Source organism: Miscanthus floridulus, chromosome 1 (genome assembly GCF_019320115.1).
Source record: "Miscanthus floridulus cultivar M001 chromosome 1, ASM1932011v1, whole genome shotgun sequence".
NCBI lineage: Eukaryota > Viridiplantae > Streptophyta > Magnoliopsida > Poales > Poaceae > Miscanthus > Miscanthus floridulus.
The window spans coordinates 92039464-92111552 of record NC_089580.1 but is presented as its reverse complement, the minus strand read 5'-3'; the positions used below and the strand labels follow the sequence as shown (position 1 = coordinate 92111552).

Genomic DNA, 72089 nt, shown 5'->3' with positions numbered 1-72089 from the left:
GGTATCTCTTCACCGTCAACCTATCAAAGAAGCGAGTTGGGAAGCAAGAGCTGAGCGTGCCGATGGGATGTGCCAGCATTCATCTCCGTAACAACCGGGTGAACAAATACCCATCGATGCGTTTGTCGACCTCCAACAAGGGGTGGCATTCGCTTTGGTTTTAGTCAAGGATGATGTTGCCGCCCCCTTGCTAGTGTTCTCTGGGTGCATCATCGAAGAGGTCCCGGGGTCATGGAAGTGGGGTGTCTCGAACAAAGACAAGAAGAGGATCAAGGACCATCTCGCGACCCTCCAAATTTTAAAGGAGAGGGATGTGAAGGGATTAGGGATCATCGGTGCCTACCATACACGGAGGGTGGCGCCACTGATGAGCCACGTGCTGCCCCTCTACCTCATGGTGCCCGAGGCGTCGCTTGAAGGGATGACGCTTGTCGATGAAGTGCTCCCCCCCATCGAAGTGGCGCGGTGCATCAAGAAGGTAATGGAGCCTTCAAAGGACAACGCCGGCATTGTCCTTGACTTTGTGTATCTGGTGCTAGGGCATCCCCCGATGCGGCCAGAACCAGGGTTCATCGACTTTGTAAGTTATCTTTTCCCGTGCCTCCTTTTCACTTGAATTTCTGACCCCTTGATGCTGACCTTGGGATAGCGGGACCAGCCGAAGAGACTCATCTTTGGGGATAGCCTGACTCCGCTGCTGAAGGATCAGATCCTGGCGACAGCGAATCGCACCACGGTCGAGTGGGATAGGAAGACAAGGGAGCTCAAGAAGAGGAAGATGCTACGGAAGTAGCAAGCATAGGAGTGAGGAGAGGAGACAGGCAGTGATGACGATGATGATGATGAGGAGTTCAATGAGGTAGTTGCCGATGTGGAGTGGGATGTCCTGGAGGGCGAGGATTCGCTGATAGGCACCCGCTTGCCCATATAGGGACCCTTCCCGTTCCATGTGGGGGGAAGTGAGTCCATGAGGCCAGCGGAGACGGGCCAAACCATCGGCCCATCCTCAGGACTAGTGGGAGCGGGCAGATCGGCCACACACTCAGTGTGCCAGTGGAGGACCGATCGATCAGGGGAGGCGGATCTGCCGCCATGCCCCATGAGCTGATAGGGCAGGCGGATCTGCCGCTATGCCCCACGAGCCGACAAAGGGGCGTGGCCCCATCACCACGCCCTCGGAGGCAAGGGAGATGAGCCCCTCTGCCCAAGAGCAGGGGGTAGGCTCAAAACGGTCCCGCTCGGATGAGTGGGAGCATGATTCTGGGGGTTCATCCCCAAAACGTTCCTACCATCCAACAACGCCAGCGTAAGTCACCAATTCCTCTATTTTTCCTATTTTGCAGTGTGACCTTATGCATTTTAACTCTTGCAGAGTCTTGCGATGGGGATGTTCTTTAGCGCTGGCGCCCAAGAAGAGTGTTGCTCTTCAGGCGGAATGGGTGTCGTCGCCTGATGTCGCTCCTATTTTGGGCAGGAGTAGAGCCAATGTTGTGGCCTTGTTGCCCGGTCAGGCACTGCCCGTGGTGGTGCCCGTGCCCTCAGTGGGTCAGGCAGGTGCCAGGGCTAAAGAAGCGCCCTTGAGGGTCACCAAGCAGACGACGGTGGAGGTGACTCCGCCACCTACGTTGGAGTAGATAGAGCTGCCACCCGTGCTTGTGGCGCCCTCTTTAGTGGGCGCAGCGCTGCAAGTCGAGGCCCCGACATCGCAAGCAGAGGTGGCCATGACTATACCGAGCTAGGAGCAGCTGAACACAGCCATGGTGGTGTCTGAGGGGGCGACACAATCCACGCCTTCGATGGCCTAGGCGACGAAGCCTGAGGTGGGCTGGGCGGAGGGGGACTTGGATGGAGGGTCCTCGAGCACTGTGGCAGTGGTGGAGAGGACCAACAGGAGGTCACCATCGGCCCTGATGTCAGGGGGCAGCCACTCGCTCGCACGGGGCGAGCTGCCACTCTAGTGGATGGATCCCCAAGATCCAACTTTGACTCTTTTCTCGCTCAACGATGCTGCCAAAAGCATAGAGTGGGGGAGTCTCGATGAAGGGATCTTGGCTATGATGGATGTCCTAAACCAGGCTAGGGGCATCCTGCATGATGTCATTGTTCCCAATGGCTGGGTATCCGCTTGATCTTCTCACTTTCTTCTTTCTTTATGTATTTTTGTATTTTTGACACTGGTCTTCTTTTTAGTCCCTCATTGCTCGTAGCCGGGAGAAGTCTTGGTTCCTCCATGAGCAAAAGGTGGAATGGGACCACCTCACCGAGGAGGCCCGGCTGCGTGGAGATGTGGGCACCTAGCTTGCTGCTGTCCAACAACAGGAAGCCGAGGCGTGTCGGGACACGGAGGAGATCCATGGGATGTTCTAGGACCTGTTGGCGAGGGTGTAGCAGGACAAGGAGGCAGCCTCTAGGGTCTAAAAGGAGTGGGAAAAGCTACTCTAAAAGGATGCCGAGGCTAGCCAGCGGGCTGTCGAGCTCCTAGAAGAGCTGGAGAGGGAGCGGAACCTCAAGCTGGAAGCTGAGGAAAGGTCCACGGTCCTACAGCAGAGGGTGAATTAGGATGGTGAGGTGACCACTCGGCTACACATGGAGCGAGACGAGCTACATCAGACCATAGAAAGACTCTGCTCGGAGCATGGCACGGTCCGTGAGGAGCGCAACCAGGCCGTCCGAGAGCATGACGAGGCACGTCAGGTGGTCAGCTCCCTCAGATGGATCTTGGAACCACGGTGACCCAAAGGCTGGAGGCCGAGAGCATCTCTATCGGGCTAGGCACGGAGCTTGTCGAGGTGTGGGGGATTCTTTAGGTTGAGAGTGACGAGCACGATCTTCTACGCGCCACCATTGGGGGGGTCTTCGATGACTTGGGGGGTGGCACGGCCATAGGAAATCGGCTCATTCACGGCCCATGCCATAGATATCACGGCACGTGTGCGCCAGCTTGAGGAGAACACCTTTCACGCTGGGATCACCCAAGCCTTCACTATTGCCCATTCTCATTATGATCAAGAAGTCAACTTGGAGGTAATGAGCCTTGGCTTCGCGCCTGGCTACGAAAACTCTGAGCTAGATGAGATTAAGAAGGTGGTGACTCCTATTACGCAGAACCTGGCGAACAGGCTAAAAGACATAGTTCTCCCTTCAAGGAAGTAGTTAGTTGAATAAGTTTGATAAACGTTTATCTGTAATATGTGGACAAGTGTTCATACTTTTGTGTCTAGGAACAGATTCATGATTTTGTTTCGCAATTTTGTTTCATTCATTTGAGCTTACTTTCTTCCCTTTTGCATTCGAGAAAAAAGGTTTATGCGATCCGATCTTTCTGTTCATTAAGACTGTAGGGCCCGAGGTGTATAAGGGGAAATTTTGATTGTGCTAGTGAGTAAAGTTACCGTAGTCATCGGGGCATGGGTTTTTTGTAATCTTACCAGGCATGCTCGTTTATTTCTTCCCACGAACCTTGCCGCTAGCCTTAACATGCGGAAGAGGTCTGATGCAACGACTGTTTCGAAAAAGGAGGTATTTATACCTTTATCATCCCCCGAGTGAGATCCGACCCTTGTGGTCACTAGGGCCGGATGTTACTGGATACCAAAGTGAGGGTAGCAAACTTACTCTTGTATTCGCACGTGCCCCTTAGGATTTTGGCGATTGTTCCATGACCATGCGTTTGGTCTCATTGCTAGCCCGGCCTTCCCTGAGCCCCCGCATGTGGTAGGGGTTTGGTCAAGGGTCAGCTCTTTTCATGACTGTCGCCCTGTCTGTGATTTCCACAACTAGAGGAGTTAAGGCGACGTCACTTGCCTCGTCAGCTCGAGTGACGTGCTCAATGAGCTCGCTAATGGGGATGTTCAAATGGAATCCGATCCCATTGCTTTGCGACAGGATCGACAAAGTCCCCGGGTGGCATTTCGTTGCTCCTTGACCTACCTTCCAATAGATTGCCCCTCAATGGGGATTCTATGGGCTTGACTAGAGGCTGGATTAAACTAGAAGGTTGAGATAACCCTATCCACCTCAATGCAGGTTGGGCAAAGGCCGTTGAGGCTCATCTATGTTTTCTCCCCTAGCTCTTGTTTGACATGGGGTGGCCTTAGACCCTTCGTGGGCCAGCCTTCAAACCTTGGTCTCTTGATCTCGGATCGAGCGGCTTGAGCTCCTAAGCCCCTTAGGGTCTGATAGGGGTCAGCCGTGTTTCATGTATCACCCCGTTCTTGGTTTTTGCAACCGAAGGGGCTGAGTTGACAACACTTGCCTTGATGGCTTGAGTGTCGCGCTTAATGAGCTTGCTAACAGGTATGTTCATGTGGAATCTGGGTCCATCATTCACTGATGGGGTCAGCAGAGCCCTCATGTGGCATTCCACTACTTCTTAACCCACCTCCCGGCAGATGCCCGAGCCGTTCGATAGGCTCATGTGGCCCATTGGCCTCTCCTCGATGGAGATTCTGTGGGTTTGGCTCAAGGTTAGAATCGAATGAGAAAGGTCGAGATGTCCCTATCCGCTTTTGAGTGGGGTCAGGCAACGCCACTGGGGCTCCTCTCGATTTTTCTCCTCTGGCTCTATTTGACACGAGGCAGCCTCGAGCCCTTTGTGGGCCAGCCTTCGAACATCGATCAGTTGCCGCTCATATCGAATGAGGTAGGCGCCACTTTATGGCGCGACATGAAGCATTGAGATGCGACAATCGCATATGCAACATTTGGATGTATGGGTTTAATGTATGATTTAATTGAAACGAAAGTGAGGGTCGGTGATGTTACCTTGGTGGCATGAGCAACGAAAAGCTCTCACTGAACATGTCCATGTGGGGTTCAGATTCGTCGTTTGTGACGGGGCCGGCATGACCTGCATGAGCATCGCAATTTTTTGTTTCTGTCTCTCGGCGGTGATCCGAGCCATTTGATTGACTTAGGTGACCTGACAGCTTCTCCTTGAAGGAGATTCTATAGGCGGACCCCTCCGAACCCTTCTTGAGAAGGCAGATGCTAAAGATTAGAGCGCGGGGAACTGTGAATTCAATTACGCTAGTGAACAAAAACACCATAGCCACCGGGGCGTAGGGTCTAGCGGTTCATCCAGTTCTACTCAAAGTTTTACACCCACACCCTATGTCTGTGGTTTTTAAATGTAAGGAGGGGTCAGGCGATGAGGATGTCTCAACAAGTAGACACTCTCGGTAGCCCCCGAGCGATGTCCGTGGCCCCGTCGTTGCTAGGGCTGGAAGCTTAGTAATGAAATGAACACACAAAGTAAGTAAATAGAGGTGCTTATCTTTCAGCGGTCGTTCATTTGTCATTTTACCTAGGCCATCTGATCGACCTAGGAGGCCCATTGGCCCCCCTGGATGGGGGTTTCATCGTCGGGTCGTTCTATGGTCCTGCCTAGGGAAGCGGAGAGTCGCCTGCATGCGGGTGCACCCTGATTCTCATGCCTAGCGTGTGGTAGTGGTGGGCCATGCCTAGGCAATGTCCTATTTGACTAGGTGACGTCTCGTTAACCAGAGCGCGTCCCGTCGGTCCAGGCGTGTCCCCTCGGATTCCCATCAGCATCGATTTCCCATCTGCATTGAATAGGGGAAGGGAGAGGGTTTTTCATCCCAACCTTTTCGCCTTTCCTCTACTTTTGTATCTCCTCTTTAAATAGGGGGAGGGAGGGGGTTCTCAACCCCATTCCTGAGCTGCAACCTCCTCTCCTTCCTCCTTCTCACCGAATGCGTTCGTGCATCGCAGCGGCTCCTAAGTGAGAGAGGGTAATCCCAAGGAGAGAAAAACTCACTAATCCACTCGTGAATCCAGAGCGTGATGTTGAGTTGGAGGTCATCCAACATAGATGAGATGGTGTTGGCCACCTTCACCAAGAAGGGGCTGCTTCTGCCAAAGGAGGAGGTGCACTAGAGGGTGCTGAGTGTCGTCGGTTTTGTCGTCGTTCGTGGCGGCCTTTCTTCGGTGGGAAACGCCCCCCGTCTAGATGTCATTGTTAGGGTTGTGGCTAATCATGATGGCGTAGTCCCTGGACACCCCAATGGAGGTGCCATTGTTAGGGTTGCGGCTGATCATGATGGCGTAGTCCCTAGACACTGCCTCTCCTTATATACTCTGGAGGGGTAGGGTTACAAGGAAAGTAGCCTATTTGGTACTATACAATATCTTGCGGTGCACATCGAGCAGCGCTATGCATGCCTTGATCTTGTGGGCTAGGCCACCTCTGATGGTGCGGCCCATGTCTTGTCTTGTGGATACTAGGGGCCATACCCCCGTAGCTAGTCCCCAAGCCTGATAGTAGGTGACATAGTCACGTGGTGCTAGGGTCAGAAAGTAGAAGACTAGCCGAGTAGGTAGCCAGTCCCTGGGCATAGCCTCGAGATGAGAACAAGCACATTCACAACAAGGTGAAGTGTGGCCACTTAGTCCTCGAGCCTGCTAGAAGATGAAGAATTAATCTTGTAGCAGGGTCAAAGAAAAAGAAGTCTCAAAGCTTTGCCGACATTGTCTGACATGCGCGTATCAAGACCCTAGACATGCTGCCCAAGATTAGCACCCTGATCCAAACAGCATGGAGCAGCTTGATAGCACACCGATAAGATGTAGCAAGATGCGACCACCAAGGAAGTCCCCAATGTCGCTGGCAATGTCCGAGCATCGAGGAGTCCCCGGCGTCGCTGGCGGCGTCTGAGCACCTAAGAGTCCTCGGCATTGCTGGCGTTGTCCGAGCACCGAGGAGTTCCCGGCGTCACTGGCGATGTCCGAGCACCGAGGAGTCCTTGGCGTAGCTGGCGATGTCCAAGCACCAAGGAGTCCCCGGTGTAGCTGGCGATGTCCGAGCACCGAGGAGTCCCTAATGTCGCTGGCGATATTCTAGCATCGAGGAGTCCCCGGCATCGCTGGCGATGTCCGAGCACCAAGGAGTCCCCGATGTAGCTAGTGATGTCCAAGCACCGAGGAGTTCCTGACGTAGCTGGCGAGGTCTGAGCATCGAGGAGTCCTCAGCATAGCTGGCGATGTCTGAGCATCGAGGAGTCCCCGACATAGTTGGCGATTGCCCGAGCACCGAGGAGTTCTCGGCAAGGCTGGCAATGTCCGAGCACCGAGGAGTTCCCGGCATAGCTGGCGAGGTCCGAGCATCGAGGAGTCCCCAACGTAGCTGGCGAGGTCCGAGCACTGAGGAGTCCCCGGCGTAGCTAGCGATGTTCGAACATCGAGGAGTCCCTAGCATAGCTAGCGATTGTTCGAGCACCAAGGAGTTCCCAGCGAAGCTCGTGAGGTTCGAGCACCGAGGAGTCCCCGGTGTAGCTGGCGATGTCTGAGCACCGAGGAGTCCCCGACGTAGCTGACGAGGTCCGAGCACCAGTGTAGCTAGCGACATCCGTGCGGTGAAGTGTGCCCACTTAGTCCTTGAGCACAAAGAATCCGAGAGCCGAGGAGTAACCGGCGTAGCTGTCAATGAAGCACGAGCGACGAACAGTCTGGTTAAGTGGTCAGCGGCGAAGTGAGCATTGAGTAGAAGCGACCGGTAAACAATCCAATCAACTGGTTGGTGATGGAGTCCATGAACAAGCGGTTTGAGCAGTTGATCGGTGGAGAAGTCCGAGCACTAGGTGGTCCGATCACCTGCATGATGATCCTACAATACAAACATGTAGAACAGGTAGTACATGATGTAAAAATATATGAACTCCAGAGAAAAATCAGCAATGGTGATGAAATAGCATATGTAGCTCAACGATTAGTTGGTGTGAAGATGTAATTATATTTAATATAAACTGTCTGACCAGTTAGTGTGTAGCGGAGTCTCTAGTCCTAGCTAGCCCATAGTCCATAACGTCGAGCGCGAAGCCCATGCACATGTAGGAGGAATAGGCATCACCAAGGAACCGCTGCCGACCACCCATAACACAGAGGGTAGACGCTTGTGCATGTGTAGGGAGGAGCCAGAGATAGGGTCATCTCTGGAGGCGTCCGAGCATCAACATGACTATTTGGGGGTTTAGAAAATCGTTTGGAGAGCAAACATAGAGAAAACAATTCGGAGAAACATTATGGCAATATACAGAGATTGGAGAATATTTAGAAGAATATTAAAGCGTGACTTAGCTTTAGACAGAAAGTCTAGTCGGTGACGTATGGTGTTATCTGGTCGGCGTTGATGGTGAGCACCTGGCGGGCGGTGAGTTGTTGGTGAAGGCGACTTTAGAGGTGGTTCCAAGATTGGATCTGCTGTCGCAGGGGCTGATGTAGCCAGCGATGAATCATCATCATGGACCGCCATGGATCTCTACGAGATTGATGATGAGAACGCGCTATTGATTTGAGGTCCATCTGGCTTGCCATGAATCAAGCGCACACCCCTACCTAGCACGCCAACTATCGATAGAATATCATCGACAATCCTCCAAGGGGTATCCCATGAAGGTAGATTGATTGGTAGAGGAGCGTGAGATCAAGAACAAGAAGGCAATAGAGACACATGAGTTAGACAGGTTTAGGCCGTCAGTATGACGTAATACCCAACTCCTGTGGTCTGTTGGTTTGTATTAGCTATCGTCTGATATTGTGTGTGTTTTGAGGGGGTCCCTGCCCGCCTTATATAGTCTAGTGAGCAGGGTTACAAGTCGGTTAGATCTGAGAGATAACCAGAAAGTAATAACTGATTATAGGAATCTTGGGATCATACATATCCTAACAGACCTCATAGTATCTTTGGGATATCTTCCAGATGTCTTGCGGAAGATGCCGACCAAAGTTGTGCCCCATGTGGTCTACCATGGGTATCCGGGGTCATACCCCCCATAGCACCATAGTCGCCGACGTGGTGCTCGATGTTGCAGATGACAGCGCCCTCGAGGATCCTGCAAAGCGGTAGGACATCACCGATGGAGAGCATGGTGCGGCGACCGTAGTAGTGCCCATAGTAGAACTTGGTCAGAAACTATAATCAAATAAGTTGTGGGGGAGCCCTCGAGTGAATAGTCTTTTGTATTTATGAATACATTAGTCCTTTTTGTGATGAAATCACTTTATAGGCGATGAATTTGTGCAAAAAATGAACAAGTTTTCAACTTTTGTTACAGCAAACAGCTCTTCTCCCTCTTTTTGTAGAAGAGGTTTGGTGCCCTCCGACCCTTTCCATAGTTAAGGTCACAAAAAACTTGGAGTGTGGGAGAAACAATTCTAATTATGCTGGTGAGCAAGGAGGCTGTAGCCACCGGGGCGTGGGTTTCCCGCAGTCCTACTAGTTATACTCAGATTTTGTTCCTGAAATCCTAGCCCTTAGGACTTGCCATGAGAAAAGAGGGAAAACTCAGAGAATGTTTGCAAAGATAACACATAGAGAGTGTTTGTAAGATAAACATACTTATATCAGCCTCAAGTGAGGTCCGACCCCTCGCTCTTTGCAGGGGTCGGATGTCACTGAAGATTGGGGATTTTTAAGACAAAAACTGATAAGAAAAAGTATGCATTTATTTAAGGGTAAAAACAACGTAGCTTCTCAATGTTCCAGGCGTTGGTGAAGACCTCGCCGTCGATGGTTTTTAACTTGTAGGCACCTGGCCAGAGTACTTCCGTGATGACGTATGGTCCCTGTTGCTCTACAGGAGGTGGAGAACCAGGTCCCCGACGTTGATGGCTCAGTCCCGCACCCGTCGGTTGTGGTACTGATGTAGCGCCTGCTGGTACTTGGCCGAATGGAGGAGGGCAATGTCACGAGCTTCGTCTAGCTAGTCCATGGCATCTTGGTGGGATGCCTCGGCTCCCTGTTCATCGTATGCTCTGATTCTTGGTGCTCCATAGTCGAGGTCGGTTGGGAGGATGACCTTGGAACCATAGACCATGAAGAAAGGCGTGTAGCCGGTGGCCCGGCTGGGAGTTGTCCCTAGGCTCCAAAGCACCGCAGGGAGCTCGACGACCCAGCATGCGCCAAACTTGTTCAACCGGTTGAAGATCCTGGGCTTGAGGCCCTATAGGAGCATGTCGTTTGCGCGCTCGACCTGCCCGTTCATTTAGGTGCGCAACGGCGGCCCAATCGACCCGGATGTGTTGTTCATTGTAGAATCAAAGGAATTTTCTACCAGTGAACTATGTGCCATTGTCTGTGATGATAGAGTTTGATACTCCAAAGCGATGGATGATGTCGAGGAAGAATAGCACGGTTTGCTTAGATTTGATCATGGATATCGGCCGAGCTTTGATCCATTTTGTGAACTTGTCTATGGTGACAAGCAAGTGGGTGTAGCCCCCAGGCTCCTTTTTTAGAGGTCCAACCATATCGATCCCCTAGACCACGAAGGGCCACGTGATGGGGATCATCTGGAGTGCCTGGGCCAGGAGGTGAGTTTGTCGAGCGTTGTACTAGCACCCTTCGCAGGTGCGTATGATCTACTCGGTGTCGGCTACTGTAGTGGGCCAATAGAAGCCCTGTTAGAATGCATTCCCAACCAAGGTTCTAGGTGCGGTGTGGTGACCATAGACCCCACCGTGGATATCGCTCAGTAGAAGCTTCCCCTATTCGATGGGGATATAGAGCTGCAGGATCCCGGTGTGGCTTCGTTTGTAGAGTTCGCCTTCTACAAGAATGAAGGACTTGGCCGACGTGCGAGCTATTGAGCTTCCGTCTTGTCCGTCAGCAGTGGGTCACAGAGGAGGTAGTTGAGGTAGAGTGTTCTCTAGTCGTCTAGAGGGTCGGGCTCTATTGTTGGATTCTCTTCAAGCTCCATGACCTCAGGGCCAAACAGAGCCGTCGGTTGGTCAGCCCCCAGGGCTAGATCAGATGGGCCATCGTCGGCCCACTCTGACCCTTCGTAGCATACCGAGGGTTTGTGTTGGTCGCTGGTGAAGACACCTGTTGGCACCGACTCTCAATCGGACGCCGCTTTTGTAAGCGTGTTGGCCACCTCATTGAGGCGCCTTGGGATGTGATTAAGTTTGTGGCCATTGAATTTGTCCTCCAGCTATCAAACCTCTTAGTAGTATGTAGCCATTTAGGCGTTGTGGTAGCTCGACTCCTTCATGACTTGGTTGACGACCAGCTGAGAGTCACCCCTGATGTTGAGGTGTCGGATGCCCAACTTGATGGCGATGCATAGGCCATTGATGAGTGCTTCATACTCGGCCACATTATTTGATGTGGGGAAATGGAGCCAAACCATGTACCTCATGCAGAAGCCGAGGGGTGATACGAAGACCAGCCCTGTGCCGGTGCCCTTCTTCATTAGTGACCCATCAAAGTACATCATCTAGTACTCTTGGTCGATGGCCGCCGGTGGTGTTTGGACCTTGGTCCATTCTGCAATGAAGTCAGCCAACACCTAAGACTTGATCGCCGTTCGAGAGGCATATGTGATGCCTTGATCCATCAACTCGAGTGCCCACTTCATGGTTCTTCCTGTGGCGTCCTGGCTCTAGACAACCTCACCGAGGGGGAACAACGTCATGACTGTCATGGGGTGTGACTCAAAGTAGTGGTGTAGCTTCCTCTTGGTGATGAGGATAGTGTATAGGAGCTTCTGGATTTGGATGTAGCAGGTTTTAGAGTCAGACAATACCTCACTGATGAAGTACATGGGGCGCTACACCTTGAGGGTGTGCCCCTCTTCCTCCCGCTATACTACTAGGGCGGCACTAACCACTTGCGTGGTGGCCGCTATGTATAGTAGGAGGGATTCCCCATTGCTTGGAGGAACTAGGATTGGGGGCCTTGTTAGAAGCAGTTTGACCATGTCAAGTGCCTCCTAGGCCTCGGATGTCCACTCGAAGCGGTTGGCTTTCTTCAAGAGTCGATAAAGGGGGAGACCCCATTCGTCGAGGTGCTAGATGAATTAGCTAAGGGCGGCAAGGCACCCTGTGATTCGCTGAACCCCCTTTATATTCTGAATCAGGACCATCCTTATGATGGATGAAATCTTATATGGGTTGGCTTCGATGCCACGCTCAGAGATGATGAAGCCAAGAAGCATGCCCCTTAGGACCCCAAAAACACACTTCTCGAGATTGAGTTTGATGCCATTCGCCTGGAGTTTCACAAAGGTTTGCTCAAGATCGATAATGAGGTGGTCAGCTCATTTGGACTTAACTACAATGTTGTCAATGTAGGCCTGAATGGTCCGCCCGATGTGGTCTCTGAAGCATCTAAGCATACAACACTGGTATGCCCTAGTGTTCTTCAGTCTGAATGACATTGAAACATAGCAGAACGATCCCAAGGGGGTGATGAAAGATGTCATGAGCTGGTTAGACTCCTTCATCACGATTTGATGGTAGCCGGAGTATGCATCAAGGAAGCAGAGGGTTTCACACCTTGAGGTAGAGTCGATTATTTGATCTATGCATGGCAAAGGGAACGAATCCTTTGGGCATGCTTTGTTGAGACCCATATAGTGAACACACATCCTTCATTTCCTGCTCTTCTTTCGTACAAGAATGGGATTAGCTAACCACTCTGGGTGGTATACTTCTCTGATGAATCCGGTCGCCGATAGTTTTGCTATCTCTTCATCGATGGCCCTACGCTTCTCCTCATCGAAACGTCGTAGGTGTTGCTTCACCGGCTTGGAGCCTGGATGGATCTTCAAGGTATGCTCGATGACCTCCCTCGAAATGCCTAGCATGTCTGAGGGTTTCCACGCAAAGATGTCTTTATTGTCGTGGAGAAAGTCGATGAGCGCGCTTTCCTATCTGGAGGAAAGTGTGGTACCAATGTGCACCATTTTACCCTCGGAGCTGCTGGGATCTATGAGGACTTCCTTGAAGCCCTCTACCGATTTGAATGACTCGGTTGATTTCTTCGCATCGGGCGCTTCTTTGGAGACCCCCTCCTTGAGGGCCACGAGTTCCACAGAGGCGACGATTGCTGTGGCGTGGCGGCAGCACTTGACCTCGCACTCGTAGGCCTACTAGAAGGAGGTGCCGACGGTGATGACCCCATGGGGGCCTGACATCTTCAACTTGATGTATGTATAGTTGGGGATGGCCATGAACTTCGCATAGCATGGACGTCCTAGGATGGTGTGGAAAGTTCTAGGGAACCTAACCACCTCAAAGCTGAGGGTCTTAGTCCTATAATTGAACTGATCCCTGAAGGTGACGGGCAGATCGATCTATCCTAGTGGCATGGCCTATTTCCCAGGCACGTTGCCATGGAAAGGTGCTCAGGTTGGGCGGAGGTTCGTCCAGTCGACGCCCATCTCATCGATCGTCTTGGCGTACATGATGTTGGGTCCACTATCTCCATCCATTAGTACTTTGGTGAGTCACTTTGGGCTGACGATTGGGTCGACCACAAGTGGATACCTCCCTAGGTGTGGGACGGTATCTAGATGGTTGGTCTAATCAAAGGTTATGGCAGACTCTGACCACCAGAGGAAGGGAGGTGTGGCCGGTTGGGCCATGTAGACTTCGCGGCGTGCAACCTTCTGACGACGTTTGGAGTCATAGGCTACTGATCCTCCAAAGATCATAAGACAACCATCCCATTTTGGAAAGTCATTGTCCTTCTCCTCGGCGTCGTCCATAGTGGGGGGAGGGTCCTTCCCCTGCTCCCCTTTGTTGGAGCCTCCGGACAAGAACTGCCGCATGAGGCTACAGTCCTTGAGCAGATGCTTGATAGGAAAGGCGTGGTTCGGGCATGGCCCTTTGAGTAATTTTTTGAAGTGGTTCAGAGTGCCCTCCATGGGCTTCTGACCACCCTTGTGGTCAGCAGCGGCCACGAGCGAGTCCTCATGCCGTTGCTTCTTATTCTTCCTTTTGGGGGAATGATTGGAGGTGCCTTCGCCGGCACCCTCATCCCACCTTGCCTTGCCCTCGAGGTGATCGAAGATTGCTCCGACCACCTCTTCTCCTGAGGCATGGCTAGTGGCGATGTCCCGGAGTTCTTTAGTGGTTCATGGGCCCTTGCGTCCTAGCTTATGAACCAAAACTCACAGGTCATCCCAAACAGGAAGGCTCCTATCATGTCGGCATCGACGACGTTAGGGAGCTCATTGTAATGTTGGGAGAAGCACCAGATGTACCTATGGAGGGTCTTACTAGCCTTCTAATGGTAGTTTTTGAGGTCCCATGGGTTCCCAGGGTGCTTGTATGTGCCCTAGAAGTTTCCCACGAAGATCTCCTTCAAATCTGCCTAGCTCTGGATTGAGTTGGACGACAGGTGCTCCAACCATGCTCGCGCCGAATCGGCCAAGAATAGTGGGAGGTTGTAGATAATGAAGTTGTCATTATCCGCACCACCAGCTTGATAGGTAAGCCGATAGTCTTTGAGCCAAAGTCCAGGGTTTGTCTCCCTAGAGTACTTAGGGATATTGGTAGGTGGTCGATACCTTGGTGGGAAAGCAGCGTTGAGGATGTGCCGGCCGAAGGGCTGAGGGCCTAGTAGGCTGAGGCTTAGGCTCCAATCCTCGCTACTGTCGTAGCATCCACTATGACAAGGATGATAGCCATGGTGGGCTCTTTCTCTTGGGTCACTGTAGGTGCGTCTACGGGTGTCGATGGTGCTACGAGCGTCGCGGTTACAGCCGAGACGCTGATGTATCTGGGCCACAATGCGTTGCCTGCCACCTTATGGTGATTGGTGGACTGATGTGTCCCTGGCAGGATGCACTAAGGCATGCACTAGCTGGTGTCAAGCTCATGTCACCAAGATAACGAGCTCTCCGCCTGCTGCGCCGCCGCATGCTCAAGCAACGTGCGAATTTTGCGGTGGGCTCGACGATCCTCAGGCGTTGTGGCCTCTGGAAGGCCATGAAGCAAGGCCATTGTGGTAGCGATGTTTTGGCTTGCTCAAGTGAAGTGAGGAAGGGTTTCATTGTCAGCGATGATCCTTTGGTTCACGCCACGGGCCATGGCGCATGCGCGCCCAACGTCTCCGCGGCGTTCGATCTCCCGATTGACCTCTACGTACTCTCAAACAAGCTATTCTCCAACTTCATCTATCTCCTGATTTTGGGCTCTCAGCTGCACCACCCCTATGTGAGGTGGGGCTACTATCGCCCCTTTGGTTCCATCGCCGAGGTTGGCTACCGGGGTAGCCTCATCCATAGAGACACTTTCAACGTGTCCCTCAGGGGTACCCACCATAAAACAGTCTCGGGAGGGGTGATGGCTCCCACTACTAGAGTTAGAGCCAGAGTTCGACCCTGGCCCCTCCATGAGGAGGCCATGGAGGGATTCCATGATGCTTTCAATCATCCGCACAAACTCGTTGTTTGCGGGGGACAAGATCACGCGCTGTGCCACAAGGTGGCTTACGGTTACCGTGGCGTTGCGGAGACTGAACGGAAGCGCCATCAGGGCACCCCATGCGGAGTGTTTTGGGGAGAGGGTGAGGCGGCATGGGTCCTCCCTAGATGGCTAGGGTCCAAGGGAGACGCTGGGCTGGCGCTCAAGCCTCCCATAGTTGAAGTCGATGGAGGGGAGAGATTGGACGCCGGGCCAACACCAACTCTCCTCCCACCATGATGACAAAGTCTAGGTCACCAAAATGAACATGTGCACCCAGGACCCAGCTGATTGTGTGGCTAGCCATCCGAGGTCTGATTTTGAACATGCAAATGCCCCTACCTGGTGCGCCAACTATCGGAGTTTTGAACAAACACCAACTAGTAAATTTATAATTGTTGCGTGTTAGGCTCGGATGGTGTACTAAAAGACACAAGGTTTATACTAGTTTAGGCAGAATGTCCCTATGTCCAGTCTGCTGCTGCCCATGTTAATAGTACCAAAAAGGTTCGTAGTTGGGGGTACAAATGGTCGAGAGAGGGACAAGTCCCAAGTCTCTGATGAAAAGGTCAAAAGGACGCCAAGAGCTCGGTTGCTGCTTAGTTGTGTGTTGTGTGTGGAATTGATTCATCATCTTGCATATCAAAATGATCGGTCCCCTTAGTGGGGTGCGCTGCCCTCCCTTTTATAGACCAAGGGGGAGCAGGGGTTACAGATGGGAGAAAGAGGAAAAACAAAGGTAGAGAAGGTCCTTCGAGGGAGTCAGGTCTTCATTTTCCCCTATGCCTGCCCTACTAACATGGCAGACCATTTCAGGGATGGCATGTTCGCTGATCCTTATAGGGCCATGCCCTGGCCTCTTTTAGCAAGTGCCATCCTATGCCAGCGGATGGTGCGGCATGCTAGAGAGCCGAGCTGTGACCCTTCGGGGAGTAGATGGGGAAATGACCATACATCTGTCACTGTAGATGATGAGAGTTCTATCTTGGATCATAGTGGTTGTCGTATGCTTGTGTTAGTATCCATGCCCGAGGGCTGATGGCAGTTCCTACAACACTATGGGATAAAGAGTCGGCGCCTACAACACTGTTCAGGCTCTCTAGCACCCATCCCATTGTATCCTGACAATACCTTCCTATAGGTATGCAGGGCATGGCCCTTGGTACTATGGTTGACTCGAATGTCCTATCGTACCCTGTGCTCGTCTTTATGAAGGAGCAGGGTGCAGTCATCAGGTGAGGCGGGGCTAGGCCTCAGACGTCTAGCGAGGCGGAGCCTGCCCTCGGACATCAGGCTAGGCGGAGACAACCCTCAGCCATCAAGTGAGGCAGAGCTTGCCCTCGGACATCGGGCGAGGCGGAGCCTACCCTCGAACGTCGGGTGAGGTAGGGCCTGCCCTTAGCCATCGGGTGAGGTAGAGATAGCCCTCAGCCGTTGGGTGAGGCAAAGCCTACCCTTAGACGTTGGGCGAGGCAGAGCCTGCCCTCGGATATCGAGTAAGGTGGGGCCTGCCCTCAGTCGTCGAGTGAGGTAGATATAGCCCTCAGCCATCGGGCGAGGCCAAGACTACCCTCGGACGTCGTATGAGGCGAAGCTAGCCCTCAGCCATTGGGCGAGGCGAAGCCTGACCTCAGACATTGGGTGAGGCGAAGCCAGCCCTCAGCCATCGGGCGAGGCAGAGTCTTAGCCCTTGGGGGTTGGGCGAGGCGAAACCAATCTTCTGTCGTTCGGGCAAGAAGTGTAGTAGCATTCTTGTCTGACCAGAAGCATCAACGTTCGATGGTTATTAATTCCACCTCATTGGGTACCCTAGTATTAGGTCCCCAACAGTGATATACTTTTGATCCCTACCGCATCATACCTATAGCGATGGTGATAGAATTTCATCCTATTTCACAATAGTTACTAATTCAACTAGGCCCTTAATAGCTTGATAAACACAAAGCATACATATATATATAATTATTACATCCATAAATCATGTTCACAAACAAGAGTACCTTTTACAATAATAATGGACGCTACCATAACATCTTTCTCAACTGATGTCCTAACATAAGCATTACATAGAGCATACTAAAGGTACTGATTTATACAGACTTACATAACAAAATGACATAGCTGTGCTCCTTATATGTGGCACTCCTGCTTGCAAAGCAAAATGAATATAATTAGTGCATCCTTTGGATTGGTAGCCAATGCACCATGGAACCCCTCTTATTCATCTCTGATCCACAACCTGAACAAAGCAGCAAAATTAATAATATTGAACATACCATTCCTTTAGTTAACAAGCCAAAATTGGCCTATACATACATAGAATGAAAACAACTGCCTACCTAAACAAAGACTGTCATGACAACGAAATGCAGGAAATGCACCTTTACTGCTCTGCTAATGACTCCATGAATAAGGGAACATACGGAAGATAGTAAGGCCTATTCATATGGAAATGCCTTCTTAATCTACAAAGGCAGATGACACGGGCATGGATGACATGAACCTTTCTGCGGTCCATGTCATATACAATCAATGTTCTATCCTTCCCTACAAGAAAAATGAAATTCCATTCTGAGTGAATTGTAATCACTCTGTACTCCTCATCACAAAGCTCAGAACCAACTTTAATATTCATGCATCTAAACAGTTCCTTCGTGTCCACAACATGCTTCAAATTTTAGTTATCAGTACCATAGTCTTCAAGTATCCACACTAAAAGCCAAGACCTATTGTGAAAATTAGCACATCACACACATAGGTGACCTTGAACTTGATAGATGGACATTTCAGCACCACCTGGTTTACGAATTGTCCTCCATGTCTATCCCTCCATATCCACAGCAACTACCATAGAGTACTCAACCATGTGCATAAAACCATTAAGAAAAACACTTCTCGATTTTGAACGTAGAACAATACTACCCTCGCCCCATTCAGATTCCTTAAAGATCCATGCTACAGTTCTAGATGAGTAGATCTCCACACCTACGCAAGCACCCTCCACCTCAACAAATTTAATCACATGGAAGTGTGAGGATGTTGGTTCAAAACCTAAGCGAGCCTGACCAACAGAACGGATGCTACGTGGCCATACATGCCATTTGTCGGTCACCGGATTGCAGACAACATAGCGACGTAATCCATCAGGCCTAGCACACCAGCAAAGGAAGAGGTCACTACAACAATCTAAGACTAGGACTTTTTTAAGGGGGGAGGCCAAGAAGGACAAGGATACTGGTGAAGTGCAATTGCCCTTCCACCAGCTACCATAGAAGAAGCCGATGACAGTCTATGAAAGCTTCTTATGTTGATAGGAGTCAGAGATGACGCACCTCCAGGAGCAACAGATACACTTGTAGCAGCACAAGGACCGGACAAGGAGGTAGCTATAGATGTCGACAAGCACATCGTCTGAGAGGCTATCCACTACGTTCCTCATGTTGTGGGACTCCTTTATCTAGAAGGACACCACCAGCCAAAGAGATGAGGCCACCCTGCCGTGGAATTGCATCAATAAACATTAGTAAGGGGATGAGTTTTGAGGAGAAGGGATGGTGATGCATGTAAGTCCTTATTACACTTGCCTTTGGATCTAGCAGTGGTGAGCACGAGTGGCAACACCGGTGACAGCAGCAGCTCGTGCGTCGGTGGATCTATGCGGGCAAGCGGCGATGTGCACCAGCACGGAGCAAGAGCTGAGCAGTGGTGATGAGCAGGAGTGGTGATGACAAATAGCAGCAATGAGGACAAGAAAAGCTATGTGTGGGGGAGGGAGGGAGGGGGCAGTGGCGGGGGGGGGGGGGGGGGGGGAGGGTTAAGGGGGGATGTTGGAGCAGGGGTTGCTTGCTCTTTGCATAACTTTTATGCCATGCTGGAATCGAACCTTCATCAGTTCCACATGGGAAGGTTCAAACGCGGGATTGGAAATTTTGCAACTAAGCGGCAGTGAATGCATAGTACCATCACCAGTGGCTAGGTCCTATTACCACCCTAAGACCACCATATGATACAGTGATGAACAAGAAAGAAATCAAATCACCATAAGTACAGCGGGATTTTAGCATTTGCATTACAAAAACAAAATGAACAAGAAAGAAATCAAGTTACATTATTTGCCCTACACCATCTGTTGTACTGACATCCTAGGTTTCCATCACTCCACGAAATCTACTGAGGCGCCTTCCAGCCGTAGCGACACAAGAGTGGTGGCTGGTATGCATAGGGGTGGTTCTCGACATGGCACAGGATGGGTGGCCCCCTCCTGTTGTAGCCTCCTCCGCTGGAAGCCGGTGTTCTTCTCACGACGACGCCCAGGGATGGTGCCAACCACTGGGAAGAGTTGGAGCAAGATGTAGCCATGGAGCAGTTAGGGTTCAAAGTGTTGCACACTCTAAGTGAAGAGGTCGGCCTAGGCCTTTTTCTATGCTTTTGCCCTCCACCAAGGCACCAAAACGTCCTTCAAAACCCTCAGAGTTCCACCAAGATAAAATGATGTGTCACCGCTGGTTCAGGGTACTATCCGCCTATAGAAGAAGGCATGTTTTGGATCCTATGTGCTTACATAGAGGTGTACACGTGGACCACAATCAAGACCAACTGATTCAATTAAAAGTTCAACTGAAGTAATAGTTCAACAATTATGCAGTACTCATACATACTAATCCAGAGGTTTCATCAATACATATAAACTTCATTAACATAAAAGTTTCACAAATTCTAAGACTTAATGTCGGATGGGTAGGTAGTTGCTAAGGTACTCAATTGGTTGATGCGGTCCCGAAAGCCAGAGGTAGTGAACCATAGCGAAGATGACATCATCTTCGTCTATGGACACATTGTTTCTATAAAGTATGTCTGCTCCCTGTCCAGTCCTGCAAAGCACAAAAATCTCTCCACAAACAGGGTCTTGAATGATTCTTGTCAAATTTTGTGGTCTGAGGAGGTGACAAACAATGACTTCAATAATCAACAGTCGGTCTGGGTGAATGCTCCATCCCCAAGTAGTAAACAACAACATCTAGGGTCCTGGTGCCACCCTAGCCACCAAAAGGCAAGGTTGCTCACATTATAATGGCTTCTTTTGAGAGGTAAGACATCTGTTGCAATAAAGAAATTCCTAATATGAACAAAACTGATACCGAACCCAAAACTAATTGGAACCAAATGCAAATAGCAGGGGGGTGACGGAATCCATCTAACCTTCACAGGTCATTGTCCACGACGACAATGCAAGGTGCTCGAGGCAGGGCAAGCAAAGGCGAGTGTGGAGAATGAAGATGCAGCAACTAGTGGGGAGAATGAAGATAAAGCAACTGGTGGGGAGAATGAAGATGAAGCAATGGGTGGGGAGAACTAATGGCTTTGCATTGGGGTTTTTTAGTGGTTCCAACAACCGCCAATGCGCCGACTGGGCCAAGGGGAGTTGGGGAACGGACCAGGCGGTTCTAGGTTTCTTTTCCAAACGGACGATCCAGATTGATCGGCAAGGTGAACGAATGGCGTGGGATAAGGTAAACAGTATCCATATTAAGCCAACCATTGCCGCACTAATCCAACGCTATAATACGACGATTGTCAGCAGTTGAACTGCTATTAGATTCTCCTGGAACCAGAATTGTACATGACAATTTTTACCTTTCATTCATATATATATACAAAAAAAGAAAAAACATTCATCGCATAGCAATATCTCCTGGGATATAGCAAGGATCAAAGATAGATAGCAAGAACAGCAGTAGGAAACATAATATTTCAAAGAAATTCTTTTCATTGATTCATTGCATATACAAATAAATACAATTTGGACGAGTATACGATTGTACTCATTCGGAAACATAATAACTAACCTAAACTATTAAAACTACTTATACTAACTATAAACTACGTAATCTAAATATGATAATCTCGCAAAGAGGATCATGCTCGCCTCGCTCGCTTGGGAGGAGGCGAGTCGAAGTCAGAGTCGAAGTCGGAGTCAGAGTCATCGTCATCGGCGTTGGCATCATCCTCCTCGTCCTCGTCCCCGTCCTCCTCCTCTAGGTCTTCCTTCTTGGAGCTCCACGGAGGACTATAATCAAAAGGCATCCAGTCATCGGAGGAGACGTCCTCCTCGGAGGACTGGTGGGCTAGCAAATCATCCTCGTTGGACGACGGGCTGCTTGGAAACTTGATGGGGCTGTCCGATATTTTCTTTGCAAATTGGAAGAGAAGGGGGTGATGGATGAAGAAAAAGGGTGGTTTTAGAGGGCACCAGGCTTGAAGAATATGTAGAGCAGTGGGTATGGCTCTTTGGCTTCAGGCGATGGAAGTAATGGTGATTTGATAGCCTTGGAAGTTGAGGGCATTTAACACTCACGCTGAATTTTTACCGCCGATTGACCAAACGCTAGTTTTGGACCGCTGACCAAAAAGCGTATCAAAGTCGGCCCGACTTTTCATGCGACGGAGGAAATGAAACCCCAATACCACTGCCGCATCTACCGTTAACCCGTCGGTGATAGCAGTTTCAACTGCAGGTATGACACCGTCGCTTCTATCGCTACGACAGTGAAAGTGGCGATAGTGATAAGTCAATCTGTAGTAGTGCTAGGTTGGGTATATGCTGAGGTATGTCCATTTGATGCCGGTTCACTTGCATGTGGGCCCATGGATCCATGTGAAGTGAATATGAGCCCTTGAGAAGAAACACAAGTTGATCCAAGGGTGGAGAATGACTTTGAGAGGTGTCACATGGATCATGCCAGCTTGGCAAAGCTTGATGGGGCCAAAGTGAGGTCAGTCGACCCCACCTAGGGTCGCCCGACCCTGAGGGGTGGCCCACTTAGCCCCACTTTGCTTGTTTAGCTTACTCCTGCGTAGAAATACTCCATGGACATGTGGAACTAGTTATTGGGTAAAATATACTCATGATATGCTTATCTCCCTTCATTCCGAGGCTGTTGACGGTGATTTTGGGTATGTAAAAGTGTGACATTTTCACCGTCAACAGTGGTCCTCATTCGTCGTTTCATAAAATATATATATTTTTAGTTTAAACAAATATTATCTATAAACATAGTAATACTTCTGACACATAATAAGCGCCATTAGATTAATAGTGAACATGTTTTCATAAAATATATTAGGAGATAGAATAAATAGTCAAAATTTAAGAAAATATGACTTCTCCGAAAACGGATATGCAATTATTTTGGTACCAAGGGAGTAGCGTTTAATCAAAGATTTAATTTTTTATTACCAATAAACTTTTAATGTTTAATTTAGAAACATAATTTTGCGTGTGCAGGTCGGTTCCATAAATATTCAAATAAAAATAGTGATCATTGGTACACATTAAATATTGCGTTAAGTGCACGGTAGCATCAATTATATACTTGCCTATTCAAACAATACCAATTACTTGGTCTCCAAAATAATTATTTTGATTTTTTTTGAAATGGGGAATTTTATGGACTATTTTTCAAGTATCAAATGAAAACTATGGTGAATTTATTAGGTGTTCGGATTTTGAATATTTGTCGACGACTTGTCGCATTCTAAATATAACAGTTTTCAGCAATATACACTACAAGGATTGATTTGATTTTGATTTCATTTGCCTATTTGTATCAGCACACAATTCAAGAAAGTGTGTTCTTGTTCGAAGACTTTTTTTGTTTGCAAAGCACAATCGAATTGGAATAACACTACTTGACAAAATCAATAAAGTTTTGTTAGTTAACTGGGTTTTTTTTTAAATGTCTACTCGTTTAGACAACCTGAGATGGTCTCTTCTAAAAAAATATATTTTGTCCCAGAAATATTAGATTAGTTCGGTATTTTTTTAACAATATACACTACAAGGATTGGTTCAGGTCGTGTTTGGATTAACTAAAATAAGTTGCTAGCTGCTAAAAAAACTCTCTAGCTGATCCAAACAACCCACCTTTATAGTTTGAACTGTTCAACCACCTAGCTTATAAAAAGCTATTAGCTGATTTCCTTCAGTTATTGCAAGTGCAACTTATAAAAAATTTATCTGATCCAATGAGGGCCTTAATTCTTTTTAGCGGAAGGGGATCAAACATTATTGATGCAAAAAAATCAATATAGTTTATTTATTTTGCTTTCAAAATTATTGTGGAGTCTTACCAATAAATATAGGGGGTTGGGTTTTTAAGAGCATGGTTAATAACTTAGCCGGCAGTCGGCTGAATGACATTGCCACGTCATATAAAGCTAATACTGTAGCTAACTGATATAATAGGCTAACCATTAACCGGCTATTAGGTTGGTTCAACACAGAGTGAGCATTTAATGTGTGCATGTACATACACGATCTAGTGCGGTCTAGTATCCCGTGTGGCCCTTCAGGCGTGGGAGCTGGGAGGGCAGTATTGGCGCACGGGATCAGGAAGTTGGGACGTGGGTCAAGCAAGCGCCGAGTTATCGCCGGCAGCGGGCTGAGAGCAGGCGTTTCTATCTCGTAACACGTGATTCAGCCGGGCGTTTCATGAACCGCCCGCTTCCTTCTCTCTCTTATCTTCTCACTGCTCCACTTAGGATTTTGATGACGTGTAACATGGTGCAGCCTGCTGACTAAGCCTTATTATACTTGCTCTAATGTTCCCTTCACTTTTGAAAGGATAGCTAGGTTTAGATGTGGGTCGTGAAGTTTTACTAGAACATTAGGCGCCCTTCGGGCGCCCTATAATGACTTGAAAACATAAGCAAATCTCCTCGCTAGATAGGCATGGTTTTAAAATTAAATATATTAACACTAAGATCCAACTACAAACATTGGTTTTCATAGTCATTGACATCATCACCACGTCACCAGCACCTAAGATTAGGCGTATCACACCAATAAGTACGTAGCAAAAATTACGAAACAACCAATCACATATCCCATGTCCTAATAGGGAGCACACTTATGGTTTTTATGGCCACCACAGCCCTTATGATTCTGTTCAGCCATCGAGTTCATGGCCATTCAGTACATGCATGATCACCGCGGCCCTTACAGTTCTATTGAACCACACGTTAAATAGCTATTCATTATAGTTCACAATTGCAATTCTTGACTACAGAACATCTTGTCAAATTCCGATCCAGATGTGCACAGAAATCATTAGAATAGGTTCTCAATGTCAGAGACAAAAGACCAATAAGCTACATCTGCAATCTGCTGCCACCAGGTTTCTGAAAAACACACAGCTAATCATTACAATGGCAAGGTCCCTTGATGATAAATGTTAGATGCCAGTCAGCAGCCGAACTACCCTGTAAATGGAAAAAGTAATCAGAGAGCAGAGTACAAAATCAGATAGAAACTATTCAACTCTCATTCTGTCAAACCATGTTAACCTTCAAGGAGGATTCATTAGTTCAAGGTGCACAGTAAAACATCAACGCATGATATATCCAAGTATTAGACAAAATAGTGAAATCTAATGACAACATAGTATTATTTTCCCCTCTAGCTAGCTGTGTCGAACAAGCTTGATTGACCCATTAAAGAAAACAAGATGTTATCCAGACTTCATCATATGGACTTATAATTAGGTGGTAGCTAAAGTCTATGGACATATATTTATATACGGAGCAGCCATGTTACACAAATAGAGTACAATTTATATTGCAACCACAGCCGTCAGCGTTCTATGTAACCATACATTACACGACTATTCATTACATTTTGGTTTACGATCATTCTTCTTATCATTTAACATCAATCAAGACCTTTGAAAAGCCAGGATATGTCTTATACCAAATTAGCAGTAGATGGAAACTGTGTTTTCCTTTAGTTCCCACTAATGAAGACACCAGTATGGCCTGAACAGCAATCAGGTGGAAAAAAAAAAGTACTGTACAGTGTTAAGCATGCATAGTGCTGTATAGTGTTAATCAGGTACCCAAGGCTGTAGTGTCTTAGAGTCAGAGCGTCATGCACACGAGTGACCTGGAAATCATTAAATTACTGTATGGAGTTTTCACTGCATTGGCTTCTTCAGTTCGATCACATCTGGATTAAATGTTTCCCATAGAATTGTCTACGCCATGATCAAATTTACAGTAAAAACATTGTACAAAAAAGGACAGCCTCACTTCATTAAATTTGCAAGAGCCACCATAGAAACAAATAAAATGGATGGCATCAAACAGTGAACTGTTTTAGTTGAAAATAATGCTAGGACGAAAAAGACGTATAAAAATAGCATATACCACTTCCTGATGATTAGGATGGTCACAGAGGAAACTCATAGACTAATCTGCAATAAAATCCAATCAGCAAGCAAATGTCAGGTATAGGCTAAAGAGGTTATTGATTGAAATTGGTTCACGTGGGAATTAGGGAATTCGATAATCTTAAGCGGAAGAGATTGGGCCTGACCCATGACGAAGAAGAATCCATCAATGGAGATCAGGGGTTGAGGCAAATAATCAGCTTTGTAAATGGATAATCGCCAATCCTGAAACAATTCCAATGAGATCAATATGTAATTAAGTGAAACAATAAAATTTCCCATCCTATACATTCTAACTACCGAAATTTTAGGGGAAAACTCTGCAGCAGATGGTCACTTGTACTAAATGAATGAAGGAAACAACATCTAAGCACATCACGTGATGTTCTTCTGTAAAATTTCCGGTCTATTCCTACTGCGCTGCGAACTGGAGAGGAAAAGGAAGGGACTATAGGCGAATCAGCTAGATGACGAGATCATATCCGAATCTGCAGGGTATGCGACGAATCCGCTAGTCCAGGCCGCTGGCCAACACCACCACGTGCGCCTGGTCTGATGGCCAACTCCGCCTCCAACATCCCGTCATGTGGCGGCCATCCTGTCCATGTAGCGATGGAGTCACACCGCGAGGAGTATGTACCTGCGTGGGACCGCCATGGAGCACGTCGTGGAGCAGACTTCGTTGACCTCCTTGACCCGCCACGCATCCAGGCCGGACAACGCTCTCCAACCCTCGCCGCCGCCATAGCTCCAGGATCAGCACGCTCGCGCAACACAGGAGGCCCCGTGCCGGTCGCAGCCGGTGGAATCTCGCCAACTCAGAGTGTGTTTCTGAAAAACAGTATAGATGACGTGTCCGCGCCAAGATGAGCCACGGAGTCCCGAACGCTCCGGTGCGAGCGGAACCAAGTGGGTTTTAATCAACCCTGATTCTCCAAGGTCCATTTGCAAATCTGCACAACCTATGTTTTCTCACTTGCGAGTGGGTCTGTGGATTTTTCATTTTAACCCTCTAAAACTTTGTTTTTATCACAGATAATTAAATCCATTGAGTAGGTATGAAACATAAAAAATGAAACGAGCTATGCACCTTAGAAAGTTGTTTCAACTATGAATAAAATATTATTTATTGACGTGGCATACTTGAAAACAATTACAATAAAATGAAACTATAAATTGAGATTGGCCTTATATAGACAAAATATAACATTACGCTCGTTAACAGTAGCGAGACCCCGGGTATATTAAGCTACGTGGCTATGCGTACTTAACTCGGATGTAATTCAGATGACGTATCACCATGAGCTCTAGACCTTCCACGATTTCTAAGGCCTGTTCCGCATAGGTCAGCTTCATCAGTGAAGCTGTTTTTTTTAAAACTTTTTTTTTTGTGAAACTGGGCTGTTTTTAGCATTCTATTTTGTCAAAATAGCTTTACATGATGGAACAAAAGAAGCAATGACTAGAATGCCCTTTTCTTCTTTCCTTTTCTTTCTTTGTTTTCTTCTACATGTGTTCTTCCCCACCCGAGCATCGGCAAAATAGCACACGCCTCGGCGGCGATGCTCGCGCCTGCCAGTGCCTCAGTGGTCGCGCTCTCCCGCATCCCCATGGCCGTGCTCACACTGGCTCCGCTGCTGCGTCGGTGCCCTCGCCTGGCTAGACGGCAATGGCGCCCGTGCCTTGGCCCGACAGCGGCACCTCACGCTGCATATCCCGATGTGAGGGACCCATCGCGTTTATTTACATAAAACGAGTGTTATCCTCTTAACCAGCTCAATTTAAGCAAACCAACCTCGACGACTCTCCCAGGAGCACACATGGCAACTCCTCTTCAGGATTAGGTTGAGTATCATACCATGGTAGCCTCTGTCGCAGAACCGACCAATTTATAAGAGCACAAGTATAATGGCAGCCCGTAAGCGGTCGCACTGTCATACTTGAGCCCATATAAACCCGGTAGTCCGTCGAGTACCACGACGGGTCTCGATAAACGATCCACATACAACCAAGATTGTACATGATTCAACATACATATCACATATTACATAAAGTTCACAGATACAGTTCATTCATCAGGGTACGAAATAGAGTTATTATAAACCAAGTTCGATAGATAGTAGCGGAAGCAAATTAAGTTCAAAACTAGCATTTGTCAACGTAGTTCAAATACAGTGCCAACACATGATCATAATCCACAAAAGCATATAGAAGGATTATTAAAGATGCCTACCCAAGGCTCACTCCTTATCCATGGCGGGATAGAAGTAATTCTTGCAATAGCCGTGATAAACGGTACCATCTGCAACAATGAGAATAAAACCTTGAGTACGAGAAGGTACTCAACTAGACTTACTCGTCATAAACCAGAAATAAAATGACTCCAATGATTATATAAGGTTGTATAAGTGGAGGTAGCTTGACAACATTTTGCATAAAAAGCGTTAACTCAATTATACAATTATACTTTGGTCATCAAGTTAATTATAGCTATTCATCTCTAGATTAGCAACTATCCTGTGCCAAACATGTGGTATATTATTTTAAGAGCATACAATAATAACCATTGCCGGTGTAGTAATTCTATGTTTATCCGAACCATCATATTCCATAATACAATTACTACGATGCTGGAGCTAGCCAAGTTTCTCACTATCTGGGAGAGACGACGATTCGAATCGATTTCAACCAGTTGGAAATTTATTCCTAACACAAATCCAGGTCTACCAGCCACGGTAGCCTTAGGTTACCTTTGGTACAACTCAGGTCCATATTTCGCGGGTTCGCCCAGCGCCGCACAATCAGGGACTAACGGTAGCCAGGTCGCTCAAGCCATGCCTGCCCACGGTCCTGGACCAGGTCGCTCAGGTCATGCTTGCCCACGGTCTATTGATTCGCTTTCCGCACATCCTTACTAATAGCTAGAGTGCGCACTTTGACAGAGTGGGGCCCGGCCTGAGTTGAGCTACTCGGCTTCGCGGTCGGAATGAGTTATTCGGCCAGCTAAGTAATAGGCATACATTCAATTTTATCAAAGGTCCAACAATGGCATGGTCCTTAATCGACACAGACGGGGACAAAGCCACACCCAAGACCTCCATGTCTTGTTGCTTCTCTATCGACATCCCGCCTAGTCTCCATTTATATTACCCCATGGTTCTTTTACACGATAGCAAATATAGCCAACCGTGCTTCGGTATCCATATATATCTCGTAGGTGACAGGAAATCACCCGACTTCTACCGGTCTAAGCATGGCTAAGCATATTTTCGATCCTAGACCTACACAGGGTTAAAGGTGTATATATTCGGACAAGGTAGTTCCATGCATCAAGTGTTTTCAGTCAACTCTTATAACTTAATGCATCAATCATAAAGGACTCAAGTAGTATTTGTAAAATACTAGGAGACTTAGAATGCTCCGGGACTTGCCTTTCAGAAAAGAGGTGGGGCGGTGGTCTAGGCACTCAGGGAGCTCTTCTAGAGTCTACTCCTCTTCTTCTGGAGTTGTGGCTTGAGGAGTCTCTTGCTGATCCCCTTCCTCTTCTTCATTGAATTCCAGCAACGTTATCTCCTCGGTCGATCCTATATGTATGATCATGGAATAAGATACCGTGAATGCATGTATGACGACACGTATAATATGATAAAACGTGATGAATGCATCCTCGTAAGTATTTTCAACAACATCGTGTTAAAGTAATAACAAGTACATCCTATTTTACTGAGTAGGTGCATATCCATTCTTTATTACATAAGCAAACACTTCGCAATTTATTTATCGAACTATAAAACAACAGCTACTTATTTTAACCATAACTAGAGTTATATACATTGAAATCCTATGGTTGTGGATATTCTGGAAAGCTTATGAAATTGTCTACAACTTTCTTTTAATACTCTCAAAGTGATTCAATAGTTATCTAGTTTAAACAAATCAGTCAATCAAATCTATTCAGAAAGTAAACATTTTGGACAGCAAACTTGTAATAGCTAAAACTCTTAAACCCTAAAGCCTATGACTGTGAAAATTTAACACAAGGTGTATTAGTAAGTCATCTACAATTTTGTTATTAACAAGTTTCACAGCAAGGATCATTATCAACATGAAATCATCCACTCAACCAAAACTATACATGCAATCATTTATTTGAATTATAAAGCAATAATTAATTAGTTGCATACAATCAATTGCTTCTAAGTCTTATTATTAACACCAACAGTTCATATGCATCACAAGTACCATAGAAAGCATCATGGTCATGCACAATTTACTTACTTAAATGCCTTTATTAGTTTAATTAAATAATTAGAGGAAATAACAAATATATACCAAATTTGCACAATAAATTCTCATAAAATTACAGTAGCTCCCTAGTTCTCACAATAGACTACTATAAAAATGTCATACCATTTGGACATGTACAACATCCTCTACAAAAATGACAACCTAGCAAGGGTTATTTTAGCAAAAATAGTTAACCCTATAGAAAAGTGCCAAACAACAGATTATATATTTTTTCTAGCTTCATATTAGTGCCATACTACTGTACAAAAATTTGCATAGCAATATATTATATATTTTTTATTTCTATAATTTTCCTCAAAAAATGCCATTTATTAATAGATAAATAGAAAGATCATATTTCAATCAAGTTCACTGCAGGTTTAATATTTTTCCTAGCTAGATCATATCAACACAAGACTAAAAAATTGGAATCACAATTTTATCACATTTCTAGCTGAAGATATATAATTTACAAGATTGTAAACATTCAAAAAGTATTTATCAAAATACATTTTAGTCACCAATAAAAATACTAGAAACTGTACATTTCATATTTTTATAAAATACTACACTTCTAGAGGAACACAACAAAATTTGGTTCACAAAAAATGGACATCTAGAACTCCACTTATGATTTTTCAAAGGTTGCATTCAAATCTAAAATAAATGAACTAGCTTTCATCCTACAGCCACTGACAGCTGGGACCCAGCGTCAATCGGGCTCGCGCATCAGCGACACAGAAAGCAGGGGAGCGGCGCGGACCGGCCCTAGCTCATCGCCGGTGAGTTCAATGGTGGTGAGGTCACCACCGACGTCTTCGCCTTGACGCCCTACAACGATGGGTACACAAGGTTGGCTCGAAGGTGCACTAGAGGTGGCTCGTCGCTGGCCACGGCGGTGCACCAGCCGTCTCTGGCCACGGCAAGGCTCAGTGAGAGAGGCTATGTGTACTATGGTGCTTAGGCAAAGTATCAGGGCTACTCTAGGGTTAGGGGATGCGCTCGGGACGCCTAGCCGCAGGCATGTCCGTGCGGCGGCGGAGCTCACTTCGGCAAGGTTCGCACGCCAGCGATGTCCAAGCAGTAGCGGTTAAATTAGGTGGGGTAACAACATCTACAAGCTATAGGAAAGACTGTGCAAGAAAAGAAGCTCAGAGGAATGGTGACGAGCTCAGGCTAAAGCGATCTCGTGGTCAAGCGAGGTGCCCGTCGTGGCGGCGGCGACGGAAATGGCCACCAGGCCCTCACCTTGGCTCGAACAGGACTTTGAAAGGGTCAAGGAGGTAGGGCAAAGCACGGTGCATCTACATGTGCGAGTACTGGCGTGATGGTTGGTCGGTGGAGGAGCTACATGGCAGCGACTGGCATGGCAGCAATGGCAGGGTGCGGTGCTCGGCTCTTGCGCTTGAATGAAGTAACTAGGCGCGGGCGAAGGAAGATAAGGAGGCAGGGGGTGCGTGGCATCGTCGTGTCCATGATGGCCTGACTTGTGGGGGCGACACCGCCGTATGACTGCCAAATGTCAAGCATGGCCAGCGCTCTATTAGCCATGACGGCGTGAATGCCATGGCCATCAGAGCCAGCGATGATGACTGACAAAGGCATTTCCTTCCCTTCTAAATCTGAATCGATGGCGAGTTAGCAAAATCCTTTTAAATCAAAGTTGTAGGGCTCTGGATCAGGTGGAAACCATGTTCCTGTGCAAACTTTGGAAACTATCGATCTAGACCACGGGCTGCGCATCCGATGGCTAGAGATGGAGGTGGGGCTTTTTTGCACTTAAACGCCCGCCCCCAGCACTGCTAATCATGTTGTTTTGCAAATCACTCCTCCTCTAATCGCAGCGCACCTAGCAAACAGGTCTGTGTTATCACCCGGCCCGTTCGTCTTTTCCATCGGACGCAGGCGAGATCCCGCCGCCGCGTGCCCGTGACTCGCCGGCGGGCCGCCCTCCGCCTTGCCGCTCTCCGCCGCCACCGTTCCCTGCGTGGATGTTCAAGGTGGGCTCCAACTCCGGCGTCGTTGATGGCATGATCCTCAGCGGAAACGGGATCAACGGCGACAACGGCATCAACAGCCTGATCCATGGCGGCGGCCTCGATAGAGACGGGATCAACGGCGACGACGGCATCAACGGCAACGTCACGCACACCGAACTCCATGGCAGCGGCAGCGCAGACTCACGGTGCAACTCTTGATGAGTCTCCTCCGCCTATAGACTCACGTATGAGATGAGCATCAGACTCACGTATGACATGAACAAGCTAACGACTCCATGCCGGACTCACATAAGAACAGGAGGATACTCACGTACATACTGATTTAGATTAGTCTGGGCGTCATCCTGATTCGTCTTCGCGTCGGCGTCTAGCGAATCAACGTCGGCGTCTAGTGAATCCGAGAGCGAGGAGGTGGTGGCGCGCCTGCGATGCCGTCCTCATCCTGCCCGCCTCGCTGAACAGCTCGTGGCCACCGCCGGCGCCCAGGAAAAACGAAACGACGCCAAACTATCGACACAGACCTATTTGCTGGGGGGTGATTTGCAAAACAACATGATTAGCAGTGCTGGGGGCGGGCGTTTAAGTGCAAAAAAGCCCCACCTCCATCTCTAGCCATCAGATGCGCAGCCCGTGGTCTAGATCGATAGTTTCAAAAGTTTGCACAGGAACATGGTTTCCACCTGATCTAGAGCCAAGTTGTAGAGCTATGATAGAGCTACAATTTTTCTTTAGAAAGCATTAGCTAATTCGCAATGGATTAAGAGTTACGTCAACCCAAAGTTGGCTATGTCAAACTAGAAACGCAGTTAGGACTTATAAATTTTCTCAAGTGTGAAAAACAGCACAATGTTGCATCTTCTGAGCCAAATTCAAGAATGTTAGGAGCTGAACCAGCCTATGACCCAAAAAAAAAGTTGTTGCTCTCATCAAATACTACAACTTTGCTTTAGTGAACACATCCATGCAAAGTTTCTATGACATAGTTCAAACTAGATCAAATATATCACTTTCAAATTATGACTTACACTACAATTATGACTTAGTGACCAAACTAGCCCTAGTCATGAATACCAAAGTTGTTCATAATGGCATTCTAAACATGGTTAAGGTATTCCTAAGGTCACACAAGCATTTCATACATTGGTTACATATAACACTTCCTAGGTCAACAAGCATATCATCACCTCAGAGCTTAATTAGGTAAAGTGATCTACATGAACAATGTTCCATTAGTCATCCTAAGTGTAGCTAAGGTGCTTTAATGACCAACATCAAACATTTACACTTATTCACTCATGATCATAAGCATACACAAAGGAAACATGAAATAACAAGATATGTTTCACATGTTTCAATCATATGTTTCACATTTAAAAGCTTATATATGAATGCTTGATGCTTATCCTCATGCAAAGCAAGTCAAATTATGCAAGCCTAACACCTAGGGTGTTATAGCCTCCACAACTCAAGATTACATCTCATCATCAGAGTACATAATAATCTAGCGGAAAACATATATTACAAGTCTTATTGAATTTAACAAGTTAATTATACAACATTAAAGAAGACAATTACTCAATTCAATCATATGTAGTGAGAACCAACTACTATCTTACCAACACCTCTATGCTACGGGTCACTCATATAGCTAATAACTAGTGGTTGCCCTACCCATGGGCGTCGCCACCATAAGTTGGACGGCTCCTACCATTCACCCACTTTGCCACCGACGACAAAGTGAGATGGCCGCCAATGTCCTTTACCTACAAAACAACTTAATGGCAGCATCATGAGTACATTACGTACTCATGGAACTTAATTTTAACATATAAATATCTGGTCGATGCAAAGGAATTAATAGGCATCTGTATGTTTGCATAAAAGCGCAAGATTCATAATTAGATGTGTTAGCATTAAAGATTCATGATAGTAATATAAGTGTTCCACATATGTAATTCATATCACCAACAAGTTTCATCATCAACACTACAATGGGTACAGAAGAAGGAACAACCGATTCAGTCCCAAAGGACTTCAGGCTTTCAAAACTCTATAGAGGTGTACAACTATACCCACATGGAGAAATGGGATGAACCTCCACATCTCGAGCACTAGAGATAAGGGTTGCCTCACGTCTCCAACCTTTCCCTAATCCGACCTGAGTGTCACATGAAAGGTTCAAGCAGGTGCCTGGTCAATGTCCCAGACATTCCCGACCGATGTCACCCCCTTGCCAGTTTCACGGATAAACATGTCACAATTAGTTACTTGGCTTATCGACCCCATTTGTGACATGTGGTTTGTACGGGTGATTACTCGGACTCACTATCCCAATGAACGGTCCTTAGCTGCTCCACGAGCTATGTCACTTGAGATTCCACACTCACAGTGACCTTACCACTTGCAAGATTAGAGAGTAACAAGGTGACCATCAGATTATGTCTCAAGTTAAGGTTGGTCCCTTAAGGCAGGTTTGGGAGACCAAAGGGTTTTGATACTTGTTTTGCTTTGAAATCATTTCTCCTTTTGAAAGGTAAAGCTTTCACAAACAAATTGGTTTTCCCAAAGCCTTTCTAAAGCGACACCTTTGAAACTAGAAGGGATCAAGACTTTATAAAACAAAACCTTTTTGCAAGCCTTTTGTTTGATAAATCATTTGCAATTCATTTTGGAAACAAATCCTCACTCAAATATTTTTCACAAAGGGATCCATGGTAAAACTTGGTAAGCAATGAAACATCACTTAGGTGTAAACACCAATTGCATACGGACATGGGTTTCCCAAAATTTCAGCAAACTAGCATAAGAATAAATTGCAGAAATTTAAATCCATATAGTACCACTTGCACCAAATAAGCATGCACCAGTGGCACCCATGCGATTGACGCTATATGGACAACGTTCCATACGTTATCGCCAACGTATTCACTTCCTATACATGGTACTATACAAAAGCAATACTTGATTTGCCTTTAACAAGTAAGGCAAGTTATATGTTCATGATAGGAAGCATGTCATTATGGCACAATTCTTAAGCATGGTATTGTATTGTGTGTGAGATTGAGCATATTAATATGTACAGCAAGATAGCCAGTCATGGTTTATGTATAATAGTGAAGCTAAATATACATACAAGATGTGGAACATGTCATTTGTAAGCATGGCAAGGTATATGAAAGTGAGCTTATCTTTAAGTACCATAGGGGTAACAAAGCATGGTATTATAGAATTTAAATCTTAGCAAGAGCTTATATACTAAGTCATAGTTCTTATATAGCAAGTGAAACAAAACACATGTATGATGTGGAGCATGTTATTAAGATTTCACAATTTTTAAACTTGTCATGATATGTAAAATTAAACATGTTAAGAAGTACCATAAGGGTAGCAAGACATGGCTATATAGAAATTATATCTTAGCAAGAACTCATGCTAAATCATGGCAATAAACAATTAAGGTGCTTGCTGAAATCCTGGATTACTAACACCCATATGCAATCCCAAGTCACACAACATGAATCAAAGATTTTATAAAACATAGGTCTATAAACATTTCCTACATTTCCTAGTTATCTCTCATTCTCACTCGGTTCTAACTAACTCCAACTCTCAAAACCTAGCTGACTATACCTAATCTTTGCTCCTATTTAACCCATTCCATTCTCGGTGATAGACAAGATGAGCCAAATAGTGGCTTAACAAAATTGAATAAGCATAAGGGAAGAGTGGAACTAGTAGCTAAATTATAATTCCAATAAGATTTTAGGTGAAATAGTTTATATTTTAGTTGCCCACCCAACTAGCTAACAACCTAGGACCACATCTTTTAGTTAAGTTTCCGATGCTCATGTATTCCCATGCTAAGTTGTTCCTTGACCGCGTGGCTAAAGTGTATGACAGACAACCATATGCTCCGATACCCCGATGTGAGGGACCCACTGCGTTTATTCACTTAAAACGAGTGTCATCCACTTAACCAGCTCAATTTAAGCAAACCAACCTTGACGACTCCCCCAGGAGCACGCATGGCAACTCCTCTTCAGGATCAGGTTGAGTATCATATCACGATAGCCTCCACAACTCAAGATTACATCTCATCATCATAGTACATAATAATCTAGCAGAAAAAATATATTACAAGTCTTATTGAATTTAACAAGTTAATTATATAACATTAAAGAAGACAATTACTCAATTCAATCATATGTAGTGAGAACTAACTACTATCTTACCAACACCTCTATGCTATAGGTCACTCATATAGCTAATAACTAGTGGTTGCCCTGCCCATGGGCATCGCCACCATAAGTTGGACGGCTCCTACCATTCACCCACTTGCCACCGACAACGGGGTGAGATGGCTGCCAATGTCCTTTACCTATAAAACAACTTAATGGCAGCATCGTGAGTGCATTTCGTACTCCCAGGACTTCATTCTAACATATAAATATCTAGTGGATGCAAAGGAATTAATAGCATATGTATGTTTGCAAAAAAGCACAAGATTCATAATTAGAAGTATTAGCATTAAAGATTCATATTAGTAAGATAAGTGTTCCACATTTGTAATTCATATCACCATCAAGTTTCATCATCAACACTATAATGGGTATAGAAGAAGGAACAACTGGTTCTGTCCTGAAGGACTTTAGGCTTTCAAAACTCTATAGAGGTGTATGACTGTACCCACACAGAGAAATGGGACGAACCTCCATATCTCGTGCACTAGAGATAAGGGTTGCCTCACGTCTCCAACATTTCCCTAATCCAACCTAAGTGTCACATGAAAGGTTCGATCGGGTGCCTGGTCAATGTCTCGAACATTCCCGACCGATGTCACCCCCTTGCCAGTTTCACGGATAAACAGGTCACAATTAGTTACTTGGCTTATCAACCCCATTCGTGACATGTGGTTTGTACGGGTGGTTACTCAGACTCACTATCCCAATGAACGGTCCTTAGCTGCTCCACGAGCTATGTCACTTGAGATCCCACACTCACGGTGACCTTACCCCTCACAAGATTAGAGAGTAACAAGGTGACCATCAGATTATGTCTCAAGTTAAGGTTGGTCCCTTAAGGCAGGTTTGGGAGACCAAAGGGTTTTGATACTTGTTTTGCTTTGAAATCATTTCTCCTTTTGAAAGGTAAAGCTTTTGCAAACAAATTGGTTTTCCCAAAGCCTTTCTATTGTGACACCTTTGAAACTAGAAGGGATCAAGACTTTATAAAACAAAACCTTTTCGCAAGCCTTTTGTTTGATAAATCATTCGCAATTTGTTTTGGAAACAAATCGATTTTGGAAAGGACTTAGACTCTCTTTTGAATAGGGGAAGACCTGCCACAAGGATTTATAATTATCCTAGTCTTATTTGATTACCTAAGAATCAAATTTTTAGTAGTTGATTACCCCGGTGTAGCATCCTACTCGTGCAAGCATGAGTTCCCTTCTCATACTCAACTTCTACCGTTACTAAGCAAGTAAGCAATTAAGTGCTACCAACCCATTGATTAAATGAAGGCTCTAATTAATTGGTGAGTAATTCTAACTTAGTGAAGCATCATTAAGTTATTAACCAAATCTACATGAGATGCATAACTCATAATGAAACACAAATAAGTATCCAAAATAGGGTTCATAGTAGTGGGGTGTCTGCTTGTTGGAAGAGCAAGGTTCCCTTAGCTTGGAACGTCACTTGGCGTGTCTCCGATATCGAGTACCTATATGTATGCACATGTATGAGATATGTATGTATGCATGTCATCGTATGAATATAGTAAATATGATGTCCATGTGTGCTATGATATGCTTAGACATGTGTATGATTAACTATTAGGTACATGGTACTAGGTGTGTGTAACATGTGTGTGTAACATAGCATTACTGTGTTGTCAGTATGCACTGACGGATGCTCCGTCATGGCTCATGGATGCTCCATCAGGTTTGGGACTTAGACATCTTCGGTGTTTAGTCCTCATCGGACGGTCCGTGATATACAATGGACACTTCGGTAAGAACTAGGAGCTCTCGGGTTTATTTACAGACCAAGCTCTATAATTCGGCGGACACTCTGGTGGTGAGCACGGACACTCTGCCAAATTATAGTATGTGAGACCCAAGAGATAAGCTTAATTGCATGAACGTAATGAGATGGTGCACAAAACATGTCTCATAAACATCACATGCCCAAGCCAAGCTAACAAAGCAAGTTTCATGACTTTAGAGACATAGAGAATAAGTTGTCTATTTAGTACGCTATAAATGCATTATTCTTAATCAAAATTAAGATATACTTGTTGGTGTCAATATCATGCCTCGATGATAGACAATATCCTAAAGAACACAACAAAACTTGTTTTATAATTTTTGGAGTTCAAATGAATCTTCTATGACCTTTAGAAGTTGTGGACGTGCTGCTGTGGTACAACGGACAGTCCACCAGTGAAAACCTATGCACATGGGGCATTTTGCTAGGACGAACACAGGCGCTGATGGACTGTCTGCGAGAACGACAGACCATCTTGTAAAACGATGAATAGCTCGGGTGTAAAAACATTAGAGATGATTCTAGGGGCATCCAGGCTCCAAATCGAATGCGATTTGTTTCTATGGCTTACTAGTGATGTAGGGAAGCTTCTACAAGTGATGGATGTGACATGCATGGTGTGTGTTGAGCTCGATTTCATCCATGGTGGTGGTGGCCATGGATGAGAGGTGAAGCTCGTGGGATGGCCATGGGAGGTTGAGGGAAATGGTTGGAGACTTCAGGTATGTGCTCACCACATTGTTGGCAACCTCTAGTAGTAGTAGCTTGGCTTGGTCTTCCTTGAGGATGGAGATTGACTTTGAGGCACCATGGGAGCTCTAGAAAGAAGATGAAGCTTGGGAGTTCTCCTCCTCCAACTTCAGCGAGGTGGTGGCGTGTTCAAAGCTCTAGTTTGGTTTTGGTGAATTGATGAAACCCTAAGTGCTAACCTAGTTTATCAAAGTGATTATGAGATAGGTAGTACTACTCCAAGTGGTGAAGCAAATGAAAATCATGGCATGATGATGATGATGATGATGGCATGGTGATGATCAAGTGCTTGGACTTGGAAAAGAAGAAAGAGAAAATAAAAAAGCTCAAGGCAAAGGTGAAATTGATAGGAGCTTTTCGGTTTGGTGATCGAGACACTTAGAGAGTGTGATCACATTTAGGATCAATAGCCATACTATTAAGAGGGGTGAAACTCATATCGAAATGTTGTTATCAAAGTGACACTAGATGCTCTAACTCATTGCATATGCATTTAGGATCTAGTGGAGTGCTAACACCCTTGAAAACATTTGTGAAAATATGCTAACACACATGCACAAAGGTGATACACATTGTGTTTAGCACTTGGGAGCAAGGGTTCAAAACTTCACCGGCGGAGTGTCACCAGCGCCCTGTACAGAAAATATAGGGTTTCATAGAGCGCACCGGATGCTGGTCACGTAGTGACCGGACACTAGGGTTCTATGTCCGGTCAGTGGCACACATGAAGGCCACCCTTGGTCTCTTAACCGGACGTAGGCGATCGGACTCTGGCTAAACACTGTTTAGCATCCAGTCGTATTGATGTGGCGGCGCACAGAGAAGAGGGAGAATGATCGGACGCTGAGTGTGTCCGATCGATGGTGACCGGACGCGTTCGGTCACCACTGGTACCTTACTTGAAGTGATCAGACGCTAGGGTCCTACGTCCGGTCGTACACTATAGTGCGTCCAGACATAGCTTAAATGTACTAATGATCGTTGAGATCGGGCGATCAGCATTTGAAGTAGGAGCCACGTGGCGTACATTGAGCGACCAGACGCTAGGGTCCTACGTCCGATCGATCTAACCAGTGTGTCCGATCACCCTAAATTTTCAGTGAACAGAGAGCCAATAGCTCTATTCATGGGGCTCTCTATTTAAGCACCATAGCCAACTCAAGCTCACTCTCTTGGCCATTTGCATTGACATAGCAACCTTGTGAGCTTAGCCAAAGCCCTCCCACTCATCTCCATCATTGATTCATCATCTTTGTGAGATTGGGTGAGAATCCAAGTGCATTGCTTGAGTGATTGCATCTAGAGGCACTTGGTGTTCGTGTTTCGTTGCCGAATTCACTTGTTGATCTTGGTGGTTGCCACCACCTAGATGGCTTGGTGTAGTGGAGGAGGATTGACACGAGTTGGTGATTGTTCATGGCCATCTCCAGTGATTGTGAAGGGACTTGTACCTTCCTTGGTGAAGCGCCGAAAGTTAACCCTAGTGAATTGATTGTGTCATTGAGTTACCTCACTTGTCGATAGGTTCTTGCGGTGTCCAATTGTGTGAACGAGGTTCGTACAACACCTCTTAGCCACCGAACCACTAAGTGTTGGTCGACACAATGGGAACGTAGCATGTTGGCAAGCATGTGAACCTCGGAAGAAAATTGGTTGTCTCTTGCCCTTTGGTATTCTCTCGGTGATTGATTTAGTGTTCATCTTGTGATTGGTTCACTCCTCTACACGGCGATATTATCACCCTACTCACTTATTTATATTCTCTCAAACTAGTTGTAGCAAGCTCTTTAGTGTAATCAGAATTGAGAGCTTGTGTCGGGTTCATAAACCCGGGGTCCCTCATGGACCGGCTTCCCAGCAAAGGCTTGGCAAGCAGACAAATGCTACGAACAACATGCAGCTCTTGGGCCAGCCCTAGTACCTAAACGATAGGCTAGAAGGGCGGTCCAAATCTCCACCTGGAAGGCCTAGCCAAGGAGGAATGGTGCCCGCTTCCGACTCCGGCCCGTCTCTCCGACCAGAGCACTCGCTTTGGTCTCCAGCCCACCTTCGGATGGCCTCTCCGACCAAAAGGCCTAGCCCAACACAACTTCCGACTTCGACCCGCTTCTTCGACCAGGGATGCACCAAACCTCTGCTTACAAAACCTCTCCGGCTAGCGCAATCAGAGCTGACTAGAACCAACCGACCGAGGACGCCCGCTCGGTAAGGACCAGGAAACGAACGGAGAAAGTAAGGCTAGACGCACAAGTCAAACCATAATACCTAGGACCATACCCTATACACCTACAGAAATAGTACTCAGTGACCTCCCTAGCACGACAGAACCTAAGAAGTGTTCTAGGCACCGACATTTTCCCCTACAGTATTGTGGGCGCCATTAACTCCATACGGTAAGGCTCCCCACATGCCTCTGGGCATCGATAGTGTTGTGGGTGCCGACATTTACCATACCAGGTGAACATGGTAAAACCCCTTGCATGCCTCTAGGTATCAATAGTGTGACAGGCGCCAATGTCTACCATACCCGAAGAAGACAACACAACCTCCCACGTGCATCTAACATTCAACAATATTGTGGGCGCCTACCATCATCCTGTACCCACCGACGTGGGCAACAAGGCTTAGTAGCATACGTACTCTCTCCCTCTCACTTGTAAGGCCATCCCCTTCATCTATAAAAGGAGATGCGCTCTCTTCCAATAGATAGGTTGATTCGATCGATCAAGTTCACTAGTACATAGTAGCAGAACCACCAGGTTAAAACCATGAGCACACGCTTGAATACTTAGCTCATAGCAAGGCTCCCGTCACTCTCGGCCCTTCTGACCAGAGTCCGACCAGACCTCTTGTACCCCCCATCTTTCTCCTTCTTGTTTGTAACCCCACTACAAACTTCGAGCACCTAGGCTCAGGAATAAAGTCACTGACCGACTCAAACTAGACGTTGGGCACATTGCTTGAACTAGTATAAACCATGTGTCATTGAGTGCTAGGCCACCTCCAATCACAACGTACGACAAAACTACAAATATTTATATGTTGGTCACTTTCTGCACCGACAGTTGGCGCCGTCCATGGGGAAGACGCTATACGTTCAACACTTTTGGTCATCGGATGGCCCACTTTTCTACCACCTTCGCCATGGTGGGCTCAAGCAATACTACTCGCTTTGGCTCACTGGAGTTTCCTGCACTCCCACCTGTTGGGATGTGGGTTCCACCCGTCTTCAAGTCGTCCTAGGCCTTCCTCTTTGGAAGCCTAGACTTTGTCGCCGACCGGCTCAGCATACTACACCTCCATGAGGAGGCACTTGTTTCGGCGCCTATCGGAGGGGCGCCCTCCATCGGCTCTAGGATGCACGATGACTTCAACGATGAGGCATCTACGCTTCATTCTGAGCAAACTCTCTGCTCAAACCCCACTATGAGTAATATGGATACTACTATTCACTCTCTATTTACTATCTCCCGCCGATTATCCGGAGGGACCGTATTAACCACACCACGAACACCGTATGATCAGTTCCCCTATGGCCTCACATCCCCCATGGATGCATGTGCTTAGGGGCTCTGAAGGACGCTGGCGCCATCCCCTCTCACATCCAAATTCATGGGAATGGCGAGCTATCCTCCTACCACTTTCCATGAACTCCTGAATGACGAGGGTGAGAGCGATGGCTCCAGTATCGGCGATGTGGCACCTAGCCACCGTCTGTCCTAGGAGTGCGCTATGGCGGACACTCTGGGACAGTCGCCTATGGTTGCAGAGTTTGTGTAGACTCACACCCGTCTAGACCCACATGCGGGGGCCCTCACGTTTGCATAAGAGCACGTCGAGGAACTACGACAACAATGGCAGAACCAGCCACCGCCTGCGCTGGCACGCTCGGTGCGACACATTGCGCCCCATGCGCATGACCTGGCTGGCGGCGCCCGGGGTCACACCCGCTAGGTCCAACATGACATCATGAATGAGGGGAATGATCCCCATAGTTCATTTGGGCTAGCCAGAACATCGCTGCTATGGCAATGCTTCTACGTGGTGTTCTCGAGCCCATTGACCCCCAGGAGCGGGCGGTCTACCGGAACCTCCGAGTGCTGGTAGAAGCCATCGCCGTCCAACAGGCAGAAATCTCTACATCGCGACTCTGACATGCAACCTCTCTCCCCACCAGGGGACTAGGGACACACTAGATGGATCGCTCCATCCGCTCACCACTACAGCCGCTAAGTGTAGCTTGGGAGGCAGCGGCCGCACCATGGTCTGACCTAGCGCCTGCTCTATGCCAACCGTTGGTACATGAATGGCTTGGCCTGCACCAAGACGCTTGCAGCATCATTAGCAACCAGCATTAGGCCTAACATGATGATGACGTCCACTGGGCGGTGATGAGGGTAGGCGACATGGGTCCTGGCTAAACCATCGAGGAGAGCGATGAAATGCGCCCCAAGCATGGTCGCTGGCTAGACAACCAGAGTCCCAGCCCTAAGGGCCTAGGACCATGGGCCTTTGACTAACATATCCAGAGAGCATCATTCCCATAGCACTTCTGACTAGCCACCAACATCACCAAGTACACCAGGGAGACAAACCCCTGTATTTGGCTCAAAGATTTCTAGCTCGTCTGCCGAGCCGGAGGGGTGGATGATGATTATTTCATCATTTAGTATCTCCCCATCTGTGTGGGGGAACATGTTCAGTCATGGCTTGAATTCCTCCCACATGACAACATCTGCGACTGGGTGGACCTCAAGAGGGTCTTCATTAGAAATTTCTAGGGGACGTATGTCTGCCCTAGAAACTCCTGGGACCTCAAGAGCTGCCAGTAGGAGCCTAGTGAGTCCCTGGGGGATTACATCCACAGGTTCTCCCAATGATGCAACTCCCTCCTTGATGTCGTCGACGCAAACATCATCAGCACATTCCTCTCTGAGACAACCTGCGAGTCCCTGATCCACAAGCTTGGCTACCTGAAGCCCCATACCACCCGTGACCTGCTCGACGTTGCCACTAACCACACATCTGGCGAGGAGGCCATTGGAGTGGTCTTCAATGGAGGCCAGGACAAAGGCAAGGCCAAGCGCACGGACCAAGATGAGGGGCCCTCCACATAGAGGGGTAAGAAGAACAAAAAGGATCGGCGTCGATCGGACAACACCGTGTTGGTCGCCGTGGCTGATCACATGGGCAAGCAGCCCCAATAGGGACTGCCTAACCACTTCAACAAGCTGATGGACAACCCGTGCACTAACCACGCCCACCCCATCAAACACCTCTACAAGGACTATGAGCTCCTCAAACATTTCCTATGATAGGCCGACAGGACAAAAGAAGGAGATGGCAAAGAGGCGGTAGCTAAGAAAGGAGGCATGGTAGGCAAGGGCGGAGATGACTTTCCTGACCCTGAGGAATGCATCATGATCTTCGGTGGATCCAACACCATCTGGTCCAAGCGCCAGCACAAGCTACGCTATAGGGAGGCATGCGCCACCGAGACGGTCGTCCCCTCCTTCCTCAGCTGGTCGGAATCTCTGATCACCTTCGATCAGAGGGACCATCCCTCCCACATCGTGAGACTAGGACATTACCCGCTCATCATCGACCCCATCGTCTGCAAGAAGCGCCTCACCAAGGTGCTAATGGATGGAGGCAGCGGCCTCAACATCCTCTACGTCGACACCCTTGACGCCATGCGCATCCTTCGGTTGGAACTCTACCTAGTGGGCTCTCCCTTCCATGGGGTGATCCCGAGAGTGTAGGCATACCTGCTTGGGCAGATCGACCTACCTGTCACATTTGGCAACCGAGCCAACTTCCACTCAGAGGTCCTCACCTTCGAAGTGGTGGACTTTCTAGGGTCCTACCATGCCATCTTAGGGCAGCCATGCTACGCCAAATTCATGGCAATCCCCAACTACACCTACCTCAAGCTAAAGATGTCGAGACCAAACGACATCATCACCATGAGCAGTGCCTTTTCACACCCTTTCACGTGCGACCGCAAGCATTTCAAGCTCGCCACCGCGGTCATTAACTTGTTCGAGCTTCCGCGGCTCAAGGAATCATCAACGCCAGTAGTCCCAGACTACAACAAACCAAACTCCTCAACAGCCTTCTGCCTGCTCGAGGAAACCAAGGCGGTGGGAATCAACCCTACCAACCCAACCAAAATAGTGCGGATCGGGACCTAGCTTCTGGCCAAATAGGAATGCGAGCTCATTAATTTCCTGCATGCCAATTACGATGTCTTCACATGGAAGCCATCCAACATGCCGAGCATACCATGGGATGTCACCGAGCACGCGCTGCGCCTCATCCCAGGCTCAAAGCCTACTAAGCAACGCCTGCGCCGTTTCAACGATGAAAGGCGCAGAGCCATAGGCGAAGAAATTGCCAAACTCCTGGCAGCCAGATTTATCATAGAGGTATTCCACTCCGACTAGCTTGCCAATCCCATTCTTGTTAAAAAGAAGACCGAGAAATAGAGAATGTGCGTTGATTATACTGGCCTCAACAAAGCGTGTCCAAAGGATCACTTTCCTTTGCTGCGCATAGACTAGATAGTTTACTCCACCTCGGGTTGTGAGATCCACTCCTTTCTGGATGCCTACTCGGGCTATCACCATATCATGATGAAAGAGTCCAATTAGCTCGCAACCTCGTTCAACACCCCGTATGGTTCGTACTGCTACGTAACCATGCCTTTCGGCCTAAAAAACGCTGGCACCACCTACCAAAGGTGTATGCAGCAATGCTTCACTAACCAAATCAACCCACTCGACCAGCCTGATCAAGCCGAGCGGCCAAGACCAATGATCGTCGTCTATGTTGATGACATAGTGGTCAAAACGACTCAAGCTTGTGACCTAATCACAAACTTGGCCGCAATGTTTGCGAACCTCCAAAGGTTTAATATCAGATTGAATCCTGAGAAATGTGTTTTCAAGGTTCCAAAGGGGAAGCTGCTAGGATACATTGTGTCCGAGCACGGCATCGAGGCCAACCCTAAAAAATCACGGCCATTTCTAACATGGGCCCCATACGCAACGTCAAGGGCATGCAAAGGCTCACCGGCTATCTAGCCGCTCTGAGCCGGTTCATCTCTTGGCTCGGTGAATGAGGGATGCCACTCTACAAGCTCCTCAAAAAGATGGATGTCTTCATCTGGACTGAGGAAGCTCAGCAGGCTCTAGAGAGCCTCAAAGCGTCCCTAACATTGGCCCCAATCCTCGTTGCTCCCAAACGAGAAGAACCCCTCCTCCTCTACGTCGCGGCCAGCAACCATGTGGTAAGCGCCCCCTGATCGTTGAAAGGGAGGAACCAGGACACCACCTTAAGGTCCAGTGGCCCGTATACTTTGTCGGGGAGGTACTAGCTGACCCCAAGGTCCGGTACCCCCAGGTGCATAAGCTCCTATACGCCATGCTGATGGCGACCTAGAGGCTCTGCACTACTTCACTAACCATGAAGTCACGATCGTCACTTCATACCCGCTTAGAGACATCGTCCGCAACCGTGATGCCACAGGACGGATCTCCAAGTGGGCACTCTAACTTATGGACCACGACATTAGGTATATCCCCTGTACCGCCATTAAGTCTCGAGCTCTCACGGATTTTATTGTCGAATGGACAGAGGTCCAGCTACCAACCCCAGACATCACCCACGAGTACTAGACAATGTACTTCGATGGGTCCGTCATGGCGCTCAGATTGAGGGCTGGAGTGGTTCTGATCTCCCCAAATGGGAGTAGGCTCCGCTACGCCATCCGCCTCCACTTTTCAGCCTCAAACAACACCGCAGAGTATGAGGCCCTCATCAATGAACTACGCATCGCCATCGAACTTGGTGCTACATGACTCTATGTTCGTGGTGACTTAGAGCTGGTCATCGATCAGGTCATGAAGGAGTTCTCCTACAAAAGCCCCCTCTTGGCAGCATACTGCCAAGAAGTGCCCAAGTTCGAGGACAAATTCTAGGGAATCGAGCTGCATCACGTCCCCTAAAAGGACAACGATGCCGTCGATTTTCTCATAAAATTGGCCGCTAGGCGGGATCCATCCTCGGGTAGGGTCTTCATCAATGATCTCCATGAGCCGTCCACCTGTGTCCTGGAAGGTCCGATCTAGACACACCCCAATGCCAAGTCGGCGCCCGGGGGCTTTGACCCTGACGCCAAGCCGATGCTCGGGGGCTCCAACCCCAGTGCCTCTATGACAACGTCACCCGCTGACGTCGCCGTATTGGCACTCGTTCAAACCAACTGGCGAGCGCCGCTACTCACCTACCTCCTCGAGGAGGTTCTTCCGCCCGAAAGGACTAAAGCCCGATGGATCGCTCGACACGCCAAGACCTTCGTCGCGCTCGGTGATGAACTCTACAAATGGAGTCCATCGGGGGTGCTCATGAAGTGCATCCCCACCAACCAGGGGAAGCAGCTCCTCCTCGAGGTCCATGCCGAGATCTACGGACATCACGTGGCCCTAAGGTCGCTGGTCAGAAAAGCCTTTCGCTAAGGTTTTTACTGGCCCACCGCACTATGAGATGCAAAGAAGGTCATCCGTAGGTGTGAGGGATGCCAATTCTATGCTCGATAAACACATTTGCCGACACAGGAACTTCAAACCATCCCCATCACCTAGCCATTCGTAGTCTGGAGCCTCGATATGGTAGGACCCCTCAAAAAGGGCCTGGGAGGCTTCACTCACCTACTCGTAGCAGTTGACAAGTTCACCAAGTGGATAGAGGCCAAGCCCATCACCAACATCCGCTCGAAAGAGGCGGTCAAATTCTTCCTCGACATCATCTACCGATTCAGCGTTTCTAATTGTATCATCACTGACCATGGGACTAACTTCACTAAAAAGAAGTTCCTAGACTTCAGTAATGGATATAGCATCAGGATCGACTGGGCCTCGGTCGAACACCCACGTACTAACGGTCAGGTTGAGCGTGCCAATGGCATGGTCCTCTAAGAACTTAAGCCACGCACCTTTGACTGACTCAACAAATACAACGGGCGATGGGTTGTAGAGGTCCCAGCGATCCTCTGGAGCCTAAGAACAACCCCGAACTGATCCACAGGGTTCACACCCTTCTTCCTAGCCTATGGAGCTGAAGTAGTACTACCCTCCGACCTCGACCACGGTGCCCCAAGAGTGAAGGCTTTCGACCACAACCGAGCCATAGAGGCTCAGCAAGACACAGTTGACCTACTCGAGGAGGCCCACGAGATGACTGTCATCCGCTCCGCTCGCTACCAGCAAACTCTCCGCAGGTACCACGAAAGGAAGATCAGGGGGAGGATCCTCAAAGTCGGCGATCTCGTACTCAGGAGAGGTTCATACCATTGCAACTCTGATCTAGACACCCCTCCCCTTAGAGAAATCTCATCCTCGAGATTCAAGAAAGACCGAGGTGAGGGAAGACGTCAAGGTAATTTGGAGTAGGATACATGGCTCAAGAATTCCCAAGTTGACAAGGTGACTTTGAGAGTAGAGGTTAGTTGGACAAGGGTGTCTCTCAAAGGAGAGTGCATTTAGCATGGGTTGGTATAGGAAATGATAAGCAAATTTATATCATCCATGTAAGAAGGATATCATGGACTAGATATCAAATAATGATTTATCGGAGTCACTTATCGCATCAAGGAGAATATTTGGGAGGAGCATCACTTTCAATAAGAAGGTCCATCGATGAAGTGCTACAACGGTCATGACAACTCCGCCTTTGATACTCGGGGGCATCCATAAGCTACTCACGTGGCCACGATCCACGTGGAGCCTTGGTTTCCTTGCATCCTCAAAGGAGAGATGTTCATACCATTGCAACACACACCATTTATCGATATCTTATTGACAAGAGCAATCCAACAAGGATTTAAAAAGATGGCAAGGATGTGACCAAGACATACAAGGAGATATGTTGGCCACCGATGAATTTTGAAAGAGTCATGCAAGTTAGGATAGCTCATTAGCGTGGGTCTAGGATGGATCATGATAACATATTCCTCGACGCCTGCGCACACTTAGCAGCACCACCATGTGGCTGCAACCAGTGTTTTCCTAAATGCTAAACGGTAAACCGTCGGTCACCAACCGTTTAGCCATTATTCGGGCAAAACGTCCCATTAAACGGGCTAAACGGCCAATTAAACGGGGTAAACGGGTGATTAAACGGAAACGGCGCACCACCGTGTAGCATTTACACGGTGTTTAAACGGGCTAAACGACCGTTTAGGCGAACAATGGCTGCAACACACAGGGGACTCCAGGTTCCGTCGCGGCACCAAGGTCAGCGATCACAATATCATGATAGGGTACACCAACAAAGGTAATCCCAACTAGCACAAGATAAACTTGGGTAGACCAAGGAATATAGCAAGGATGTAGATAGGAAGACAAGGCATAAGACATTCATCCACACATAGAGGGTCTAGCCAAGCAACTCGAAGAAAATGAGGCTCAAGCAATACTATAAAGGGCCTCATTGGATAGAGAAAATGACGCTCAAGCAATACCATAAAGACATTCATCCACACATAGAGGGTCTAGCCCAGGGCAAGCTAACAAAGTAAGTTTCATGACTTTAGGAGACATAGGGAGTAAGTTGTCTATTTAGTATACTATAAATGCATTATTCTTAGTTGAAATTATGATATAGTTTTTGGTGTCAAGATCATGCCTAGATGATAGACAATACCCTAAAGAACGCAACAAAACTTGTTTCATAATTTTTGGAGTTCAAATGCATCTTCTATGACCTTTACAAGTTGGGTTGTGCTGCTCTGGTACAGCGGACAGTCCGCGAATTCGGGCGGACAGCCCGCCAGTGAAAACCTGTGCACGTGGGGCGTTTCGCTGGGATGAACACTGGGGCCGGCGGACTGTCCGCGAGAACGACGGACCATACGATAAAATGACTAACAGCTCGGGTGTAAAAACGTTGGAGATGATTCCCAGGGCATCCGGGCTCCAAATCGAATGCGGTTTATTTCTATGGCTTACTAGTGATGTAGAGAAGCTTCTACAAGTGATGGATGTGACATGCATGGTCTGCGTTGAGCTCGACTTCATCCATGGTGGTGGTGGCCATGGATGGGAGGTGAAGCTCATGGGATGGCCATAGGAGGTTTGGGGAAATGGTTGGGGACTTCGGGTATGTGCTCACCACATTGTTGCCAACGTCCAATACCAGCAGCTTGGCTCGGTCTTCCTCGAGGACGGAGATCGACTTCGAGGCGCCATGGGAGCTCGGGGAGGAAGATGAAGCTTGGGGGTTCTCCTCCTCCAACTTCGGCGAGGTGGTGGCATGGATGCGGTGCAGCAGCTCGCCGGCGTCGTCCTCCCGCCGTTGGGCGGCGTCCTCCTCCTTCCTTCCTTTTTCTTCCTCTCTTCCTCTCCTTCCTCTCCTTCTCTCCTTTCTTTCCTTCTCTTGTTTCCTTGCTCACCATCTTTAATTAAAATTAAATTAAAATGAACAGGGAGTGGATGTTTGATTTGCTCTGGGCCCCTGCTTGTCGGTCACTTGGAAAAAGGAAATGATCATGGTCTCCCATCCTCCTAATCCTAAATATAACGAGGGAGATGTGGTGGGAGAAAAGGGGGGCAGCTGCCAGCCTGGCAAAGGAGGAATGGGACATTCAGATGAACGTCTCTCCTAAGACCCCGCCAAACTATCTAAAATAACACCTCCTCCAACACCAGCACCAAAAACAGCAGCGACGAGACGAGCGAGAATATCAAATCAAATCAGAACCAAAAAGGAGAGGAGCGGAGCCCCTGACGGAGGAGAGAATAGAAGAAACCCCGCGGCCACCCTTTCCTGCCTGTATTTCTCTCTCTTGCGGGAGAGGGAGAGATCAGCGCCAACACCTCCGATTCCCGTGGCCACTGCTTAGTCTCGTCTCCGTGCCCTGTTTCTTTGATTGCATTGGGTGTTGAAGGAAGGAGAAATTAAGATGAGCCTCTTTGGGCTTGGGAGCAAGTATGGCCTCTGTCTACTTCTTGTTCTATCCTGTTGATCCTTTTGTTAATTCTAGGCCAACTGCGTTGATATTTCTTTCTGCCTTCAGATCGTCTCTTCTTTTATTTTTTTAATCTCGTTGTTAGTTTTCTTCAGATTTTTGTTTTGCCTTCGGTAGGTGTGGAAGGTTGCATTTATGATTATCTGAATCTGCAGAAAACAGAGGAGGAAAAGTGAGAGCTTAAATGCTTTTGACCTTGGGAACAATAATGCCTGCACGTCCTCATGCATGGCTGCACTTTTGTGTTTTCCTTTTTAAAAAATTCATGTTTTCTTTTTTTATGTTTGTTCAACGATTTGAATTGACGCACAATGTTATTTCCAGACATTTCATGGATTATTTTGTTCGTGTATTTGCTTTTTCCTTGTGCACTAGCTGTATGTATCTCTGATTAGACTTTGTTTCCATGTGGTTTACTTATGAACAGGAATCAGAAGACGTTCAGGCCTAAGAAGAATGCACCGTCTGGCAATAAGGTCATTGGCGATTTGTAACTTTTGGATGATAACTAGTTCCGTTTTCATAATACTTTTTTGGGGGGACTTTGTCCTTTTACTTCTGATCAAAATCATTCATAACCTCCTTTCCATTGTTACTATTGGAGTCACTCAAGAGTTATAAGACAATACAAAATATAGGAAAGGAAAGTTTACTATTAGGCTCTCGCAGATTACAGATCAGTTCTTTTCTGCCAATACAATGTGCATGGAAGGGCTGAAAACATTTCTTTTCCCTTGTTATTGATATGTTTGATACAGGGTGTGCAGCTGAAGAAACATATTGATGCAACCTTAGGAAGCGGAAATTTGAGGGACGCGGTTCGATTGCCGCCAGGGGAGGATCTCAATGAATGGCTGGCTGTTAATAGTAAGTTTTACATTAATTCGTACATTCTGACGAAAAGGTGTACCGATCTAAGGAAAATATGTACCATGTAACTGTCACATGTGTTGATCACATAGTTGTTGCTTGTTCACAGCTGTTGATTTCTTCAACCAGGTGAACATCCTATATGGTACTCTAATGGAGTTCTGCACACCAGCTACATGCCCAACAATGTCGGCTGGACCAAAGTACGATATATGCTATCTTTGGGAGATATGTGGCCTCAAATGCAGAACCTAATTTGATTGATAAGAGTTTTGAAATGGTGCCAACCAAACTTTCAGGTTTGAGTATAGATGGGCCGATGGGGTCCAGATCAAGAAACCAATAGAGGTTTCAGCACCAAAGTATGTTGAGTACTTGATGGATTGGATCGAAGCTCAGCTTGATGACGAATCCATCTTCCCTCAGAAACTTGGTACTTTATCATAGTAATTCTTTGGCTTTATTACAGCAACAAGGGGTTAAGTCCTAGTGGAGAGGATTTGTGCACTTGTAATGACGGTAGTACCACAATCGCTGAATGGAATATTAAAATTAGCATTCTAGTTTTTATGTTACTATTTGCAATCCTCTACTAGAAGGTTCTAGTTGTAGAGTAGAAATAGTTGTTAGCTGTAGATCATTGTGCCGTTATTAGTGAAGTAGAGTACTGGTAGTGATGCGATGTTACTATGTATATAGTTATCTGAATATACTACGTTTGCAGGAACCCCTTTTCCACAAAATTTCAAGGAAGTTGTTAAGACAATATTCAAGCGCCTTTTCCGTGTTTATTCTCATATTTACCACTCACATTTTCAAAAGATTGTCAGCCTTAAAGAGGAGGCACATCTTAACACTTGCTTCAAGCATTTTACATTGTTCACTTGGGTATGTTGCCTCTTGATTCTTCTTTATCCTCTTGCCTTAATGCGAGTATACCATCTCATGGTGAATATTTTAGTGAACCATGTGCTATTAGTTAGAAACTTCAAAATTTTCATAATTTGGTGAAAACGAAAGAATTTAAAACTGATATGTAACTGCAAAACAGTTAGTGCAATTTTCATTGATTAGTGAGAGTGATATCATTACCATATTTTCTCTTGTTTTGTAATCTGAATATATACGTTAACTGAATGGAAGATCACTTAATTATAGTCTTTTTCTTTTTGAATTGGTTATGTTGTTTGTGCAGGAATTCAAGTTGATTGACAAGGCTGAGCTTGCACCACTTATTGATCTAATTGAATCCATTGTTTCAGTTTGTTGACATGACATCAATGATTATTTGGATCATTTTTTTGGAGGGTGGGGATGGTTACAAGTAAGTGTCCAGTATGAGGGTGGGACTAGAAGAATGGCCAAAAGTTATTTTTCCTTTGTTAATTTTTTGGATGTCTTTCTCTACAATGAGACTTGATCATGTTTGTCTTGTGAAGTCCTGAAGAAATTATTCGGGGCTTAATGAGATAATGTTGTGTATCCTTCTTCTCTTGAATGGCTCCATATGTTCTGTTTGCAACAAGCATTAATTTCTCACTCCTAAAGGACAACATTATTTATCTATCCATGTAATATATTAGTCTTGTTTTATAGATACATCTCTACAAAGGAGTTAATTTCTCTAAGAAAATGCATCTCAAGATGTATTTTTGAGATCATTTGAACACTTAGGTTTGTAGTACTATTCAATGTGACATACAATTCTATTTTTCTTGTTTTTGTTGTTGCAATAAGACAGATGTAATGAAGTCCAATGTAAGGGCTAAAATTTGGAGTTTCAGGAATGTTCGCCTAGAACTTTTGTGAAGTCCAGAAGAGTCAATTTTATGAAAAATTGGCAACTACCCACCCAGTAAAGTGGCCCATTCTTAGCCATCAGACTCGCACAAAACGGCTGATGCATTTTTGAAATGAAAGAAAAAGGATTTTTTTGCAATCGTTATTTCTTGCCTCTGTCATATCATGAAAACCTTTTGATTTAGAATGGGGAGAGATGGCTAAGTGGACTAAAGAGGTGGGTTATTAATCTGTTGCACAATTCTTTTGTATCGAGGGTTCGAATTCCTCTCTATATTCTAGTGAGGCTACTATGAAATGCTTACTCATGGGTGAGGCAAGCTCTTCTACTCTGATTCATGGTTTGACAAGCAACTTTAAGTTTTGGATGAAAATCTTTACTATTATACCTACCAAATTGAATGATGTATTTCATTCCAAAAACATAAAAAATGGAAAAGAACAGAGAAGTTACCTTCTTTTTGGTCGTGAAGTAGTGTCAAACCAAAATACTCAATAAGCATAAGAATTAGCTCTCCTTGAAAAGGCCAATAAGCATAAGCATTAGCTCTCCATGAAAATGAGGTGATCCAGCTGCACCTTCCAATACGCCTACTAATGAAATTGCTAGAAAAACAGAGACGACATTTCTTTATTTTATCATAAAAAGACTATCCATACATATACTAAGTACCTAACCCTTCTTGGAGATTCTAGTTAGCCAAGTCACTGAGGTAATATAGCTCAATCTCAGCCCTTCACATGGAAGGTGGAGGAAGCCTGTCCATATGCTACAAAGTATTATCCAAAATTAGTAATAACTAAAGAGAGATTGGAAAACACCACACACCCTTTGGGGTTGAGTGACTGAGCAGTGTACAACATATTTACATATCTCTATCACTGGAGCGACGGAACAACACTCGGCCCCCGCGTCGCTCTCCAGGAGGGCGGCGACCCTTCCTCTGCCGCCAGCCCTTCCCCACGCCTTCACTGCCTGGCCGCTGCCGGAGCTCGACGACGGAGATGGCCGAGAGCAAGGAAGGTGGCGGCTGGGACTTCTCTCCTCCCTCCCCCTCTCTCTCTCTCTCTCTCTCTCTCTCTCTCTCTCTCTCTCTCTCTCTCTCTCTCTCTCTCTCCCGGAGGAGCTCCCGTGCACAGCTGCCGGCAGCCGGTCCCCTGTGTCGGTGCGCGCGGATCCGGCGCCCCTCGATCGGATCTACGACGGGGAGGGCGGCAGGTGCTGGGTGGTGTCCATGGCGGCAGCGCCGGCGACGGGGTGGCCGCGCGCTGCAGGCGGCCGGGGCGGCGCCCAAGCGGAGACAACCTGCCTGTGCCCGCACGCCTGCTGCCTTGCCGAGGCAGCAGCCGACCCGGGCCAACCCACCTGCTCCGGTCCGCGGCTGGCGGATGCTGTTCCCCAGCGGCCGGATCCGGTCCCCTCTGTGCTCGATCTACATGCGTAGGGGGGCTGACGGGCCTTTCGGTGGCAGCGGCTCGACGGCGGTCCTTGCCCCGCAAGGTCTCGCGGTGGCTGTGGCGGTGGCCCGTACGGCATACGACGACGGTGGGTGGCAGAGAAGCCGGCGGTGGGGCACTGGATCTGGCGCAACGGCCACATCCGGTGCCCCCGGGGCAGGGGGCGGCGCCCGTGGTGGGGCATGCGCCTGACGGTGGCTGGCGGAGGTCGGCAGCGTCGACGGCGGGTGCTTGGGCCGGCGACGGTAGCTGGCGACGGCTTCGGCGTGCGGAAGGGTGACGCGCGTGGCAGGGTAAGTCCAGTTCTGCATGTTGCCCGATCGGAGGGGGTGGCGGCCGACGTAGCTGCGCGGCTGCTGTGAGCAGCCGGCGCATCGATGCCCCTCTGGAGAAGCTTCTGTGGGATGGAAGTGACGACGACGGTGGCGACAGGCAACGGTCTAGCATCTTGGCTCGACGTATATGCTAGGGGCACCTCGGGCGAAAGCCTTGGCGACGGCGACGCCTGTGGGCGCCGTTTTCCTTGTTGGGGGCGTCGTGTTCTTGTGCCCCCAGCCATGTCTTCCACGGGTGAAAACCCGGTCCTTTCCTGGACAAGTGACGGCGACGCATTTGGCGTCGTACTCTTCCTGAAGGCGTCACTGTGGAAATTCGTCTTGGCCATGATGTCTCCTTCGGCGGATGCCCTCCGCCTCTTGGCGCCCGGTTGATGCGAGACGGCGAGTTCTGCATCGCGAAGTCGGAGCTGCTGCATCAGGGGGTGTAGCTCGGCAACGATGACGCGTGTCTAACCCTCATTCTCCAACGGTTGGGTTTTCAGCTTTAGAGGCTCGGCAATCGCCGCGGGCGGGGCGTGGGATCATGGCAGGAAGTCGGAGCTGCTCTTCGCGGGGCCGTTGAGCTCGACAACGATGACCTGCTGCAGCCTACTGCTTCAGGCCCGTTGGTCTGACATCTTATGATGGGTTGTCGGTGTTTTGCCATGGGAAGTCGGAGCTGCTAGCTGCTCTGTAACTATACTCGGCAACGATGACTCATGGTAGTGTGTACTCTGTCGCGTTGCGTGGGTGGGTAACCTTTCGTGGTGTTTGGCGCCACGCTTAGCTACCTTTTGCTTGTATATAAACTTCATTCGTCTTAATTGAAAGGCAGAGCTCCTGCCATTGTTTCAAAAATATATATATATATCTCTATCACCTGTTTGCAATCAGAGCAGGAGAGTCACTGATGCAATGATTGGACCTTAACTCAATGAACAAGTGAACAACTATACAATAAGCCTTTGGTCATAATATTCACGAACCTGTGATACGAAGGGACATGTAGCACCCACATTTGACCCAAAGCAAACTTTTTATGGATAAAGTGGATGTCGATCTTTTTTTTAAGACAAAGTGGATATCGATCTTGATGTGCTTCATTCGACAATGATGTATTGGGTTGGTTGTCATATAGAAAATGCTACCTTTGTCGCAATAGATAACGGTCACACTAGCAGACGTGGGCAATGGTGCGGTACTCTGCCTCTGGCATTGGAACAGGGTACGATGGTCTATCGCTCGATCAGCAGGTTGACATTAACGAATCAAAGAGCCTACATGTTTGTTAGTTTCGTCATCCTAAAGAGGATAGGAAGAATTGCAATGCACATGCAGGATATATAAACAGGTATAAGCTGCATTCCATCGACTAAATCATTTCCCTGAATGTTTCTCAGTCTCAGGACGGCGGCTTGCAATTGGTATGTAATACTTTCTATCCATATGCACACAAATTGAGATACTGTTCATTTGCTTCAGTACGATTTCAGCAGCTCTTGACTCTGATGAATCACTAACCTATGCTGATCTGGCCCCATAGTATAAAGTTTTTGAAGGATTTGCTACGAAAGTTACACGTTCGATCCGTCCTCGAGCTTATCTGAGTGGTTTAAGATAAAGTCGAGCAACTGGCCGAGGCCCGAGGGGCTCCAGGACAAGTGTAGGTGACGTGATTGATGCCGAGAAATTTAATCGCAAAAAAAAAAAAAAAAGATGCCGAGAAATTGATTGAAGTCTACAAGAGGAGTGAAGAAAAGCGGTCAACAGGCCTTGTGCACGTGTCAGACGCAGCACGAGATCCAAAAGCCGTTGGACGGCAGACGATAAAGCACGGCGCGCCACCACGGATAAGAATCCAGAAGCTTGCTGTCTCCCGTCTCCTCTCCGGCCTCCAGGCTCATCCCCTCCTCTCCTCCACGCTTGTTTGTCCGCGGCTTCTCCCTGTAGGGAAAGGGAACTGCGTGAGGTGTGAGCAGGGAGCCAAGGGCGGCGGCGGCGGTGGCGGGCTAGACGTCTGGCTGAGCCACGGCGCGATGCTGGGCTTCGTCGGGGCGGTGACCGTGGAGCTAACCACCGGCAAAGGCGTGCTTGCAGAGAAAGTTGGATAACACAGTACGAAAAAAGATAATTAATTGTTACCAATTGTGTTTTCAGTACTGTTCCTTGAAGGAGTAAATTGCATTTTGGATCTGTTAAAGTGTGTGAGGTCTATATGTGGCTCATGAGACTCTTTTATCACAGCAAAGGGTTAAAGTTAGACAAATCTAATCCATCCATCCACGATCTATTTTGTTTTATCCCTCCTCTGTTTGGCCAAGAGAGTGGCCATGATCGGTTAAAGGGGCCATAGATATACGGTAGTGCCAGCTCTCGGATGTTGGGACGGACGCTCGCGCGTTGCACTTCGTTTCACGCGTTCCACGTTGGGCCCGCGCCACCCAAGTGACAAGAGGGGGAGGGCGCAGCGCCTCCCATTCGGAAGGACCCGGCCGCGGCGTCATATGGATGTCTTGTTGGTGCCGGGAGGAGGACACACCGAGATGATACAACAGAAGGTGGGGGAGGAGAGATGCAACACCCAATCTACTTTTGAAACATCCAAATACAACAATTGCAACATACGTTAGAAGACAGTTAAAACACTTGAAACATACTTCTTAAACACTTGAAAAAAATACCTTAAAAACACTTGAAAACCATTGCAACTATACGCAACATCCAAATAAAACACATGCAACGTATGTGTGAAACATATGCAACATCCAGATAAATACACTTGTAACATGCGTCCAGAAAACACAGATGAAATATTCCTCTGAAACATTTGAAACACTCAAAACATACGCTTGCAATATGCCTCTGAAATAATTGCAACATATGCAACATCCCCCGATCTACTTCTGCAACATCCTTATGAAACAATTGCAACGCACATCTAAAACGTCTGAAACCCTTGAAACATACATATGCAACATATGGGAAGAGAAGGTTGGGTCGGTCGATTCCGGTCGTCAGGATCGGAGACGGCGGCGAGCGGCTGCGCATGAGCACCACCAGTACCAGGCTTGGCTCAGCGCCGCCGAGGTGGGGGAGCTCCGTCGCTAGGGTGAGAGAGGGCGCCACTGGGGTGGGGGAGAGCCGCCTACTCCCCTGCAACACCGTCGTGCCACCTCCATTGATCTTGCTCGTGTTCCATGGATCTCGCCGGGGTAGGGGAGAGGGCCACCGGATCCACAGACATTGGGCGCTCCTTTTGGGTGAGGACGCCGGGGTGGAGGAGGGGCGCTGCCGGGGTGGGTGAGGGCGCCGCCGTCGGCCAGGGAGGCATGCTATGTTCCATGGATCTCGTCGGGGTGGAGCGAGGCGTGAGAGCGGAAGGAATGAAGTAGCGAGGGATTGGGTGCGGGAGTGAGCAGAGTGAGACGTCTATCCGTCCGAACGTCTTAATTGGAGCGTTATCTTCATATATAACCAACACCCAACGCTCGGCTGTTTGGACCTTGCTATCGGCTTTCCGTGGACACTGGATAGCTTCGTTGGAGCACGAGAGAGCGCACATCGGAGTTATCAACGGCTAAAAATGGTCGTTAAACTGAAAGTCTCTTCGTTGCTGTCTTCACCATTGCTGTGACTCGTCTGCCAGCTGCCCCTACCCGCCGACGAAGCCTATCGCTACATCGGTACAACACGACTCGTCTGTGTCTGATTCTATGGTCCTGTCAGGCGCTTCCGGTTCCGGTGAAAAAAATCGACCAAAGGCCCCCAAACGTAGCGCTGCGGATCCGGCTTTCTTTCCATACACTTCTTCACCCCATGTCATTTTCACGTAAAATCAAACGTAGCGCTGCGGATCCGGCTTTCTTTCCATACACTTCTTCACCCCATGTCATTTTCACGTAAAATCAAAAGCAGCCTCAGACGAGCGTTGGGAGAAACTGTAACACCCTCGGTCTTACACTATAAATCTTTTGCTAAAACACTGCATAGCGTAACACCATAAATGCCTCTTTTGAAATAAAGCTAAAATAAATTATTTATGAATTTTTGTGCACATGAAATATAGGAAAATAAAAATTTTCATTAATTTAAAATTTATCATAAAGTAGTAACATGTGTGAGCATACATGTTGTTGCATTTTATTTATTGTGATGAATGTTGTTGATCCAAACCCCAAAGTAATTTGGAATGTTTTTTAAAAGGGTTTGAAAATGGCTTTTAAATAATAAAAAAGAAAGGAAAAAATTAGAAAATAAAAGTATTCTCAAAGTTGTAAAGTTTATCCTGGAAAGCCTAACAAAATTGTCCATTTTTATTTGGATAGGGAAGTATATTTCAAACTATACTTGAATTTGATTTGAATCTGGCTTACAATTGAAAACTAGAAATAGAAAATGATTTGAATTTGAAAAACTCTCTTTCTTCCTTTTTCAGCCCAGCCCCAGAACCGCCCCAGCCTTCTTCACGCGCAGCCCGGTCGCGCCGGCCTGCTGGCGGCCCACCACCTCTCCCTTCCTCTTTTCTCCTGCATCGGCCCGCTCCACGAGGCCTACTCGTGGCCCGCTCATGCCGTCGCTCCTCTCCCTCTCTTCCGCGCGCGCCTGCCGTTCCGCACCGGCCTGCTGGGCAGCCCACTACCGCGGCCGCTTCGGCCCATCACCACAACGCCTGCGCCCGCACGCGCCTCACCTCCTTCTCCCTCACTACGACTGGGTCCCATCTGTCAGCCGGCACGTCCCTTTCCTTCCCCTTCTTTCCTTTTCTTCCGCGCACGCTTCTTTCCTTCCGTCGCCTCGCCGATGGCGCAACCATGCAAGGCAAGTCACAGGCGCCGCGCCCGTATGGCAAGCGGCCAATTCCGCCCGCGTCCCGCTTCCCTTCCTTCTACGCAGCGGTTGCTCGCCTATAAAGCCCGAACCAAATGCCTTCCTTCTCTCCTTTTTCCTCCATCAGCGCTCACGCTCACTCGCCGCCGCCGCAATTCATCGTTCCGGCGCTCCAATCCGCGTCGCCGACGACTCCCTGAGCTCCATCGTGTTCTCCCGCAGCCGTAGGTATCACCAATTTCGTCGTTTTGGTCACTGTTGCCCGGATTTTTCCCTTATCGCGTCGTTGTTCTCTCTCCAACCGCCGCCGCCGTCGACGACCCGCCTCTAGAGCTTGTCCCAGACACCGTGATCACCTTCAATAGACTCACGGTGAGCTCCTCTTTCTCCCCATGCCTTCTGTTCATCAAAAAGCGCACTAGAACGTCGTAGCGTAGAACATCAGCCACTGTCGGCCATGGCGCCGCTGCGGGACACCGCTTCGGCTGGTTTCCCGCCTCGGTTTGTAGTCCTGCGTGTTCACGAGTGCTTGTAGATCGATTAGGTGTGCTTAGTATGTCTCGAGATGGCCGGAATCACCCTCCTGACGTCCGCCGCCGTGCTCGGCTCGCCGTCGGCAATGACAGGCTCGTCGGAGGGACTGTGCTGCTGGTGGGGGGTTCTCCCATGCGTCCCACGCCGTTGGATCCCTCTAGATGGTTAGGATTAGATCTTACCGGTTCACTGTGTAATCGGTCCATAAGGAGCCATGGACCCAGCTCACCGTGCCGGCGTCAGCGCACGCCCACACCACGTGGTGCACCATGCCAATCGCGTGCCGCCACATGTTGGCCTGGTCAGCAGCGCAGTCAACCCACAATCAAGCCGCGCCTATTTTTGCAGTAAAGCCCCTAGGTTTTCAAGTAAATAACCCATAGTCTAGATCAATTCAAAATAAATATAATTTAGTCCTGTTTTTATTCGTTTAGGACTTTGTAGTTCCCATAAATAGTGCGTGCAGTCCAAAATCATGAAAATTCAGATTTTAATTGTTTTAATTCAAAAATGAGTTTGAGTTATTTATAGAAATGCCACTGAACCTTATTTCATGCATAACTTTTGCATTTTAAGTCTGATTTGACCCGTTCGAGTTGTGTTAGGACCGTATTTACGTTTTCTACGTGTTTATAGTACTGTTAGGCATGTTTCCAATATTTAAAATTCATGGATAGATTTAATCTATTATTTAACTATAGAAAAACTTGTTTAAATCATAACTTATTCATTTTAACTCCGAAATAGTCCGTTCAAGTTATGTTGGTTTCGTAATGACATGACCTACACATTAGTATCAATATTTTCTATGACAAAATCTCTAGAATTTCATGGGTTAAATCCTAACTTGAATAATAATTATGTCACTAGATTTATAAGTAAAATGTAATAAATTCTACTTTGAATTTTAAAACCAAATGTAAGTTTGACTTAATTCAACTTAAGTATTTTCTCAGTTCATACACATGCTTTTATATAATAAAATAAATAAAGCTTATGGTTTTTCGTTTTATAAGAAAATCTTCCGGTAGATGTATCTTATACCTGTTGCCAACCAATTGCTAAAATTGTGATAATCAAAAGCTAATCGCAGTTAAACCAGTGTTAGCTTTTTGAGCCTCATGAACCCCCTGCTATATTGCTGAGTACGACATGTACTTACGCTTGCTTTACTTTTCTATACTTTGGATAAAAATCCTGGATGGGTATCAGATTGCCAGTCTGAAGGAGTTAGGCTTGTGGTCAACCAGCCAGTTGTCCCTGTGGATTTGGAGTCTTTGCCTGAAGATCGAAGTTGTCTTTCTGCTGTCCATACTGTGAGGTTATATTCCTTATACTAATACGTTATGTAATAAGTGTTATCTCTTGATATTATCCTTATTTGTGGCTATATGTGAGATTTGACTTCCTGGGCTCACATATAGTGTGTATCTGATTTTGTCCTTAAAACCGGATGCTACAAAGTGGTATCAGGGCAATGCTGACTGTAGGACGCAAGCCTAGATAGAACTGGACGTTTTAGCATGCTTTCATCTTTGCTTAGTTCTTGTTTTCTCTCCAACCTTGTTATTTGCTAAAAGTTATGCTCACTTCGGCCTTTGTCTGTTATGAAAACTTTGTCTCTATTCTCAATCCTCTCTCTTTGTTTATATAGATGGGTTGTAATAAGGAGACCACCAGCATCAGAGATCAGGAGGACCAAGCTACGTTGTCCTTGACTGCATTCGACAAGGAGAAGCTTGTAGCTATGCAACAACAAGAACCAGAAGAAATGACTCAACCTAGGAGTTTTCAACAGTGCTTGCTACAAGGTCAAACCAACATACCAAAGGGACCAGTGAAGAGACAAGTAGCAGAAGCTTGGAAGAATATGAAGTCTAATAAAGATGTTGGAAGGACGGCATGTGGATGCTAGGATCCACCACAACAGAAGCAAGAACAGAAGGTCCAGAAGAAATAGGAGCAAGGAAGTAAAGTAAAGAGAAACTACATCCAAGGAAAATTGAATAATGTGGATATGATTACTACTGATGGAGCTAAAGAGGTTGTGTATGGTTTCATTCTAGTAAACTCAGCTCCCGCCACAGTGATGTTTGACCCTAGAGCTTCACATTTGTTCATCTCTAGCCAATATATAGAAGATCATAAGATAACTATGCTTCCAATGAGGAAACTAGTGATAGTTAAGTCCCTAAGAGGAGAAATGAAGGCAGACCACATATGCCCAAAAGTTAGTCTTGACATAAAGGGGGTGAACTTCATGGAAAACCTTATCATTTTGGAGTCAATGGAAATTGATGCTATCCTAGGACAAGGATGGCTATCTGCTTGTAAAGGAGTGATTAAGTATGCCCAACGTTTGGTTCTTCTAACAACACCATCAGCAAAAAGAATTGAGTATGAAGGTATTTAGCTTGTACTTGAGGACAATGTGGACAATGAGAGGAAGGCAATATCATCAAAGACACCAATGAGAAGTAATCAACATTCGAGTTCTACTACATTATCACGTCTAGCTCCAATCCCTGGTTAGATAAACTTAGACTCTAAAGAATTAGAAGTTTCTCAAGCTAAGATTACTCCACTCTTTCCACATGAGGTATGCATAGATGGGTGGGCGATCACCTATAAGCAGTTTGAACCCTGAAAGATCAAACGAGCTAAAAAGTGGTCCAATCAGACAAAGATGAACTTACAGAGTTAGCAAGCTAACAATACTCTAAGCAACAATTCTATGGCGTATTACATCACTAAGGATCCGACTAAGAGAAAGTGTTATCATTGCCATCAGGAAGGACATTATGTTAAATCTTGCCCACAGAAGAATCAACAATTACACCAAGGAAGTAGCTAGAGTCAGATCACTATCGGACTGTTACAGAAAGTGTCAGTGATACCCAACCTAAAAGAAGCATTTGGTGAGAGTGGTGAATGAAGAAGTTATGCTAGACTATCCAAGATCCTTAGTTAAGGATAGGAGTTGTGCCCCTTATGTAATAAAAACGATAGTATCGCAAGTTGAGTTGATGATTGAGTTGTGCATCTTTACTATCTTATTGAAATGACATTATGCTTATGATTGTTTTGCATCTTTGTAATGACCGCAATGATCTTGTTGGGTTTTCCCACAATTTCATTTAGTTTATAGGTTTAAGGTATAAGGATTAATGAAATAAATAGTTGGGTTATGGTTTTCTTCTATTTTCCCTATCCTGTCTTCGGAGGAGCCTATCTTTATCAGTTTATATCTCTGATTTTGAATGATCATAAATCATGAGAAAATTCTAGACAATAGTAGACTTCAATATCTTTCTCTGAGCACAAGAATCAGCATGATAACTATTTTGGTTATGGAGATACGAAAATCACAAGGTGATGCATTTGCGCTGTTTGGAACTAGGAATAGTTTCTCTTATGCACTATTTTTGACCTTCCAAACTGCAGAATTTGGAAAAGTGTTCTTTAAGAAGGTGCATGCTACCCTTCTTGTGTCCTCTGGTTTATCTTTTCTTAAGGGGGGTAGCCAAGTGGAAGAATTTGTAAGATGAAGTATCATATGTTCTAGTTTGCGTAGCGGAAGCGTGGTGGTACCCAAAGATGCAAGAGAAACTCAGAGTTTCAATGAGGTTTGGTTAGAAGTTGAAGAAAGGTTTATCTAAGATCATCAAGATTTTGGTAGAGCTACTGGAGAAGCTTTTAAATTAGGTTGGAATAAGAAACCTCATATAAGTGTTTGAAGGAATCCAAGAAGAGGTTGGAGTAAAACCTAGGTATTAGCTTAATCAGATCAGGACAAGAGCTCTATATCCACTATGATGCACCTTATCAAGGTGTGGGATGTGTCCTTATACAAGAAGAAAAGTAGTGGCTTGTTCATTAAGTCAACTAAGGAAGCTTGAGTTGAACTACCTAACAAGTTATCTGGAGTTATCCATTATGAAGCATGGAAGTACTATCTTCTTGAAAGTAAAAGTGACATCTAGGAGGATCACAAGAATATATAGGACATCTTCACCAAGTTGGTCTTGAGCGTGTGATAACCTCGTTGGAATAAGATTGATTATGACTTGGAAAAGTGCTATCACTTCGAGAAGCGAAGTCGTGGCCGATGCCCTTAGCAACAGAGAATGGGGCTAAGAAGGTTCGGGTGACACCAAGGGTTAAGAGTTGTATTTCTAGTTCTAGCAACTTAACCGGGATCATTAATGTTTTGAAGATTGGTGGTAGATTCTCTTTCGGACCAAGAAGATAAGGAAGCTCTGTTGGAAGGTGAACATATGAGGAAAGAGAATTATGGCCTAGTGATTAGGGATACTTGAGAGTTGTTCAAGGTACCTATCAAAATTTTAGAATTAGTTTGGCAAGTTACTTGGAGTAAGATTTACAGGTACGCAAAGTAAAGTGGATCTTTATCAAGACGATGGAACTACACGAGGAAGCAAAGAAGAATCCAAGGACGGAGTATTCTCATCTCTTAATCGACGTCTTCTGAATCTCGAGGATAAAATTCATCTTAAGGGGGGTAGAATTGTGACACTCTAAAATTTGCCTCTTTTGAAATAGAGCTAAAATGATTTATTTATGAATTTTTGTGCACATGAAATATAGGAAAATAAAATTTTTCATTAATTTAAAATTCATCATAAGGTAGTAACATGTGTGAGCATACATGCTATTGCATTTTATTTATTGTGATGAATGTTGTTGATCCAAACCCCAAAGTAATTTGGAATGTTTTTGAAAAGGGTTTGAAAATGACTTTGAAATAAAAGAAAAGAAAGAAAAGAAAATTAGAAAATAAAAGTATTCTCAAAGTTGTAAAGTTTATCTTAGAAAACCTAACAAAATTATCCATTTTTATTTGGATAGGGAAGTATATTTGAAATTATACTTGAATTTGATTTGAATGTGGCTTAGAATTAAAAACTAGAAATAGAAAAGGATTTGAATTTGAAAAACTCTCTTTCTTCCTTTTTTTAGCCCAGCCCCGGAACCGGCCCAGCCTTCTTCGCGCGCAGCCCAGTCGCGTCGGCCTATAGGCGGCCCATCGCCCCTCCCTTCCTCTTTTCTCCTACATCAGCCCTCTCTGCGCGGCCTACTCGTGGCCCGCTCATGCCGTCGCTCCTCTCCATCTCTTCTACGCGTGCCTGTCGTTCCGCACCAGCCTACTCGGTAGCCCACTACCGTGGCCACTCTGGCCCGTCACCACAACGCCTACGCCCACACACGCCTCACCTCCTTCTCCCTCACTACGACCGGGTCCCATCCGTCAGCCGGCATGTCCCCTTCCTTCCCCTTCTTTCCTTTTTGTCGACACAAAATTTTGTCCCATGCCGAGGACACACGTAGAAAGCCGAAAGGGTTTGCTCAATGGAGCTAGAGATCTGCCTAGCTTCAGCGCAAGGGTGGTCGATCCTACGCACTCCTTCTAATATGTGCCAATCAATTTGACCCTGCAATTGACAAGGAGAGAAAGCTTATCAGTAATTAAGGGCAGAACATGCCGATGTTGCCAGACAGTTTTGAATGTATAGCTCTGAGAGTCGATATGAAAGGAGATCGACTAAATAGCCTATTCCAGTATATTCATAAGAATAAATTGGTTAAAACTTATGGGATTGTGTAAGAAGAATCGGTTATTATTATGAATGTTGTTGTTTAAACAAATACTGGTCACTGGCAAAAAGATATCAACAGTAATTAGTTCATGCTAAGCCAATGACTACAAGTAACTGAACTCCTTTATAAAAGAAATAGTTCATCATCATTCAATCATTTAATAGAAATAAATCTAATAAACATATTAGATCTCATCTATCTCTATGACCAGTGGGGCATGAGGCAGAATCATGCAAGCCGTAGAAACAACAATAGACTCGACGACCCTAACTTATTACTAATATCAGTAGGGCATGAGGCAGAATCATGCAGGCCGTAATACAATAATAAGATCATGGGGCTAACACATCTTTCAACCTATCGCTACTTCAACAATCTCGTGATGCGACCTGTTCGTGAAAGCGCTCGATATCGGCTAAAACAGCCGATTCAGGCATAGCGCACAGTTAAGGTCATGCTCTCTCAAGAACAGATCTACCAAATAACAATCCCTACTCCACAGTGCTAATAGTGGGGTGTGAGGTAGAATCACATAGGCCATGATAACGGGCCATGGAACAGTTTTCGCTAACCTATAGATCTACTCAAGATCAAACACACCTTAACCGCACGCTATGCACGATCAAGATTGATGTAAAATAGCCGATAAAACATAACTCATTGTTTAAAGTACAAATTAGATCAGTTTTAGATTAACAAACAATGGGTTAAAAAGGATATAAGGCCGATCTAGATCAATCCCAATCGGGCGAAGTGATATTGTTGTAATTAAATAAATAATAGAAGCAATAAGCAATATCGGTAACTTAATGAATCTATCCGAAGGAACGCCACCCTTAGATAGAGCCGATAACTTGACCTTGGTCTAGTTCATGCAGTGGGGGTCGACCGGATCGATGTAGCCATACTTGAACTAGGTAAGAATCGATAACTAACTTATACCAGAGTCATGGTGGAGGTCGACTGGATCGATGCAGCCGTACGAACAGAGGTATAAGCCATGATGGTACTTACAACAAGCAGTGGAGGTTGACTGGATTGATGTAGCCATACTTGCTGAAGAACTCGCTGAGATCTACTCTACTCCTACTCCTAAGGGGTGGCCGGAGCCAAAAAAGTAAATGACTTGTATATTGGATTGATTGTGTGTTTTACAATAGCCGGGGTTTGATATTTATATCCGGGACCTGCGCATGACTCCTATCTAAGCATGACTCATCATAATTTCTGACCCTAGAGAAAACATTCCTAATTTAAGATAACTTGGACTCTAATCTTTCTCCTTTTGTAGTCCATTGTGTTTCATCTAGGCACCGATCGTAGTCTTTGTCATTATCTGCCGGTGCTGCCTAAAGAGGGCTGATTCCAGTGCTGCATTCAAATCAGCTGAACTCGATCTGCATGCAATTGATTCCCTACTAACATGATTTTGGGAGCTTTTTGAGTCCCTGTGACTCTTCTTCCAAATTTTGGTGTAAACACTTTTCTTCCCCGCACGCTTCTTTCCTTCTGTCGCCTCGCTGATGGCGTAGCCTTACAAGGCAAGTCACCGGCGCCGTGCCCGTATGGCAAGCGGCCAATTCTGCTCGCGTCTTGCTTCCCTTCCTTCTATGCAGTGGCTGCTCTCCTATAAAGCCCAAACTGAACGCCTTCCTTCTCTCCTTTTTCCTCCATCTGCACTCACGCTCACTCGCCGCTGCCGCAATTCATCGTTCTAGCGCTCCAATCCACGTCACTGATGACTCCCCGAGCTCCGTCGTGTTCTCCCACAGCCATAGGTATCATGAATTTCACTGTTTTGGTCATAGTTGCCTAGATTTTTCCCTCACCACACCATTGTTCTCTCTCTAGCCACTGCCGCCGTCGATGACCCGCCTCTAGAGCCTATCTCAGACACTGCAACCACCTTCAATAGACTTGCAATGAGCTCCTCTTTCTCCCCATGCCTTCTGTTCATCAAAAAGCACACTAGAATGTCGTAGTGTACAACATCAACCGCTACCGGCCATGGCACCGCCGTGGGATGCCACTTCAGCTCGTTTCCCCGCCTTGGTTTGCAGTCCAGCGTGTTCGCGAGTGCTTATAGATCGATTAGGTTTGCTCAGTGTGTCTTGGGATTGCCAGAATCACCCTCCCGACATCCGCCGCTGGCAATGGTAGGCTCGCTGGAGGGACTATGCTACTAGTGGGGGTTCTCCCATGTGTCCCACGCCGTTGGATCCCTCTAGACGGTTAGGATTAGATCTTATCGGTTCACTGTGTATTCGGTCCACAACGAGCCATGGACCTAGCGCACTATGCCTACGTCAGCGTGCACCCACACCACGTGGTGCACCACGCCAATCGCATGCCGCCACATGTCGGCCCGGTCAGCAGCGTCACCTTGCCATGCTTGGCCTGCTACGGCCGGCACATGGCCCTACCTGTAGCATCGCCTTGCCACATGTGGGCTTGCCCCGCCTACCCATTGCCATCACATCTAGGCTCGATGCGATGCTGCACTGCTGCCTCTCCTAGATCGGCGCCAGCCACTATGGTGCACAGGGTCGAGCGCAGTCAGCTTGCGATTTATAGCCATGCAGCCAACTATTCTTGAGCATGTTTTGTTGTCCCCCATTGCCCTGTAACACGTGCACGCTTGTGCTATGAGTTGATAGCCGCGTCCCGCCACAACAGCAATGAGCCAAGCCATGCTGGCTCTTCCCCTGTTCCTCTGTCGCCATGGTCGCCGGACCCACGCCTTCCATTTGGCTTGGTGGAGTTGCCTCGGTTCAATTAACCCTGTCCATGGCTTCATGGTGTAGTGAGCCAGCCACCTAACCCCATCGTGCAATGATCCTTGCTGTGCCATGCTCCAATTTGGAGCTTTCTTCCCACTAGGTCGTTAAGACCAGCTCGGCACACATCGACACAAGGCCCCCACTCTAGAGCTGCTCGTGTTCATTTTGGTGCACCACCAGCTTCGCCTCCACCTACTCATCACCCGGCGCACCCTTGCTAGGTTGCTATCACCTCCTAGCCACCCCTGACATGGTCTTGCCACCGTAGTGCACCACCACACCGTCCATGCGCACGCGGCTAGCTTGGCTCAGGCCACCTTTGACCGAACTACCACCTCGACTGGGTCCGTTGTGAGTGCCTGGAGCTCACTTGCTACCCTATTTACTCTAGCGTTGTTGTAACTCACCGGAATGCCACCGCTTTGTTGCAGGAGCTCCGCCGTCGTGGTCCGGCTTTACCATGGCGTCCCGACACACGTTTTCATCACCCAGTGTCTTGCGCTCACGCCTAGGTAGATATTGGCTCCTTAGATAGGGCGCGGTGGGTCTTGGGTGCCCGATAGGGGCCGTCGGTGCCACTAGCTGCCGCATCAGCGTGCGCAGCTAGGTCAAGGACCTCCCATATGTGAAGATAGGTTGTTGCAGGGGCTGTTTTGTGTAATCGCAGACTAAAGGAATACTATGCTTAGTGCTCATGCTATTATCGGGTAGGTTGAGGGTGTTTTCATAAGATGACCAGTGCATGCGGGCCTCCCTGTCATGGACCTCCTTATTCAAGCTCTTGCATTCCCTTCTCTTAATGTCAAAGTGTTCTTTGGCATCTTCTAGCATGTAAAATAATTCATCTTTAGTAGGTTCATCATCATCACTATCACTATCATTTTCATTATCATGTTCCTCATCACTTCCATCATCACAATTTTGTACCTTAGTGGCCTTAGCCATGAAGCATGATGGAGTGTCGAAGAGAGAAGGCTTCTCATTGATTACAATGCTTGCAAGTGCCTTCTTCTTGGTGGTCTTGTCATCATCACTATCATCATCATCACTTGAGGAAGCATCACTATCCCAAGTGACCACATATGAACCACCCTTCTTCTTCTTGAAGGTCATTTTGTCTTTCTCTTTCTTTTTCTTCTTGTCCTTATTTTTCTTGTTACCATCATCATTGTTGCTATTGTATGGACATTGAGCAACAAGATGATCTTTGCTTCCACACTTGAAGCACCTTTTTGACTCTTCTTTGTTCTTGGATGAAGACTTCTTTCTTCTAGCATGGTAGTCCTTCTTCACCATGAACTTGCCAAATCTTTTGACAAAGAGAGCCATCTTCTCATCATCATCATCATCCCATGAATCATCATCTTCACTTGTTGTTTCTTGCTTAGCTTTGCCCTTGGATGATGTGGCCTTGAATGACACGCTCTTCTTCTTGTCATCCCTCTTCTCATCCTTCTTCTCCCTCTTTTCTTCCTTCTCATCATCATCTCTATAAGCATCATCGGTCATAATATCTCCCAAGATTTGGTTTGGTGTCATTATGTCCAAACCGGTCCTCACTAGCAAGGTGACCAACATTCCAAATCTTGTGGGTAAATATCTCAATAACTTATTAGAGAAGTCTTTGTCCTCTATCTTCTTACCAAGTGCTTTGAGATCATTGACAATCACTTCCATCCGATGGAACATGTCCGGCACACTCTCATCCTCCTTCATCTTGAAGCTTGCAAACTTCTCTTTAAGAATGTATGCATTTGCACCCTTCATGGCTTGAGTGCCCTCAAATGATTCTTCCAACTTCTTCCATGCCTCATGAGCTCTCTCAATGTTCTTGATTTGCTCAAATGTTCTTTCATCCAAAGCATCATGGATGGCACTAAGAGCAATGTCATTATTTTGGAGTAGCATCTCTTCGGCGGCGGTGGGAGCCTCTTCATCTTCTATCTCAATCTTTGTTTCTACCACCTTCCAAACCTTCCTATTGATTGACTTAATATATGCTGTCATCTTAGCCTTCACATAGGGATAATTTGAGCCATCAAATTGAGAGCTTCTTGGTGTTATTGATTTGAGCCATTTTTACACCGAAGGTTGTTAAGCCTCAAATCATGGTGACCTTGGCTTTGATACCACTTGAAAGGTCCTAATGGCTAGAGGGGGGGTGAATAGCCTATTAAAAATTTCTACAACAACACTTAATAAACCGGTTAGACAATTATGAGGCAAAGCAAGTGTTACGCTAGCCTACAAAAAAAACAAGCCACCTACCACAATTCTAGTTTATATAGTTTCTATCCACACAATAGGTATGACACTACACTAAGTTAGTATGCTCTCAAAAGCTAACTAAAGAGCCAAACTAACAAGCTCTCACAACTAGCTACACTAAAGAGCTTGATAACTAGTTTGTGGTAAAGTAATGAGAGTGAGCAATTTGTTTATACCGCCGTGTCGAGGAAGGAGCCAATCAATCACAAGAATGAATACCAATGAAGACCAATCACCTCGGAATCAAATGATGAACACAATGATTTTTACCAAGGTTCACTTGCTTACCGGCAAGCTACTCCTCGTTGTGGTGATTCACTCACTTGGAGGATCGCAAGCTAATTGGCATCACACGCCAAACCCTCAATAGGGTGCCGCACAACCAACACAAGATGGGGATCACACAAGCCATGAGCAATTCACTAGAATACCTTTTGGCTCTCCATCGAGAAAAGGTCAAGAACCCCTCACAATCACCACGATCAGAGCCGGAGACAATCACCACCCTCCGCTCAATGATCCTCGCTGCTCCAAGCCATATAGGTGGCAGCAACCACCAAGAGTAACAAGCGAATCCTACAGCAAAACACGAACACCAAGTGCCTCTAGATGCAAACACTCAAGCAATGCACTTGGATTCTCTCCCAATCTCACAAAGATAATGAATCAATGATGGAGATGAGTGGGAGGGCTTTGGCTAAGCTCACAAGGTTGCTATGTTAATGTAAAATGGCCAAGAGAGTGAGCTTGAGCTGACTATGGGTCTTAAATAGAAGCCCCCACGAAATAGAGCCATTATACCCCTTCACTAGGCACAACTCGGGGTGACCGGACGCTCTGGTCGGATTGACCGGACACTGGCCCTCAGCGTCTAGTCACGTGATACACACCACATGTCCCCTCTTTTTGAATATTGTTCACCTGATCTCAATGGTCAACCATCGACTAGACGCTACAGCATAAGTGATTGGACGCTGAGCCTCCAGCGTCCGGTCATTTCTAGTAAGGTTCTAGAAACAAATTTCCATGACCACACGCATCCGGTCATGCTTGACCAGACACAGCTAG

General features: G+C 46.8%; 1 protein-coding gene and 1 long non-coding RNA gene across 3 annotated transcripts; one reads left to right on the top strand and one right to left on the bottom strand.

Annotated features, from left to right (window-relative positions):
* Positions 1–24479: 24479 nt before the first annotated feature.
* LOC136489573 (uncharacterized) lies at positions 24480–26244 on the bottom strand. Of its 2 annotated transcripts, none has more exons than XR_010767425.1 (3): positions 26077–26244; positions 25583–26034; positions 24480–25460 (listed from the first exon to the last, which is right to left on the bottom strand). It is a non-coding gene; the product is annotated as an uncharacterized lncRNA (long non-coding RNA). The 2 variants fall into 2 exon arrangements; XR_010767426.1 differs by having other exon boundaries at positions 25583–25661.
* Positions 26245–50246: 24002 nt separating this feature from the next.
* Positions 50247–52966, top strand: LOC136489566 (MOB kinase activator-like 1A). The gene is made up of 7 exons (XM_066486162.1): positions 50247–50508; positions 50976–51024; positions 51307–51415; positions 51528–51621; positions 51718–51851; positions 52143–52306; positions 52614–52966. Exons 1-7 carry the CDS (start codon positions 50483–50485, stop codon positions 52686–52688), a joined length of 651 nt encoding a protein of 216 aa, XP_066342259.1. The 5' UTR covers positions 50247–50482; the 3' UTR covers positions 52689–52966.
* The last annotated feature ends 19123 nt before the right edge of the window (positions 52967–72089 follow it).

What these genes read in the sequence shown, in the direction of transcription:
- LOC136489566 (XM_066486162.1), top strand. Translation starts at nt 50,483, where the DNA reads ATGAGCCTCTTTGGGCTTGGGAGCAA. An exon ending in CTCTTTGGGCTTGGGAGCAA is followed by an intron (nt 50,509 to 50,975) that starts GTATGGCCTCTG and finishes ACTTATGAACAG; the next exon opens with GAATCAGAAGACGTTCAGGC. An exon ending in ATGCACCGTCTGGCAATAAG is followed by an intron (nt 51,025 to 51,306) that starts GTCATTGGCGAT and finishes TGTTTGATACAG; the next exon opens with GGTGTGCAGCTGAAGAAACA.